Source organism: Onychomys torridus, chromosome 22 (assembly GCF_903995425.1).
Source record: "Onychomys torridus chromosome 22, mOncTor1.1, whole genome shotgun sequence".
Lineage (NCBI taxonomy): Eukaryota > Metazoa > Chordata > Mammalia > Rodentia > Cricetidae > Onychomys > Onychomys torridus.
The window spans coordinates 29,725,041-29,792,594 of record NC_050464.1 but is presented as its reverse complement, the minus strand read 5'-3'; the positions used below and the strand labels follow the sequence as shown (position 1 = coordinate 29,792,594).

At 53.1% G+C, this 67,554-nt stretch overlaps 3 protein-coding genes and 1 pseudogene across 3 annotated transcripts; 3 read left to right on the top strand and 1 right to left on the bottom strand.

Annotated features, from left to right (window-relative positions):
- Positions 1 to 1,568: 1,568 nt before the first annotated feature.
- On the top strand, positions 1,569 to 2,178 carry LOC118572201 (annotated as a pseudogene).
- Positions 2,179 to 9,603: 7,425 nt separating this feature from the next.
- Tmem120b (transmembrane protein 120B) lies at positions 9,604 to 14,628 on the top strand. The gene is made up of 7 exons (XM_036171647.1): positions 9,604 to 9,628; positions 10,638 to 10,767; positions 11,270 to 11,331; positions 11,930 to 12,022; positions 12,888 to 12,952; positions 13,486 to 13,554; positions 13,966 to 14,628. The coding sequence occupies exons 1-7, from the start codon at positions 9,604 to 9,606 to the stop codon at positions 14,077 to 14,079; spliced, it is 558 nt and encodes a 185-aa protein (XP_036027540.1). The 3' UTR covers positions 14,080 to 14,628.
- An 847-nt stretch (positions 14,629 to 15,475) lies between these two features.
- Positions 15,476 to 32,264, bottom strand: Rhof (ras homolog family member F, filopodia associated). The gene is made up of 5 exons (XM_036172074.1): positions 31,837 to 32,264; positions 31,470 to 31,557; positions 18,025 to 18,134; positions 17,808 to 17,942; positions 15,476 to 16,981 (listed from the first exon to the last, which is right to left on the bottom strand). Exons 1-5 carry the CDS (start codon positions 31,981 to 31,983, stop codon positions 16,817 to 16,819), a joined length of 645 nt encoding a protein of 214 aa, XP_036027967.1. The 5' UTR covers positions 31,984 to 32,264; the 3' UTR covers positions 15,476 to 16,816.
- A 9,704-nt stretch (positions 32,265 to 41,968) lies between these two features.
- Setd1b (SET domain containing 1B, histone lysine methyltransferase) lies at positions 41,969 to 66,576 on the top strand. Its single transcript, XM_036172640.1, has 17 exons — positions 41,969 to 42,214; positions 42,662 to 42,846; positions 43,068 to 43,166; positions 43,778 to 44,048; positions 46,375 to 46,487; positions 47,307 to 48,527; positions 52,265 to 53,089; positions 56,694 to 56,955; positions 57,043 to 57,383; positions 57,479 to 57,578; positions 58,304 to 58,855; positions 60,568 to 61,839; positions 62,629 to 62,795; positions 63,634 to 63,765; positions 63,853 to 63,972; positions 64,053 to 64,190; positions 65,009 to 66,576. The coding sequence occupies exons 2-17, from the start codon at positions 42,676 to 42,678 to the stop codon at positions 65,180 to 65,182; spliced, it is 5,958 nt and encodes a 1,985-aa protein (XP_036028533.1). The 5' UTR covers positions 41,969 to 42,214; positions 42,662 to 42,675; the 3' UTR covers positions 65,183 to 66,576.
- The last annotated feature ends 978 nt before the right edge of the window (positions 66,577 to 67,554 follow it).

The window sequence follows — 67,554 nt, the reverse complement described above, 5'->3', positions numbered from 1 at the left end:
CTACTCACTATGTAGATCAGGCTGGCCTGGAACTCACGGAGCTCTGCCTGCCTCAGTCTCAGAAGAGCTGGGATTGAAGGTGGGCGCCAGCCACCACACCTGGATGATTTTCTTTTTCTTTAAGAGAAAGGAAGGAAAAGAAGAAAAAAGAATAGAAGGAAAGATTTACTTAACAAAATTAAGTGAAACAAAATCAAAAGTGAAGGGTCTTGGGGCCAGGCCTGGTGGTGGGAATCTTTGATCCCAGCACTTGAGAGACATAGCCTGTTCCAGAAGAGCCAGGGCTACAAAGTGACACTCTGTCTCGGGGGGTGCGGGGGCAGGAGGGTGGCGGGGAGAAGTAAAAGGCTTTGAAAGATGACAGTGACACCTTTGGGAAGATTTGTGGGTACCCCTTTCCCTGCTGGCATTTTCCCAGGCTGAACAGGTTGGGCTGGTCCTGTCCACAGAACATCTGGACAGGTGCTACATTGTAGCCAGCTGGTCAGGTTACAAATCTGCGGGACTGTTCTTCCTGAGGGGTTAGGAGTCTGCGTGGATTATCCACAAGCCCTTCTAGAGACCTCCCAGGCAGGCTGCCCCACCGGAGAATCCCATCAGTTGTCAGAAGTCTTACCTAACCACTACCGTGGCCTGCACGTGGTGATTAATTATGATTGTTAACTTAATAAGTGGGTGGGACTGGAGAGATGGCTCAGTGGTTAAGAGCACTGACTGCTCCTCCAGACGTCCTGAGTTCAATTCCCAGCAACCACATGGTGGCTCACAGCCATCTGTAATGAGATCTGGTGCCCTCTTCTGGCGTACAGGCAGAACACTGTATATGTAATAAATAAATCTTTTTTTTGGAGCTGAGGACCGAACCCAGGGCCTTTTGCTTGCTAGGCAAGTGCTCTACCACTGAGCTAAATCTCCAACCCATAAATAAATCTTTAAAAAAAAAAAAAAAGAAGTGGGGCTTTATGTTTGCCTTTAAGACATGGTATCATATAGCCCAGGCTAGCCTCAAACTCGCTAAAAGTAGCAGAAGATGACGTGGTAGGTTGTAGGCTGAGGCAGGAAGTTCTCAAACTTGAAGCCTGCCTGAGCTACATCTGGAGATTCAGTCTCGTGAGAAAGAGATAAAACAAAAACAAAAACCTAAATCCAACCACAGTGAGTCAGGGACCATCTGTGCTCTAAAGCAAGATCCCTTAAGGGTTTTTTTGTTGTTGTTGTTGTTGTTGGGTTTTCTTTCTTTCTTTCTTTCTTTCTTTCTTTCTTTCTTTCTTTTTTTTTCTCTGTAGCTTTGGAGCCTGTCCTGGAACTCCTCTGTAAACCAGGCTGGCCTTGAACTCACAGGGATCCAATTTCCTCTGCCTCTTGAGTGCTGGGATTAAAGGTGTGCACCACCACCCCCTGGCAAGTTTGTTTGTTTGTTTGTTTGTTTTTTGAGTCAGGATTTGACACTGTAGCTCAGGCTGGGCAGATACTTAATAAATAGCCCAGGCCTACATTGGTAGTTCCAGGATAGCCAGGACTACACAGAGAAACTCTATATTGAAAAAAAACAAAACCAGTGATGTAAGATGGCAGCCACCACAGGCTCAGGAGTAAAAGTCCCTCCAAATTTCCGACTGTTGGAAGAGCTGAAAGAAGGCCAGAAAGGAGTAGGCGACGGCACAGTTAGCTGGGGTCTAGAGGTTGACAAAGATATGACCCTTACAAGATGAACAGGCATGATAATTGGGCCTCCAAGAGCAATTTATAAAAACTGAATATATAGCCTTAAAATAGAATGTGGGCCTAAACACCCAGAAGCACTCCCATCTCTAAGAGTTGTAAACAAAAAAAGTCAATTTGCTGGACGGTGGTGGCACACGCCTTTAATCCCAGCACTGGGAGGCAGAGGCAGGAGGATCTCTGTGAGTTCAAGGCCAGCCTGGGCTACAGAGCGAGATCCAGGACAGCCAAGGACTAAACGGAGAAACCCTGTCTCGAAAATAAACAAACAAAGTCAATACGCTCTCTGTGAGTAGTTCAAATGGAGTGGTGGATCCCAGAGCCATGGACAGTGCTGGCAAAGTGACAGAACTGCCACAGCATCCATGTCATCCTGCAGGAGCTTTGGTGCTTGACAATGGCAAAAGAACACTGAAGCCGTCACAGCCGTCAGAAGGACAGAGTTACAGCCTGTAGCCACCAAGGCCCCGGCCTCCCTACCCAGTCCATCCAAAGTCTTCATTTTCCGCAGTAGTGAATTTTCTAGATTCCTCTTGGAGATCTCAGAGGACTGAAGAGAAAGCTCCACTGAGACTCCATCCGGGAACACTGCTCTGATACTAATTTCTTGTCCGTTTCAAACGCATAGGCTGGCTGTGTAACATCATCTTCTGTCAAGTGTGACCGCTGGCTGCCTAGTTGAACTTCTGGGACCAAGAAGGTCTAGGATGGGTCACTTCACACAGCCTTGGGGCAGGGGGAGGGGCTTGGACCTGCCTCTACTAAATGTACCTCCCCGTGGGAGGCCTTACCTTCTTGTAGGAGGCAATAGGGGCCACTCCCCACACGTGAGCGTCACCTTCCCCTGGGTCCATCGGCAGATAGGAGGAAGTGTCGGGAGTGGGAATGGGTCCCAGAGGACACTCTTCCTGGAGGATGAACGGATTTTGGTGAAAGGAGCAGAATGTCTTCCACAAGAGAAGGGGGGAGGAGAGTGGACCAGTGATGAGGGTCTTTGGGGAGGGGCGGGTTGTCTCTGAGCAGCTCTAGAGCTCTGGGCAGGCCCTGACCCCCCCCCCCTTTGGACTGTTTCAGTGTCCCTGGGAGAGCCACCAGGTCTCAATGCCAGTGTACGAATCTAGGAAGGAGGTTCCCAGTGTGTCTAAACTCAGGAAGACCTATTGGTTTTTTTTTTTCTTTATCTTTTGTCTGCTCTGCCTGCCTCTGAGCAGAATCTTGGATCCCAGTTAAGATCCATGATTTGGGGGACTGGAGAGATGGCTCAGCAGTTAAGAGCACTTGCTACTCTTGCAGAGGACCCATGTTTGGTTCCTAGCACCCATGTGGTGGCTCACAACCATGATAACTCCAGCCCTGGGGGATTCAACACCTTCTTCTGGCCTCTGAGGACACTGAGCACACATGTAGAGCACATATATACATATATGCAAAACAGCCATACACATAAAATAAAAATAAATTTTAAAAAAGTGTAAAGTATTTTTAAGTCGGGCAGTGGTGGCACACACCTTTAATCCCAGCACTCAGGAGGCAGAGGGAGGCAGATCTCTGTGACTTTAAGGCCAGTCTGGTCTACAGAGCGAGATCCAGGACAGCCAAAGCTGTTACATAGAGAAACTCTGTCTCGAAAAACAAAAAGAACAAAACAAAAAAGTATTTTTAAAAGATCAATGATTTGGGGCTGGCAAGATTGCTCAGTGGGTAAAGGCTCTTGGCACAAAGCCTCGACTTCAGTCCCTGAGACCCACATAATGGAAGGAGAGAACCAACCATAGAGTTGTTTTCTGACCTCCACACACTCCCACCCAAAATAAATAAATAAATGTAATTTAAATTTTTTTTTTTTTTTTTTTTTGAGACAGGGTTTCTCTGTGTAGCTTTATGCCTTTCCTGGATCTCACTCTGTAGTCCAGGCTGGCCTCGAACTCACAAAGATCCACCTGGCTCTGCCTCCCGAGTGCTGGGATTAAAGGGGTGCAAGGGGTGCACCACCACCACCTGGCTTTTTTTTTTTGTTTGTTTGTTTTTTGAGACAGGGTTTCTTTGTATCTTTGGAGCCTGTCTTGGACCAGCGTAAATTAAAATATTTTTAAAAGATCTGAAATATTCTAGCAGTGGTGGCATGCACCTTTACTCCCAGCACTCGAGAGACAGGTAGGCAGATCTCTGTGAGTTCAAGGCCAGCCTGATCCACAGAGTGAGATCCAGGACAGCCAGGGCTACACAAAGAGACACCTCCCCTACCCAAAAAAAGCCCCAAACTGGGTCATCTGTCAACACCCTCCCACCCCTGCAATCACGGAACACCAGCTCACCGGCTCACTTTCTACCTGGTGATCTTTTTTTTTTTTTTTTTTTGTGGAGCTGAGGATCGAACCCAGGGCCTTGTGCTTGCTAGGCAAGCACTCTACCACTGAGCTAAATTCCCAACCCCGCCTGGTGATCCCTTGCAGCAGGTTCTTCCTGCATACCTTACCTGAACACTGAGCCGAGAGGTGGGGACAGTGCTGCCAGCAGCCTGCCGGGGGCACAGCAGATGAGGGCAGGGTCCTCAGACTGCCCTCCTCCTGGTCCTTGCCCATGCCACTGTTAGCCTCTCTGTGCACCACCCGGGCCACGGGTTCCTCACATTGTCCGTCAGCCCACTGCCCGTTTTATTTGTGTATTTTTCCTTTTTGTCTTTTGAGACCGAGTCTTCAGCAGCAGCCCAGCCGGGCTCCTGCTTTAGCCGCTGCCTCGGGTGCTGGGGTGACAGGCATGTACCACCATGTCTGGCAACATGGGGTGACAGGCATGCACCACCATGTGTGGCAACATGGGGTGACAGGCATGCACCACCATGTGTGGCAACATGGGATGACAGGCACGCACCACCATGTCTGGCAACAGTTCTCCCACTTTTTTTCCTGGTGGTTATTGTTGAAACAGGGTCTCGCTGCCGCAGCTCTGGCTGGCCTGGAACTTGTTTTGTAGACCAGGCCGCCCTCGGACTCACAGATTTCCCCCACTTCTGGTTCCCAAATGCTGGGATTAAATGCATGTGCCACCACACCTGGATCCATTACCCCCATCCCTTTTTTTTTTTTTTTTTACTTTCTGGTTGCCGGTCTCTTCCGGTCCCTGTGAACTTGCTGCCAGGCTCGTCTCTGTGACACACACATTAAGAGTGCTGGGCGGCTGGAGAGAAGTGGCTCAGTGGTTAAGAGCATGGATTGTTCTTATAGAGGACTGAGTTCGATTCCCAACACCCACACCTGTCAGCTCACAACTGCCTGTAACTCTAGCTTTAGGTGGTCCAGCATACACACATAGTCACACACATGCACAGATAGATGGACAGACAGACAGACACATACTAAAGGACTGTTGAGGGTGGTCTTCGGTAGTGGCTTTCATGTTGGAGTGGTTACTCTGCCTCTGTTTGCTAATTTAGTGTGCTTAGCTGTGGATGGGCCAGTACCAGAGAGAGAAGAACAGAATTACCAAGAGAGGGTCCCCTGGAGAGACCAGGCTCATCAGGGGTATTAAGGTGTCAGGAGCGTGGAGTTCCAGAGCCACACCTCACATGCCTCAGTTCAACAGGAGCTTTTCTGGGTTCCTTAAGCAGGAACAAGCATCAGCATTTATAACGTCGAGCTTTGGGTGCGGGACTGCTGTGTACGCGCCCCCATGTGCCATTCATCACACATTGCTTCTGTTCCCCGAGTGGCAGACACTGGGTTAGAGATTTTGAGATAACTCAATCTTTACCCCTAGGGATCATCTACAGACATTTTAAAAGAGGCTTTCCCACACAGTCCCATGCAGTGGTGGGACTATTTCTCCAGGCCTCAGGGAGGAGAGTCTGGAATAGAGCCAGGGGACCCTAGCTTCTAGAATGACCACAGGAACTATGACCAGTCTGTGGGGCAATAGGGCAAGGCAGGTGGGAAACTCTGCATTTTTTTTAACATTTATTTATTTACTTTCTATGTATGAATTGTTTGTGTATGTGGGTAAGCAATTGTGTTTTGTTTTTTTTTTTTCCAAGACAGGGTTTCTCTGTGTAGCTTTGGCTGTCCTAGAACTCACTCTGTAGACCTGGCTGGCCTCAGATTCACAGAGATCCACCTGCCTCTGCCTCCTAAGTCCTGGGATTAAAGGTGTGTGCCAGCACCACCCCACCTTGAGCATCTTAATTTTTTGCATTTATTTATTTTATTATATGTATATGTGGGCATGCATGTACAACTATGTATGTCTTAATTCTTTACAGTTGTTTATTGTCTCTATGATATGGATGTGCATATGCAATTGTGTACATCTTAATTTCTAAAAAAGATTTATTTATTTATTTATTTATTTATTGTGTATACAGTGTTCTGTCTGCATGTATGCCTGCAGGCCAGAAGAGGGCACCAGATCTCATTACAGATGGTTGTGAGCCTCCATGTGGGTGCTGGGAATTGAACTCAGGACCTCTGGAGTGCTCTTAACTACTGAGCCATCTCTCCAGCCCCACATCTTAATTTTTTTTACATTTATTGTCTGTGTGTGGCGTACGCATGCCACCATGTGCATGTAGAAAGAAGGTTAAACATAACCTGTGGATGTCAGTTCTCTCCTCCGCCGTGAAGGCCCTGGGGATTGAATTCAGCTTGGCAACAAGTACCCCTTCCACTGAGCAGTCCCACCTTGGCCCCTCTCACCCCTGAAACATCGCAGGGCCTGTGCAGGCTAGTGCCCAGTAAACACCTGTAAGTCTGGTTGAGATGAATGAAATCCGGGCTCTTTGGTGAGGAGTGGTCTTCGGGGATACCTAAGTGTCCTGGGACGGCAGACCCGAACCACACAGGCCTGTTGCCCAGGATGGGCTCCCCCAAGCCCATTCTCTTCATCCCTGTTTTGTACCTGGGAGCAGAATCGGGACAGAAGGAAGGCAGGGAAAGCAGGCCTGGGTGGTAAGGTGGGGACTGTCCTACTTTGAGATGGAACCGCCCTGGTGAGTCTGATGCCTCCCACCACAGAGGGCCCTCATGACTCAGTGAAGAAGTCAGCTTTCCCTTGCGAAACCCACCTGACAGGGACCAAGTCTGAAGGGCACTTACTGTTCTTCAGCTGGGAAGTTCAAGGGGTCACGAAGGGCTCCAGCAAGGTTCATAGCCCCGTTGGATACTCTCCCACACACACTTTGCTCTCCACAGCCCAGGCTGGCCCCCTATCTCATCAACCACCTCAGAGAGAATGGGAAGCCTTCCTGTCGTTCCCCCAGAACCAGTAGGAGTCTTGAGTCACTGGCTGACTTCTGAGCCAATCACTGGCTGGAGGGCTGTAGAACCTAGAGGGCTCGCTCTGAGCTGAGTGTCCAGAGGTAATTCCTCATCCCCTAGGTGAGGTGCTGCCCCCATAAAAGGAAGCAGAGGCCTGGGAACCAGAACGGCTGGTGTGATTGGCAGATAGGAGAAGAGCCTTTCCTTCTGGGCCCGAATGACTAATGAATCGGCAGCAGTCATGTTGACTTATTCCAAGGAGCCAGCCATGGTCCCGGGCTCCTGCTGGCTTTTTTAGGGGCTATTCTTAGAACAGATGTATCCAGAAGGTAGCAGGCAGAGAGTCTGCAATGCAGAAGTCATCCCACCAGCTACTCCAAAAATCCAAAGCATGAAACCAGAAACACTGAGTGCCCTGGTGACCTCTCCTCTGCATATGTGCTGGCTGATGTGTCCTGCAGGGAGAAACAGTGAGCACCTCCCCCCCCCTCCGACCCCCCCAGTGCCCAGAGACTAGTACATTCCGTCCCTACATTCTAGACGCAAGTGCACCTGCTCCTCCTGGAGCCCACAAGCTCCCTGCAAAGCTGCATTTCTATAGCAAACAGGTCCAAGTCTAACGGGGTGAAACAGAGGTCTAAAATTGATCGTGGTGATGGTTGCACAGCTCTGGGAAAAGGCTAAACCCACTGAATTGTGTAGTATCTGAATTCTATTACAGTGAAAGCTGTTACATAAACACATGAGCCCAGAACCGGCCTAGAGCCTTGGGGGTATGCAGCCGGTGACGGTGGGTGCTCATGAGCACGAAGCTGGGGGAAAAGGTGGATTTCTAGTTTCACCCGATGTCACGGAGCTGTGTTTATTGGTGGCATCTGTCAGAGCTGGGCCCTGGGCACAGCAAGCTGTGAATTAAAAGCTGCTGCTCAGTCAGGCTTGTTGCCCAGGGTCTGTATCAAGCCCAAACTGCTCCCGCACCAGGAGAGGGCGTTTCTCAGGGGAGCTTTGTGGAGACTGGGACAAAGGAGCCTGGGGGTGGCCAAGATCTGAGGGCTGTGGCATGGCCTTGCAAAGCTCTGGGGAGGTGGCAGGGAGATCTCTTGGTTGCTTGTTAAGCAGAAAGTCTGAGGATCTGGCTAACTGCCTTTATTATTAGGAAATTGGAGCCAGGGTCTTTTAGATGCTAAAAGGCAAAAGGGCTACTTTGGGGCTGACTGGGAGCTGGAGACAAAGAAGTCCATGTCTTATCCTGATCCCCTCTGTGTTGGTGGCATTTAGACTCACTGATGCTTTTTCCCTTTTTCTCTCTTTTGTAATTTTTAATCCTGTGTAGGAGTATGTGTATGCATGTGGCTGTGAGCACGTGAGTGCAGGTGCCTCTGAAGGCTGTACTGGCTGGTTCTGTGTGTCAACTTGACACAGGCCAGAGTCATCAGAGAGGAAGGAGCCTCAGTTGAGGAAATGCCTCCATGAGATCCAGCTGTAAGGCATCTTCTCAATCAGTGATCAGTGGCGGAGGGCCCAGCCCGTGGTGGATGGGGCCATCCATGGGCTGGTGGTCCTGGGTTCTATAAGAAAGCAGGCTGAGTAAGCCATGGAAAGCAAGCCAGTAAGCAGCACCCCTCCACGGCCTCTGCATCAGCTCCTGCTTCCAGGATCCTGCCCTGCCTGAGTTCCTGTTGTGACTTCCTTTAGTGATGAACAGCGATGTGGAAGTGTGAGCCAAATAAATCCTTTCCTCCCCAACTTGCCTTGTGTTTTGCAGCTATAGAAACCCTAACTAAGACAGAGGTCAAAGAAAGCTGTTGGATCCCCGGAAGTTGAGTTGTAGGAGGCTGTGAGACACCTAATTCGGGTACTGGGAACTGAACTCAGGGCCTTTAGGAGAGCAGCGGGTGCTCTTCTTAACCACTGAGCTCTCTTTCCAGCTCCTCTTTCTTTATATTTGAGACAAGGTCTCAGCATGTTGTCCAGGCTGGCCTTGAGCTCAAGATCCTCCTGTCACAACCTCGTGTGTGTTGGGATTACAGGCGTGTGTCACCAGGCCTGGCTTCAGGCGACCTCTCTCAGTAGCCCCAGTTCCTGGACATGACTTCACTCATGTTGTTACCTGCTTCAGTAGAGGTGACAGGGTAGAGGCGTGTCAGCTACACTCCATCCACAGACTCTTTTTCCTTTTGCAAAGAGAGCCTTAGCATCCCCTTCCCTGACAGCAGATCCGCATGGTCCCCTCTGCTCTTTTCGTTTTCCAAGACAGGGTTTCTCTGTGTAGCTTTGTACCTTTCCTGGAACTCACTTTGTAGACCAGGCTGGCCTCGAACTCACAGAGATCTGCCTGCCTCTGCCTCCCAAGTGGTGGGATTAAAGGCGTGCGCCACCACCGCCCGCCCTCTACTCTTTTGAGACAGGGGCTCATTATATAGCCCAGGCTGGTCTTGAACTCACAAATGACCTGCCTGCTTCTGCTTCCTGAGAAAATGAAAACCAGACTTGTATCCCTAATGGGGTGGCGGAACTGTTTTAGGCAGTGCAGTCAGGGAAGGCCTTTGGGTGGAAGTGACGTGGGGTCTGAACCTCAATTCGGGACCCCAGAGCCTAGCAAGGAAAGAAGACCAGGAGCCGGAAGGTCAGCATGTACAAAGGGCCTGTATCCGTCTGTGAGGCTGCCACGAGATACCACACTGGGCATCTGAACAAACAGGCGGGGCTGGAGAGATGGCTCAGTGGTTAAGAGCACTGGCTACTCTTCCAAAAGACCTGGGTTCACTTCCCAGCACCCACACGACAGTTCACAACTGTCTGTAACTCCAGTTCCAGGGTATCCAACGCCCTCAAACAGACATACCTGCAGGTAAAAACACAATGCACATAAAAGTTAAGATTGGAAATGAACACTCAGAGTTGAATTCTCACCTCCTTAAAATGAATGAATGAACAAATAAAATAAATTAAAAACAGAGGCATTTCTTTCCTGTGGCTTTGAGGGCTGGAAGTCTGTATCAGTGCTGGTTTTGGGCCTCTCTCCTGGCTTACAGATGGCTACCTTCCCATCATCCTGTGTTCTGTGTGGTCTTCCTTCTGTGCTCTGGTCTTCCGGGCCTTTCCCTTTCAGAGCACTAGGTCGAAGACAGTCGATGAAGGCTTCACCCGTGTGTCCTCTTTACCTCAGTTACCTCTCCAGATGCAGTCATGCCGGAAGGCCCAGGGGGATGCGGCTCCAGCATAGGAATCTGAGCACATAGTTCAGCCAGTCATAGGCCCTGGGTAGCTTAGGCTTGGAGTATCTCAGTGCTGGGGAGCTAGGTGAGGATGTGTTCTGTAGGTCACAGAACAGGTCCCTGGGCTAATCTGCAAGTAGTTTGGGTTTCTGTGCCTCTGCAGGAAGAGATAAGGTCTGGTTTGAGTCCATTTCTTTTTCTTTTCTTTTTTTTTTTTAAATGAATGTCTATTTTTAAAGATTTATTTATTATGTATACAGCATGTATGCCTGCAGGCCAGAAGAGGGCTCCAGATGTCATTACAGGTGGTTGTGAGCCACCATGTGGTTGCTGGGAATTGAACTCAGGACCTCTGGAAGAGCAGTCGGTGCTCTTAACCACTGAGCCATCTCTCCAGCCCCCTTGAGTCCATTTCTTATTCCAGCTGCAGGGCGGCCCCTGCTCTGAGGTTACGAAGCAGAAGGGTGTCCTCATTTCTTGCCTCATCTGAACTTTCTCTCCTTCTCACCAAGGATCAAAGGCTGGTGGGTGTCCCACCATTACGTCTCCACGTTCCTGTCTGGAGTGATGCTGACATGGTGAGTCCCCCCCCTCCCCCGTGGAGCCAGAGCTTGGTCGGGGCTGGTACCTGGGGAAGGGGTTCTGGGAACTGCCTTGCAGGTCAGGAACAAAGCAAGTGTGAACTGGAAAACTGGGTTAGAGGCCCAGCTGCCAGGGTCCTGCCAAGACGGCCGGGATCTTTCTGGGGACTCTTTCACAGTTTCGGTTGGCTGGGGCAGAGGTGACAGGGAGCGGCATGAGGAATCGGAGTGATCGTCATGTCCCTTCATTTTAGAAAGGGTGATGGGTGTGACCTGGTCAGCTCAAGGACAAAGGACAGGAATCTGGGACTTTGTTTTACCTTTGAAATATTTTCTTCCCTTTCTGTTGGAATGAAAGCAAAAAAAGGGGGGGGGGGCGGGGTATGAATGAGTGGTTTTACATCATGCCCCACCTTTGTGTGTGTGTGTGTGTGTGTGTGTGTGTGTGTGTGTGTGTGTGTGTGTGTATGTGTGTGTTGTGTTTTTTTTTTTTTTCCAGGCCTAATGGACTCATTTATCAGAAGTTTCGAAATCAGTTTTTAGCCTTCTCCATTTTTCAGAGTGAGTGCTCAAGCCCAGCTTAGGGGGAGGGACCTGGCTTCCCAAGGGATTTTACTGATGATGATGATGATGATGATGATGATGATGATGAGGTCCCCGGAAAGATGTCCATCCTGGCCTGTGTGGAGGGGAGGGAAGAGAGTCCTGGCCAGGAATCTAGATCTCCCACCACCCCAACACGGTCTTTCACGCTTGTCTGAACACACTTTATCCCTTACAGTACGGGCAGTTCAGACATGTAATGACCCATCAGAGCACCAACCAGATTAGAAACCTCTGGAATTGTCCTAGGCTTGCAGTAGGCACTTAATAAATGCTTTTGGGAATGCAAGCTACGTGAGGCGATGCTGGGAGCTGCATGCAATGTCGAAGTGCACAGGAAGTGGCCCCGTGCTGAGGGAAACAGCCAGTGAAGTGAGGTAGTGACATAGAAACATGGCTGTGGTGCCTTACTAAAATAAAAAAGTAGGTCGCCAGGGTGCTCTCTCTGTCCTTCTGCTCAGCCCACCCACCAGCCTCCATTTGAGAAGGACATTGGCCTTGGGGGAGAGACCTTGGGTATGTTTTCCTTGAGCCCGGGCATGTGCTCCCCCTACAGGCTGTGTTCAGTTCCTACAGTACTATTACCAGAGGGGCTGTCTCTACAGATTGCGAGCCCTGGGGGAGAGGAACCACCTGGACCTCACGGTGGGTGAGTAACTGGGCAACAGGTAGACCTGAGAAGACTGATCGACCTCCCTGCAATAGAGACACATTATCAGAAGGGCACAAGACTTCCAGGCCTCAAAACTGGGGCTGCCTTTTGTTTTTGTTTTTGTTTTTTCGAGACAAGGTTTCTCTGTGTAGCTTTGCTCCTGTCCTGGATCTCACTCTGTAGACCAGGCTGGCCTCGAACTCACAGAGATCCGCCTGCCTCTGCTTCCAGAGTGCTGGGATTAAAGGCCTGTGCCACCACTGCCCAGCTGGGGCTGCCATTTCTTACCCCATTTGCTGTTTACAGTTCATCAGGGATCCTGTTTCAGCCACCGAGTGTGGTAGCAACAGAGTGCTAGGTCTTTCAACCTTACCCTTGAAATGCCTACATTTTGTAAAATAATTAATTTGTGGGTTGGGGATTTAGCTCAGTGGTAGAGTGCTTGCCTAGCAAGCGCAAGGCCCTGGATTCGATCCTCAGCTCAAAAAAAAAAAAAAAATTAGTTTATGTTTTATGTACATTGGTTTTTGCCTGCATATATATTTGTAGGAGTTACAGACAGTTGTGAGCTGCCATGTGCGTGCTGGGAATTGAACCTGGGTTCTCGGGAAAAGCAGCCAGTGCTCTTAACCACTGAGCCATCTCTCCAGGCCGGAAATGCCTGTATTTTTTGTCTGAACTTTATAATATACACAATATCATAGGCTGGGTATGGTGGGACATATCTGAAGTCCCAGCTATTTGGGAGGCTGAAATGGGAGGATCATTCGAGCCCAGAAATTTGGGGTCAGCCTGGACAACAGAGAGACCCTGTAGTTTTTTAAGTAGTCACACACACTTAACCTCTTAACTCTTCCCACAGAAGGGTTCCAGTCTTGGATGTGGCGGGGCCTTACCTTCCTCCTGCCTTTCCTTTTCTGTGGCCATGTGAGTCCCCCTGTTTGTGGGTACCTCTGTCAGGGATGACCCCTGGGAACAGAAGATCTTTGGGGCTCCCCTCCCTCACAAGGTATCTGTCCCCAGGCATCTGGGATGAGATACCCGCCCATACAGATGTCGCCCCAGCCTAGCTCCCTGTTGGGATATATTTAATGCCCGAGCCTCAAAGCTTCCTGGGAGTCCAGGAGCTTCTCCGCTGCTTGCGGCCATAGTTCAGGATAGGGACAGTCCCTCTGAAGATGTGGAAAGCCTCAGGTACACACACTACTCCCTCCCACCCCGCCACATCCCCATTTCCTTAGGATCTAGGGACAGTAGGACAGAAGTGAGAGCTGGCCCTTCAGAAGCGTGCGTGCGCTCGCAGTGTTGTGTCTGAGACACTTGGGATTCCATGGGCCGGGGGTGTCAGGGTTGCAGGTAGTCGGTCTTGGATGCTGGGGAGCCTGGTCCATCTCCCCGGCTTTCCACATGGATCTGCAGGGAAACTGATGGGTGAGTGGTGCCTGTCTCCTTGTCTCCAGTTCTGGCAGCTCTACAATGCCGTCACGTTGTTTGAGCTCTCCAGCCAGGAGGAATGCAAAGAATGGCAGGTACATGCCTACATGTGTCTGTCTGTCTGTCTGTGGGTAGGGAGTGGGGGGCTTGAAGAGGCCCGGGCTGCCTTGGGGAGGACCCTTTTTTTTTTTTGGTTCTCGGTTCCTGCTGCCCAGAGTTCTCGGCTGCAGGGACCTGAGAGGAAATAGAAGGAAGGAATTCAAGAGGTCAAGGGGCCCCTAGTGTCGTTGAACAAAGGAGGATAATTACCCCACCTCCCCAGAGTCCTGACCTTGGGGACTCACCTTATTCACCTACTTCCGTTTGCTGGCCCCTCCTATGGCTGTGCTAAGGGTCTGGGGCTGAGGTTAGAGGCAGGTTCTTCTGCGGGGGAACTGACTCAAGCTTCTCCTTCCTCCCGCCCCCGCCCCGGGCATTGCTGGGTGCTGCACCTCTGAATGGACCAGGTATTTGTGCTGGCCCTCACCTTCCTCATCCTCTTCCTTGGCAACTTCCTCACCACACTCAAAGTTGTGCATACCAAACTTCAGAAGAACAGAAACAAGACAAAGCAGCCATGAGCCGCTGGACTCTTGGGCCTGGGGGCCTTGGGAATTAAGGCTGCTGGAGGTTATAGTCAGCAGCCTGGCTGCCCATCACTGGTAGCCGTGGACAGCAGCATCTCAGGGGCCAGCAGCAGCACTGGGGGCAGGACCAAGGCCCTGGTCCCTGGCCAGACATGAGGAATGTGAAGGGCGCCTGCGCGCACTGTGTTGACCTGCCCCAGCTCCCTATTTATACCGTATTTAACGCTGCCGGGTCTTCCCCCACTTCCCTGGAATCCGAGGCCTTCCCTGCAGCTCTGGGTAATGGCAGTGGCCATACCTGTGTCTGTCTTCCAGGGAGGGGCGAAAAGCCTCAGGGAACCCCTCCCCGGGTTTAGATGTGCCTCATGGGGGGTTGGCATTAGCTGACCTGCTATTTACTGTGGCCCAGGCACCGGGTGGAATGAAACTTTCAGCATCCTGTGGAGCCCCCTCCCCTGGGCCACCACCTCTGTTGTAAGATACCCCCCCTCCATATCCTCCACCCTCTGTGATGAGGGAGTATTTAAGTTCTCAGAGAACCTGCCTGTCTTGTCTCTTGCTTTGCGTCTCCTGAATCGCCTGCATGCCGGCCACTGGGGGCAAGTGGGCTACCTACTCAGGACCTAGAGGTCTCTTCCCCTTGCGGCAGGTGGCAGGGTTTTAAGCATGGTCTCCACCAGAGGGCGCCCAGCCTCTGGGTTGTTTGCGTTCCCCTGGGCTCGCCCTTCATTCAGCCTTCCTTCACAAGCTGGCTGTGAGTCCTTGACTTAGGACCTAGACCCAGTGTGACTGGAACTTAAGCCCACGGTAGGAGATCATCCATCCCCTGCCTCTCTCCACCTCAGAGGGTCTAAGGGCTGTTGCCACCCTGTGAGATCCAGGGAGCAGCCAGGGTGGAGACGCAAACAGGTCCAGCTGAATGTTCTGTCTCTTCCCACCCATGGGCCTCAGCTGCCTGCTCAGACCCGACTTCACAGCTGGCGTCCTCAGATATGCTTCATTTGGTCCTCACAGGAGTTTAAAATTCTTGAGTTCTGTGTTTAAAAAAAAAGAGAGAGAGATCTCGCCTCCCCCACACTGAGAGTCCACCTAAGAATCCAGATTTCTGTTTACCTTACAAAAAAATGGAAAGACCTGGCAACATTCCCAAAGGGCAAGATCAGGCACCTGCTGGCCACAACCCGCCCCTCCTTTCATCCCTGCCCTACCTCTGTCCTTGGTCTCCTGTCCTTGGGTCCCCTGGCTTACCCTTTGCAGGTACCCAGGACTGCCCCAGATGAGGAGTCAGCAAACTTTTCCCATTAAAGCCCAGACATGAGTATTTTAGGCTTTGTGGGTTAGTCCTGCGATTACCTCAGCCTGCAGGTGTGGAGCAAAAACTGCCCTTGTCTAATTGTGGCGGTTCAATAAAACTTTATTTACAAAAACAGGCAGTGGCCATGTGTGGATCACGGGCTGTGGTTTGTTGACCTCTGCCCTACATACACGATAATTTATCCACAAGGTCTTGGGTTCTAAGAGAACAAGAGGTCCTTGCTTGGTTCTGCAGAGGACAGCAGGGCTTTGGGGCACTTGGGGAAGGGGATCAGAAGTCTCTTTCCTTGGCAACCTGACTTTAGGGGCTGAGTCAAGAGGTACTAGGACAGATGGGCCAGCCAAGGCCATGGTTTCTTCTTGGGAGATGCTGACTTCCTCTTGGGGGCACTAAAGCCACCTGGGATACTTGGCTTGAAAAGTTCTGAAATGCAGACCCTAGACTTCCCGGAAGGAATGTCAGAATTCAAAAACCTTGCTGTAGTAGACACTGGTGGTCAGCAGGCCAGTTCTGGAAAGTTGTCCAGTGTCATGTCAGTTCTGGAAGGGGGCAGGGGTAGTCCATTCCTGAGCCCCACATCCTGGTAGAAGCAGAGACTGAGGCGGAAGATGGGGAGCTTGACTACTTAAATGACCTAGTCTTGGCCATTGACAGATAGGGAATGGTCTAAGAAGAGAGCCAGCCCATTTGCCTGAGGCCCCCGATGGGGGCATGGGCACTGTCCATCAGGGGTCCCCAGTGGAAGTCAGCTGGGGCTTTCCAGGTGAAACCTGGAGCAGGGATCAGATGGGAGGCCTGGCTGGCCTGAGTATATTTTGACATTTTGAGAGATTTTTCTTCTCCCCTGAACATGTGTCTCAGGCTAAGACAAAAGTCTTGAGTGTGGTACAGAGGGAGCAGCTGGTGCCAGCCCCATGTCCGGCTTGCTGCCTGTGGTCTCCTGATAGGCTGTGGCCCCGGGTTCCTGAGGGGAAGAAGGAATAGGCTGGAGGATGTCGCTGAGCCTATCTCAGGAGCTCAGGGGGACCGTGTCAGAGGACCGGGCTGGAGACTCTGAACAGCATTGCATACCCCCATTTGCCCACATCTCAATGCCCTTCTGAGTTTCAAGCATGAATTGGGTTTGGAAAGGGAAACACACATGGCTGGGATAAGAAGGAGCCGTTACAAGAGCCCTCCTGTGACCTGGGGTCAAGTGCCAGTCCCAGCGTAGAGGAACATGGGTGGGTCTGGCGCCAGTCATTCACCATTGAACTACATCGTGAACCCAAGTGGGGACAGTTCCAGAATGTTCCAAGAGTCTAGCCCCAGATGGCCAGGCACTATAGGGCTCTGATGGGGGCAAAATCCCCCAGCAGGAGCCCAGGCCCGGGTCCCTGGCCACAACAGTTCCACTCAGGGCTGTCCGCCCCAGCGTCACAGCAGCAGGCAGGTCCTGTGTTTTTTCTGCCTCTGTGCTTTCTTCAGGGCACTGAGGGCCACCTTGGTAGCTTCCCTGAAGACGTCTTCCACATTCTCCCGAAACTTGGCGGAACATTCCAGATACAGTGCGGCTCGTATCTTTTCACAGGCTGTCATGCCCTGGGAGGGGGTGAGGGGAGGCAGTATTAATTAGATGAGGGCCTGGGGCCTCCTGACACACACACACCCACCCCACCCCACCCCCAGAGTCTTAGGAGTTTGGGCTAGCTTTGGAGGCTCTCCAGAGCTGGAAAACTAGCTTGATTGGGTGCTGGCCAGTTTGGGATTTGTGTGGCTGGATGGAGGAGACCCCTTACTGCCCCCCCCCCCCCCCCCCCCCGCCCTCTCCTCTCCCTAGCTTTCAGTAGAAGGGGAGCTGAGTTCTGAGACCTGAGGCAAGCTACATCTCAGGCTTCTGTCCCTTGTTGGTTCCAAACTCAACGACCAAGTTTGCCGGTGAAGTGAAATAAAAAACGTTGGTTTTACCATTATTAGTGCCTATTCCTTTCTATTTATTTGAGACAGGGTCTCACTGTGTAGCCCTGGCTGACCTGGAACTCAACAGAGATCCGCCTGCTTCTGCTTCCTGAGTGCTGGGATTGAACATGCGCAACATCGTGCATGGACTATTAGCTTTTGTTGGTTTGGTTGGTTGGTTTGGTTTTTTTGAGACAGGGTTTCTCTGTGTAGCCCTGGCTGTCCTGGAACTCAATCCGTAGACTGGGCTGGCCTCAAACTCTGATCTGCCTGCCTCTGCCTTCCGAGTGCTGGGATTAAAGGTGTGCCCCGTATTAGGTTTTGTTTGTTTGTTTGATTTTGTTTTTTTGGATGACTCCTAAGTGCCTGCTAAGGCACTCCGGTTGAGAAGACCAAGGCCCAGGTGGTCTCTGGCTATATGGCTGTTCAGGGGTCGTGAACCTGAGTGGTAGCTGGGACCCTGGCTCACCTGTGTGTAGGTGATGGGCTCCAGCTGGGCTGCCCGGAGTTTCCTCAGCTGCTCCTTATCCTTCCTCAGGTCTGTCTTGCAGCCGATGAGAACCATGGGGGTCCCTCTGCAGAAATGGGTGACTTCGGGGAACCACTGAGGAGGGAGAAAGCAGGGTTATCAGGGCGGAGGCCACTCTGCAGCTGGCCCTTACTCTCAAGAGGCAGGCGGGATTTACCTTGATGAGGACATTGTCGTAGCTGGTGGGGTTCATGACATCGTAGCAGATGAGGACGAGGTGGGTGTTCTGGTAGGACAGTGGCCGCAGCCGATCATAGTCCTCCTGCCCTGAAACCAGAGCGGGATTAGAGACATGAACCCCTGTCTGCCTGGGGTCCCTGTCTGGCCTTTGATGGAGTGGGGGATGACCTCAGGGCCTAGTTTCCTTATTTATAAAATGGACAGGACTGGGGAAGGGGGAATAGATTATATGCCATCAAGCCCATGCGCTCAGCTGATTGAGACCGAGAACTGTAAACTGCAGCTGTTCTTGCCAGGGACGGGTGTGCTCCCCTGCCTGTCAAGCCTGAGACCCAGATCTGGGATTTTTGCCATCCAGATACCTCCAAGGCCCAGAAGCATGTGCTGGCTCCAGCCTCCTTGGTTCTGGGGCAGCTGCCTGGATCCCTCCTGCCCACTCTTGCAAATGGTAACGAGGTAGGAACAGGCACATTGATCACCACATCTGGGGGGGGGAGGCAGTCAGATCAGATCCTATTGCACCTGGCGCCCACCTGGGGACATGTGACAGTCCCAGAGACAGCCTTCCATAGGCCCAGTCCAATCGGAACCTAGAAGCTGGGCCTGGGTATGGCTCATTATGCTTTTGTGAAATTTGGAGGGAACTCAATTTTTATATTTTTATTTTTTTTTATTTTCAAGACGGGGTTTCTCGGTGCAGCCATGGGTGTCCTGGAGCTCACTCTGTAGACCAGGCTGGCCTCAAACTCAGAGATCCACCTGCCTCTGCCTCTCGGTGCTGGGATTAAAGGTGTGCACCACCACCACCCAGTTTGACTTAGGATCTTACTATGTAGCCCTGGCTAGCCCAGAACTTTCTATATGGACCAAGCTAACCTCAAACACACAACCACCTGCCTACCTCTGCTGGGTATACCTGCCTGTGTGCTGGGCATACACCATCATGGCTAGCCGGAAACGTGTTGTGTCCACAGTTTTAAACTTCCAGAGAGACTGCACGGGAGAATGCAGAGAACCCTTCTGAGCATCACTGTTTGTGTGTGGCTCACCTGCTTGATCAACTGCACACAGGCAACCCCCATAGCTCTCACAGCAGAGTGCCTCAGAATAGCTTGTCATGGTACTGGCACCAAGCCCAGCAAGTCACACTGACCCCATCCTTGATCCATTCTGAATTCAGGATTCACCCATTACACCAGAAAGGTCAGCTTTTTTTTTCCTAGTCCAGGAACCAGCCAGGATGAAACGCTATCTTGAGTCACCATGCAAAGGTCTTTTAAAATTCCCACAGACTATGGAATGCCTTTAGAACTCATCAATGACCCTCACTCAGCCGCCTCTGTATAGACGTGATGTCCATCTACTACAAGGAATGTGGAGGCCCAGGAGATGCCTGTCCAGCCCTGTCCCCATATTTCTGGGTGGTGCCAGCCTGCACTCCAGTCAGGATAATTTACACCCTTGGTCTCCCATGGGTAACAGGGCACAGGTCCCCTCTCTCCTGCCTGGTTTTATATCCTCAGCCAGCTCCACCAAAGCACAGCTCCTAAAGTCCTGGGCACCAGAGGCAGGTAAGATACAAGTTCAGACCTCAGCTGTCCCTCACTTGCTGTGTGACTTAGACAAGTCACCTGTGGGAGCTGAGTCTCCACCGGGAACATCAACATCTCTTAATTTTCCTTTCTTTCGATTATTTTTAATTCTTTCTTTAGTTGAAAAATGGTATTAGTGATTTGAGAGTTGCTTTTTTATTATTTTTCATTCATGAAAGCAATTTTTAAATTTAAATATATTTTGATCACACTCTTCCCCTCCCCCTTTGAACGAATACAACTTTTAATTCCTTTCTCAAAAAACAAACTCAGTACAACAACAAACATTCCCAAAACCAAGAAAACAAAACTACCCCCCACCAAAACAACAACAACAACAAAAAAAAACTCAAACTGTAACCAAATAAAAGCATACCAAAAAATAAAACAAGCAAACAAAACCAATGGAGTCCATTAAATATTGGTCAACTCCTCCTGAACATGAGGTCTGAGGTCTGTCCTGGAGCAGCTGATAGACCCAGGCTGATATACTATTGGAGAAAACCGATTTTCCCTCTCCCAGCAAGTATAAGTGATATTTCAGCTGTTAACCTTTACCCTAGTGACCAGGTTTTCATTCTTTTTTTTTTTTTTATTGTCTTAACTGATTTACTGGGACTACATAGTTGGCTGGGCGGTTAAGAGCACTTCTGCTCTTGCAGAGGACCCAGGTTCTGTTCCCAGCATCCACATGGTGGCTCATAACCATCCACTATTATAGGGGATCTGAAATCCTGTCCTGATGTCTGGGGTGCCAGACACACATGTGGTGCACACAGTGGAGGCAAAACACTGATGCACATAAATCTAAACAGTTTTTAAAAATGAACTTCTTTTGGGGGGCGTGGAGAGATGGCTTGGTGGTTAAGCGCACTGGCTAGGATCTTTCTTGCAGAAAGGACCCAGGTTAAATCTGCAGCTTCCACCCTCTTCTGTGTACATAATAAATAAATAAATCTTAAACCTGCAGCGTCTAACTTTTCAAATTTGACATATTTCATGGGTATGAGTGTTTTGCCTGAATGTATGTTTATGCGCCACATGCATATGGTGCCATTGGAGTCCAGAAGAGGGCGTCAGATCCCCTGGGACTGGAGTTACAGATGGTTGTGAGCTGTCATGTAGTTGCTGGGAATTGAACTCAGGGCCTCTGGAAGAGCAGCCAATGCTCTCATTCTCTGAGCCATCTCCCCATCCCCTTTCTTTCTGTTTGTTTTGTTTTTAAAGACAGTCTCACCATGTAAGACTTGGCCGGTCTCAAACTCAAGAGATTTAACCCTTGCTGGGATTAAAGGCATGGTCAGACTTACCTTCTTAACTTTTTTTTTTACATGACGTGTGTGTGTGTGTGTGTGTGTGTGTGTGTGTGTGTGTGTGTACATGTGTGCATATATGTGGGGGTTTTTTGTTGTTGTTTTTTTTTTTTTTTAGAGCTGAGGATCGAACCCAGGGCCTTGTGCTTGCTAGGCAAGCGCTCTACCACTGAGCTAAATCCCCAACCCCTAAAGGTTATTTATTTATTTTTTTAAGATTTGTTTATTATGCATACAGTGTTCTGCCTGCAGGGATACATGCAGGCCAGGAGAAGGCACCAGATCTCATTACATACAGATGGCTGTGAGCCACCATGTGGTTGCTGGGAATTGAACTCAGGACCTCTGGAAGAGCAGCCAGTGCTCTTAACCTCTGAGCCATTTCTCCAGCCTCTGTGGGTTGTTTTTTAAAACAGGGTTTCATGTATCCCAGTCTGGTCCTGAACTCCTGACCCAGCTGCCTCCAAGTCTTGCTGGTATTACAGGTACATACCAGCCCATTCAATCTGGGACATGGAAAAGTAATAAAACCTGTCTTGTGGGATGCCACCAGCCAACATCCTTCTAATGTATGGGGCTTATCAGAGTATGCAGTGGCCATCGTGAGAGCTGGGCCAGGGAAAGTATCCATGCTATCTATCCTTCAGTCCAGGTCCCCTCCACATGGGAGAAAGGGGTGCTCGACTTCAACCTCCCTCCCCACAACAACTAGGAGGCACCCTTGTGGGACACTGGGACACTGGCTCAGGATGTTACCCCCACATACGACCATAGACAGTCTTCTAAGTCTCTGTCAATGTCTTTCTAGGCCTGTGTATTCAACAGGGCAGCTTCCCAACCCTATGTGACTATTTGAATGTCAACTAATTAACAAGAAAAAAAATGAGTTCCTTGGTTGCATTAGCTACATTTCAAGTGATTAATTGCTATGCCAGGCTGGCAGCTGCCACCGCAGAGAGCGTTGGGCACAGCTTGGATCTGTCTGTTGCTTGCTAAGTGACCCTACTCCCATGCCATCCTTTTCAAACTAACAATGCCTTTTTTTTTTTTTTTTTTTTTTTTTTTTTGAGATGACGTTTCATACAGCCATGGCTGTCCTGGATCTAAGTAGACTAGACTGGCTTTGAACTCAGAGACCCACTTGCCTCTGCCTACCAAGTGCTGGGATTAAAGGTGTGCACCACCTCACCCAGCTACCGGTGACTTCTTGTACCACCTCTTCCCTGATCTCCTACAGTCCTTCAATAAAGCCACTTGCCACCTGGCTGCTGGATAGATTTGTTTTGTTTTGTTTTTTTGAGACAGGGTTTCTCTGTGTAGCTTTGGGCCTTTCCTGGAACTCGCTTTGTAGCCCAGGCTGGCCTCGAACTCACAGAGATCCGCCTGCCTCTGCCTCCCGAGTGCTGGGATTAAAGGCGTGCACCACCACTGCCCGGCTCTAGATAGATCTTAAAACAATATTCTGGTTAGGTCGCTACACTCAGTGGCTCCCCAGGCCCTCTACTGCTTGACACAGGAGTTTCCTATACAGCACATGCTGACCTGGAAATTTGGATGCTTCTGCCTCAGCTTCCCTAGTTCTGAGATTATGGGTGCATAGCACCCCAAACAGCTTTGTATTTTGTGTGTAAACATCCAGACCACATTATGTCCTTTTTCACAGCATTCATCTCTCTACTTTTCCTTCTTATAGCATGCATTTTAAAAAATTATTTTATGTACGTCTTAGTTACTGTTCTAGTATAGTGAGGAGACACCATGACCAAGGCAACTTTTAAAAGAAAGCATTTAATTGGGGCTTGCTTACAGTTTCAGAGGCTTAGTTCATTATCATCAAGGTGAGAAGCATGGCATTGCACAGGCAGGCATGGTGCTGGAGAAATAGCTAACAGGTCTGCAAGTTGTAGGGAGGGCCTGGCTTAGGCTTTTGAAACCTCAAAGCCCAGTCCCCAAGTGACACACCTCTTCCAACAAGGCCACACCTCCTAATCCTTTTCAAACAGTTCCACTAACTAGGGACCACGCATTTAAACATGAGCTATGGGGGCCATTTTCGTTCATGACATCATAACAGGTGTGAATGTTTTGCCTGCATGGATATTTTTAAAATTTTATTTATGTGTATATTTGTGTAGCCATGTTATGTCTGGTGGCCAGGGTGTTGGAATCCATGGAGATGGAAATACAGGCAGCTGTGAACTAACTGCCTGATGTGGGTGCTGCGCAGCACTGAACTCCGGTCCTCTGGAAGAGGAGCCAGTGCTTTTAACCACTGAGCCATCTCTCCAGCCCCTAGTTTGCCTTTTTTTTGTTTGTTTGTTTGTTTTTGGTTTTTGGTTTTTCGAGACAGGGTTTCTCTGTGTGGCTTTGTACCTTTCCTAGATCTCACTCTGTATCCCAGGCTGTCCTCGAACTCACAGAGATCCGCCTGCCTCTGCCTCCCGAGTGCTGGGATTACAGGCGTGCGCCACCACCGCCCGGCTGCCTATTCATCTTTAAGGGTTCTTCACAGGGGCTGAAGAGATGGCTCAGCGGCTAAGAGCACTTGATCTTATAGAGGATCTGGGTTCGATTCCCAGCTTACCACTGCCTATAACTCCAGCTCCTGGAGATCCAATGCCTTTCTCTGGATTCTAGGGGTACCTGCCGTCACATGCACACACCCACAAACAAATACACAGACACACGTACATACTAAACATTAATTTAAAATGAAGAAGTACTTGTTACTCTTGCAGAGATCCCAAGTTCTGTGCCCAGTACTCACATGGCTCAGTTAACTCTAGTCCCAGAGAATCTGATTCCCTCTTCCGATCCCCTTAGGCATCAGGCACACATGTGCTACACATAAGTACATGCAGGCAAACACTCATACACATAAACAATTCTTCAAAAATAGATGCCCTTAATTACATCCCAATATGAAAGGGAAAGTATAAATACTGTCAACCTAGTATCTTTGGACCCCACAAAAGTTTCCTAGTGAGATCGGAGCTTGCTTTACACAGCAGGGCTGCATTAGGGCATGGCTGGTCCACGTGTGTGTTTACCAGGTGTCTGGAAGGGTCTGCACTTGGCTGTGGTGGGGGGAGATCTTTTGCTCCACCCCTTGGCATTCCCATAAAAGCCCTTTAGAAGAGACAGAAGGGGTTAGTGGGTTTTGACCCAGCTCCCCCCTCCCCCAACCCTGGAGGCTATCTTATGTTTCTAACTGTCTCCTCTATATTTCTATCTAACTATTTCTCACTTCTCCCTCCTCAAGAGTAATTTGGGGGGAAAAGTGGGGGCTGGTCTCCCTCACCTATGTCTACAGAAGCAACTTCCACTGGCAACAGTTAGAAACACTGTATCTGTACAGAACAAATACAGACTTCTTGTTACATTCCCTAAATAATAAAATCAAAACTCTCTCTCTTTTTTTTTTTCCTTCAAGACAGGGTTTCTCTGTGCAGTGTTAGAACCTGTCCTGGATCTCACTCTGTAGACCAGGCTGGCCTCGAACTCACAGAGATCCACCTGGCTCTGCCTCCGAGTGCTGGGATTAAAGGTGTGACCACCGTCACCCAGCAGGTAGCAACTCTTTACATAGAACTGATATTGTATCCTGAGTAACCCAGGGGTAACTGAAAGGTTATGTGAAGATGTGCCATATGGATGGTGTACTATCTATAAGGATCTTGAATTTGAGTCTCAATGGAGGTATGGATGGGGGTCTTGGAACCCATCCTTTGTGTGTACTGGGGGATAACTATAGTAACTATACTCAGATTTCATATACAGGGGCTCAGTTTCACAGATGAGAAGCAATTTGCCTAACAACACAGAGTCAGGAGCCAACCCCAAACCTTCTAAGTGGAATTAATGCAAATTAACAGCTTTTATTTTGTATTGTGTAAAGACAGGCTCTGGGCCTCTAAGTTGTAGGTGGGGTTAGGAATGGTGTGCATAGTGTAGAATAACAACACACTCTCTTCCAAAATTTTGTCTAGAGGGTTCCACCAACAGTTACAAAATGAGGTCCAGGTACTGTGTCTTTCTCTGCGTGTCACCTGCTGTGACTTTGAAGGACACCTCCTCTGATAGGCCCTCCCAGCTCTTAGCATGGCTTCCAAGTGTGTCCCATTCTGCTCGGTTCAGACAGGTTCCTGTTTACTGTCTGGCCTGCAGGCAGGGCACACTGTGAGGACAGAAACTGGCCACTGCAATCCTTCTGAATTCCCGGCCCCCAGGAGACATTCAGGAAATCCCAGCTAATTGTTGGCTTGTTGTGGTTCAGGAGGCAGCAGAGATGAGGGCCGAGATGAGCTGGGCTGAGCATCTACAGCTCCACTATTACTGTAAAGTCAGAGATATGGGGAGAGGTGTGGGTGGAGTCGGGTTGCTGTGGGTCGGAGAAAAAGGAACCACAGTGGGCGGAGAGTGTTCACACACACTGCTGTTCCCTCTTCCAGAAGGTTCTCTCAACAGGTTGCAGCTGGCTGATGCTTTCTCTCTCTCTCCCTTTCCCTCCCTCACCTCTCTCTCTCTCATTACTTTTGGGTCTATGCAGAAATATCACCTCCTCTAGGAAACCTTTCCAATGGCCTCTTGGTGTCCACCTGTACCATAACAATGGTTTTCTTTTTCTTCTTCTTTTTTTTCTTTTTTGCTTTAAAATACATCTTACCATCTGATGTCACATGACTTTTATGACTTTGTTTCTTCCCCTAAGTGTGTGTGTGGGGAGGGGAACGACTGCAAGCCTTGGAAGTCGGGTGAGCACAGTAAAAATTGAGGAAAGGGGAAAAGCTAAACCCTTTGGTGGTGTCTGCCTTTGACTTCCTGACCCAAGTTAATTCAAGCAGCACCCAGGAGGTAAGCTGGCCACCGGGCCGGAAGAGCTCTTGTTAAGAGCCCAGGTGGCTGAGGGGAGGCAGCCCTGTCAAGGTCACAGTTGGGCAGTGCCAGACAGCTTAGTCCCCACTGCCAAGGTCAGCTGCCTGCCCAGTCACTCTAAAAGCACCCAGAATCCCCCACAAAGGCTTTCCCACTAGGAGTGAATCCCACCTTCAGCTTCCTTATGACATGGAGCTGTAAGAGCAGGTGAGTCTTTGGGACAAGGATATTTAATGAGAGTGACATTTATCTGTGAATGTTTACCCCATCAAAACATTTTTGTTTCGAGACAGGGTTTCTCTGTGTAGCTTTGCGCCTTTCCTGGAACTCACTCTGTAGCCCAGGCTGGCCTCCAACTCACAGAGATCAGCCTGCCTCTGCCTCCCGAGTGCTGGGACTAAAGGCATGCGCCACCACCGCCTGGCTTCAAAATGCTTTTTTAAAACTGAAATTTGGGTGCTGGAGAGATGGCTCAGCAGTTAAGAGCACTGGCTGCTCTTCCAAAGGACCCAGGTTCAGTTCCCAGCAACCACAGCTCATAACTGTCTGTAACTCCAGTTCCAGGGAATCCAACACTTTTACAGACATACATGCAGGCCAAATGTGAATGCACGTGAAATAAACATAAATTATAATAAAAAAAAAAAAAAAACTTAATTTTGTCATCAATGAGTGGGTCTGCGCACTTGAAAATGTGGATGCCTATGGAGTCCAGAAGAGGGTTTTGGGTCTCCTAAAGCTGGATTTCCAGGCAGTTGTGAGCCGCCTGACATGGGTGCTGGGAAACAAACTCGGGTCCTCTACAAGTATAGTATACACTCTAAATCACAGAGCCCTTCCCTCCCCATTCAGAACAATTTATGGGATGAATTTATCATTCCACACAACCACCACACAAGGTAGGCATTGGTTACCTACCTTTTCCAGCTAGAGAAACCAACAAACAGACAGAAGAAAAGACTTACCCCAAAAGCTAATAGTCTCTGCAAATGATAAAGGGCATTCAGGTGCTTTTTGTTCAACCTCCCCCAGAAGGCAGCGGGGAGAGCTTCATTTCTGTGCACCTGTGATAACTAATCTTGGTTGTCAGCTGGACACATCTGGGAACGGGGAACCTCAGTTGACAATTGCCTCCATCAGATTGGCCTGTGGGCATGTCTATGGTGCCTTATCTTGATTGCCAGTTGATTGAGGAGGGTTAAACCTATTGTGGGTGGTGCCCACTGAGCAGGTAGTCCTGGGTTATGTTAGAAAGATAGCTGAGCCGGGCGGTGGTGGCGCCCGCCTTTAATCCCAGCACTGGGGAGGCAGAGCCAGGCGGATATCTGTGAGTTCAAGGCCAGCCTAGAGTGGAAAGGCACAAAGCTACACAGAGAAACCCTGTCTCGAACCCCCCTCCCCACACCCCCAAAAAAGAAAGAAAGATAGCTGAGCAAGCCAGTAGATAGCACTCCTCCATGGTCTCTGGTTCGGTTCCTGCCTCTGGTTTCTGTCCTGGGTTTCTGCATTGGCCTCCCTTAATGATAGACCAGAGCCTGTAAATATAATGAGTCCCTTTTTCCTCCAAAGTTGCTTCTGTACAGCAACAGAACACGAAATTAGGACATCACCCCAGCCCTGGCAAGTTTGACAGGAGAATGGTGGTATAAACAGCTGTCTCAAGAACAGAGGGGCCTTAGTGAGGGAATGGGGGCCAGCTGAGACCCTATTTCCTTCTCAGGCTTCATTCTGCCCGGCCTGGCTTTTCTTAGGATTCCATGTGGGCCTTTCATAAACACAAGGAATTTGAGCAGGGCGGTGGTGGCACACGCCTTTAATCCCAGCACTCGGGAGGCAGAGGCAGGCAGTTTTCTGTGAGTTCGAGGCCAGCCTGGTCTACAGAGCGAGTTCCAGGACAGCCAGGGCTACACAGAGAAACTGTCTTGAAAAACAAAAAAAGACAAGGAATTTAGGTACTGCTGCCGCCCCAGCTACCCTGGAGGGTGGGTACTGGACACCTACCCTCTCTGGACTGAATCAGCGGCAGGGCATGACTTGGACACACATTCTGGAGCCTAGAGCTCTCCTTCCTAAGTCTTAATACCCTTATCCAGGAGAGGGTGACCAACCGGCTCTGCCCTGATTTGGAAACAAAGGGACTTAGGGGCTGGGCAGAGGTGTGACCACTGCCATTGTGGTTACAATACTGAAACAGAAATTTCCAAGGTAGGTTAATGACCTGGGTGCAAATTCCAACCCCTGAATCTCTGAACCCCTTAAGGGGGCCTCCCACCCACTAGGTTGCTCTGGTATCCTGTTTTGCCCATGAAGATGCCAAGTCGCCTGTCCATACTCTCCTTCATGCCCTTGGTTCTAGTGAGGAATGGGGCTGTGGGCCAGAGCCCCACTGAAGTCCTACCCATTTTCCTGCAGTCTGGGAGACAGGTGGAAGTGAGGCTGTCACCCCACCTGACGTATTTCCTCTGTGGAGTGGGGCTTTCCCTTGACAATGTTCCTTTTCCGGGACAGGGTTCCTAAGACCTAGAGCTGTGTTGAGGGATGGCATGTCCTCAGGACACAGTGCTCCCCAAATCTACTGGAGGGCATTGGTCCGAGAAGGGGTGTTGTTGGCAGTGTGCGAAGGGGAAGCTGCTGAAGGAGGAACCCACTTTTAGGAGCTTTGCTGGGGCCCCCTCTGCACCCCCTCCTTCCCTCCTAGGGACAGGAAGAGACAGGGAAGTCCCTTCTTGACATGCGACCACGGCACCTGCCCAACTTGGCTTACTCTAGGCCTGACGTGGTCCCAGCTCCAGGGCTGTAATGGCCCCTCTTGTCCTGACCTTGTCTTAGCAGCTGCTCCCCTCCATTAATTCTCTCACACAGCTCCCCATGCCTCTGTGCGCCTCTAAGACTAGACGAGACTCTCTGGGTGGTGTCTGCACACCCCACTGCCACCATGACACCACCCCTCTGCCTAGGAACCTTCTGGCCTCACCACAGCTTCCTGTCTGAAGATGTCAGGGCTCAGGGGAGGCCACTGGGGCTGTGGGTGCTAGGGCCCCACCCCCTCTACCTCCTGAGCACCCAGTACTTGGTAGAGGACTGTGGTGTCTCCACTTCCGCAGGATGGAAGCAAGCAGCCAGACAGGCCTTACATGTGGGCCCTGTGGGCATCGACAGAGCACTCACAGCCCGTGGCTATCATCCATTTTGGGTTTGGGAAAAAAAATTCAACTTTCTGGGGTCAATCCTGTCCCGTAGCTCTGATCAGTGCTGACTGGGAAGGCAGGTGCCTCTCTCCAGTTCTAGAGCTTTCTATGGCATTTACTAAAGCCATTTCTAATTTGGCCATTGCCCACGCGCACACGCACACACACATACACACACACACACACACACACACACACACACACACCCTTAGCCTCCATGTTTCTCTAGTCTAGACAGTTACTGGCCATCATTTTTCCCCTACATTATCCCAAGACCCAGCCACAGGTAGAGCTGACTCATCTCCCTGATAATGAATTCATTCACTCCACAGTCACGGCTAGAACCTCCTTCTGACAAACACCGTGTACACACATGACCCAGCTTCATAAGCATATTGCTCACAGGCCAGGGAATTTCCTCCAACCATTAGGACTTCCCCAGTCACTGGAGTGACTGATAACATGCCACTCTTCAACATAGCTCTAGGACTTAGGAATCTGTCCCGGAAAGAAAAACAGCGAACTCTCCTTGAGAGGGCATCTAGATTCTCCACCCCCGACAGAAGGGCCAGAGCCATGTGTGATAGTGCATATACCTCAGACAGCTAGGCAGGGGGATGGTGAATTGAAGGGCAGCATGGGCTGCTTGGCATATTTGAGGCCAGGCAGAGGAACAGAGACCCCTGCCTGGAACAAACAAACAAACTCAGATTGAGGACTGGGAAGGTGGTTCAGAGCTTAGTATGCACAGGTTTTCAGCCCTAGCACAAAACAAAAAAGAAATCTAAAGAACAGTATGTGCTGAGCTGCCCCAAAGCCAGCCCGCTCCTGCGCTGAATGCTGTGTATATGAATTTGATTGAATTCTTTTGACTATTTTAGCTCTGATGGGAAGATAAGGAAAACGAGGCTTGGACGCCCCCAGTGCCAGCAAGTCAGGGGCTTGGTCTGACTCGAAGCAGGAAGCAGAAGGTTACTGACAAGATAGCTCACTACATCCCACTATCATCACATCCTCCCCATGACAGCCACTGGGATTTCCCTCCATCCCTGCACAGCCTCTAGGAACAAACTTGTTCTAACCACGAGCAGCTTTCTGAGCCCTCATCACATCGCCTGACATGTCCTTCGGGCATCTTTTTTCCAGAAAATATCCAAAATGGTCTCCACTCTGGTCTGAGGGGGGCAATGGTTCCTGAACTTTGGGATGTGACAGGAAAGGCTGATGGCAGAGGGAGGCAAAAACAGACTTCCTGGCCCCTCCTGGAGCTGTGGGGAGGCATGCCATACTTCTGCTCAAACAGTATTTCCCCAAAGTGTGGTCAATGGTCCTGTCTCTCCCCGGCTCCTGGATCAGAGGCATGTGAAAAGTAAGTTTCCCAGACAGACTTTTACTGCTCTCTGGGACACACCTCAGAATTCCTTCCTCACACACCTGGAGCTGGAGGAGAGGGTGGGTGGGGAGCCTCTGTGGGCCACTCCAGGGGTAGGGAGTCTCTCCAGGAAAACTTGCCCACGACAGGAATGAGGTAGGTCTGGGGTGGGGGTAGCCCTCTCCTGATCCTCTCCAGGGGTTGGTGGGGTGGGGAGAATGCCTGGATTTGGGCTCCATTTAAGATCAGAGACTTTACCTCATGCACACAGGGATGGACTAGCAGGGAAGGGGCACTCAGTGACAGTGTCGTGGTTCCACCCAGTCACTAGACACTGAGTCACCCAGATGGGTGAGGCTCTACCTGGTCCAACCTTTACCCTGGAAATGCTCATGACATCCCAAAGGGAACCCCAGTATTCGTGGACTATGGAGTCTGCTCTTTGGGGGGTTAGCAGTAGGAGATGGAGCCTTATTTTGATCCATCTCCTAGGCTTCAGGTTCTCTTCTAAAGTTGCCTCTTTCTTCACAGAAAAACCAAGAAAACACAGAAGGGACCATAGCCCCAGGATCCCAGAAGCCAGGGAGGAACACAGGAGGAGGTCCACTCACAGGACCTGAGGGTCTCAACACAGACGTGCCAGCCACAGAACCCTGGACTCACAGCTGTGCCCTAGAGCTTGCTACCCTAAAACTATAGGACCCAGAAACACAACCCATTGAAATCCAAGCCCCAGGGGACGCAAATCAAAGACCACGGTATGGAAGGAATTCTGCCACGTTGGGAGGTACAAGTACAGCAGCCCCACATTTTCTAGAACTGCAGGAGAGGAACAAGGCTGGGGAACAGAACATAATGCTGGGGGGGTGGGGAGTAGGGTGGATCAGAGTTCACCTCAACCTACTACCTCCCCTTACAGCTGAGATGGCAGAGGTCCTTTTGCCTTTCAGGGCCTCCCAGCCAGCCAGCACCCTGCAGAGACCTTCTGCCTTGTTAGGGTGTCCGTTAGGGAATGCCCCAGCAAGACAGGGGAAACCCTTGGGGATGACCACAGGGGACTCACTGGGCTCTGGTGCACTCACCAGCAGTGTCGTAGAGGTTCAGGGTCACCTCCTTGTTGCCCACGGTCACACTAGCCGTGTACTTCTCAAACACCGACGGGGCATAGTGCTGTGAGAGAGGGGGTCGGGTTGATTTTCTTTAAAGGGGTGCAAAGGAGGCTCAGAGTCCCAGACAGATCCCTCCCCCACAACTGTCTAACACCCTCACTCCATCCAGCTCAGACCTGGCAAACCCCTGGGCCCAGGAATTCTCAAAGGGCTGCCTGAAGGAGACACCCAGGACTGCACGGTCCAGACTTTGGGCCCTGGGTCCTGGCTGGAGGACACCCCTTGCTCCTTGCGGTCCCAAGCCCATCCTCACCCCCTCCTGCCACCTACCAGGCCTCACCTCGGGAAAGGAGCCTTGGCAGTACACCATGAGCAGCGACGTCTTGCCGCAGCCGCCGTCACCCACGATCACTATCTTCAGCTCCTTCCTTGCCGAGCTAGGGGCGGCGGGGGCGGCGGCTGGGGCCGGAGCACCTAGGGCGTCCATAGCCCAGAGCCTGCAGCGCTGGATGCTGCGCTCTGGCCAGAGCCCAGTTGAGCGACAGGGAGGGGGCGGGGCTGCAGGGCGGGGACACGAGGCTCCGCCCCCGGGCAGCCGGCGCCACCTCTGCCAGGCAGCCTCCCGGGTTCACCTCCCTGCCTCAGTTACTCTCTGCCTCGGTCCCGCCCTGGGTTTTTGTCTCTCAGTCCCGGGGGAAGTGAGGAGGAACCGGATGCTGAACCGCAAGTGCAGCGCATCCCCATCACCATGTGTGCCTGCGCGTGCCCAGCTCGTTAGATTCGTGGTTTCTGCCTCTTCACACCGACAGCCCTTGGTTGGCAAGCCCCGCCTCCTGGCGAGGACCCTTTGATTGGCCGGTTCCTCCCCCATAGAGACTCCTGGATTAGAGGGCTGTACCCTGCGCCCGGGGTTCGCAGCCGGCCCTTGCAGCTTGTCGGCCAGTGCGCCCTGTTTTCCTACAGGTTGTAGCCACGGTCGTCCCCCGAGAAGACGCCAGAACGCTGTCGGGTGCGTCCACATAGTCTGAGCCTGGCCCTCCTCGTCAGGGTGCGATTATAGGAATTCTGCTCTCCTCCCCGCCCCACGCGTTCTGTTGACCCACACCGTGGAGCCGTGGCGCCCCCTGCCGGGGAACGCCTTCTGCAGCGAGTTCAGATGAACAGCCCGTTTTCCAGGGGTGACTCCAAACACAGAGGCGGTACTGAGCAAGGCTCAGAGGCGTGAACCCCAGCACGACATTGTCGCGACCGTGACAGGTGGAGCACCTGGCCCTCCCTCCCATAAATTCTGGAAACTCATCATTCCCCATCTCCACCAAGAAGTGTCCTGGTGTCGTCTGGCTCCATGCCCTCCATCCCAGGAATGCCACTCCCGTCAATTAGCTCTAAGAGATTAATACAAACAAGTACTAGCGATACAGTTGGTTGATGTCACGGTGACCCATCCTTTTCCTGATACTATGAGCTGAGGGTCCACTCCCAAAAGCAGGCCAGTGGTCAGGGGTTAGTAGGACCCCTGCAGCCTGCCCGCAGTAGGCGGAGCCGGGGACATGGTATGAGTGCAATCCTCTTAGCTGGAGTCAAGTTCATGGCTTCAAAGAGGAGTTGGGCGGGGCTCAGGGATCTTCTTGACCCTCCCCACCCTGAAGATGCCTGATTTTCAAGTTCTCGGCAGACATCCAGGAAATTTCGCTTTATGGAGTAAACTACCAACCCAGGACGGAGGTAGTAAATGCCAGGTCGGTTCTTCTTGTTTCCCCGCCCCCTCCCCTTGCCTCCCGGAGGCGCAAGGCAAAGCCATGCCACCAGAGGGCAGCAGCGACCGCCCGTGGGAAGTCAAAAGACAACAGAGACTCGGGAGTGGAAACCTGGCCCAACCTCCCCAGCTTTGGGGCAGAGGCCCCCTTCGCGTCAATGGATCGAAGGCCCCTTAACAAACGTTCAGCAACTCGTTTATTCCTTTTTTTTTTTTTTTTTTTTTTACAACTTGTTTATTGAGAAGCAACCGTGTCCCTGCCTCTGAGGAACTGATGGAGTTCCCACCATCAGTGAGATAGATCCATTTTCCGGCGGGAGGACAGACAGCTGGGGGACCAGGGGAGGCGGTGTTTGTCCTACTGGGTACAGCTGGTTTTCAGTGGTGAGGAGGGAGACTGGCCCGAATGGTTGTCAAGGTGACGGGCTAAAAGTCAGGGAGGGCCTGACTGCTGGTTGACGTGGAGAAAGGCTATAGAGAGACTCCACGACAGAGGAGTGCTGTCAAAACCAGGCAGAGGAGGAGGCAGCGCTGGGGCTGCATCTCAGTGGCTGCCCTTTGAGGATGGCAAAAAAAAGAAAAGATGGGGTGCCCGAGTCCCCAGAGAGGGCAGAGCAGGCCACTCCAGAGTGGAGTTAAAATCTTATTTAGAGGGGGAGTTCTGGAGTGAGCGGGGACCCACTTACCTTTGCAGGGATTCCAGGTTTCTTCTCCCAGGCTTCTCTGGGCTTGGTCCAGGGCCCAGGAGGCTGGCTGGCTGCATGTGTTAGGGGGAAAATTCACTTACAAGGGAAAAAAAAAAAATACTTGTTCTACTACATACCGCCAAGAGAGGGCTCCCGAGTTTCCACAAATCCCCCAGACCTGTGTTTGCACTCTCCATCTTCAGTGACAGAGCAAGTCTGAAGGAAATGACCAAAAAAGCGAGTAATTCTGGCTCCGGTGGGTTCAGGCAGCTAACTGGTTCCAGCCTGCCTCCCCACCCACCCCAGCCTCACCAGGAGACTGGCAGAACCCCAGCACTATCAGGCCTGGAGTGTTGGACTTGGAGCCAGCTCTCATGGTGATGGTGGGGCTGGATCTGGGTAGCTAAAAATACCCAGGAATCCAGCCAGCTGCTGTGGAGAGCCTCTTCAGAGGTCAGGCCAGGCCAGGCCGGCCCCGCTGAGGAGATAAGACACACTCACCCACCCCGGGTGGCTGATTCCCTCACCTGCAAGATGTTCTAGGGCCCCCCTGGGTCACTCTCTGATTCTCCAGGAATTCCTGGAAAGCTAGGAAAGTGAGAGATTCCTTCAGTCGGTTCTTGCCACAGAACCTCTCAGGGTGCCGCAGGATGGTCTCAGGGAAGACTTTGCCCCAGGGGCCAACAGAGAACGTGAACCCAGGAGAGCAGAGACAGAATGCCTTCAAGTCTTTCAGGACAAAGTACAAATTTGGATGGGGAGTTACCACTCCCCTAGGCAGAGACACCATAAATCAATTATTTAGCTATCCAAATACAGATGGTATGGATAGCAGAGAGAGATAAAGACTCTAGCTAGAGCCTTAACAGATGGGGGGGGGGCGAAACCAGGGTGCCTGGGGGTGCTATCTTATCCAGCTGGCTAGGCCATCTCCCAGGTTCTCAGCTACCTAACAGCTCTAGGGAACAAGTGGAGGGTGGGCAAGTCATTTCTAGAAGCCAGGCTGGGAAAAAAACTGCTAAAGCCGGGTGCAAAGAGAGTGTACTTACGGTCCCAGCCTGTCAAGGGGACTGGCCTGGACGTGGCAAGACCCTCGCTCGCTCTGTCAAACCAAAATGTTAGAAACAGCCCCCAAACGGTGGTTGCATTGACTTTCCCCTCCTGGTTCCCGACCGCAGGAACTTGCTTGAGGGCACAGAACAGATCGGAGAAAAACACTGGGGGCTGGTGAGAGTCGGGGGAATCACCCGCTACCCATCGTGGCTGCTGTCTCCACCTGGAGCATCCAAAAGGTCAAGTTCCAAACGAGGGCTCCAGGCCAGGTGGAGCAGACGGAAGGGGCGGGGACGCCAGAGTCGGTAGAGAAGCCAGTCCGGCCACCTCCCGGTTCAGGCAGTCCTTCCGCTGGCGTGGCCCTCTCTCAGCAGCCCAAAGCGGCCCCGCCCCAAGCTGAGTGGGTGACCAGTGGGCGGGGCACCCCTCAGGGCCAGGAACAACAGAGGGACAAACTGCCCCACCCTACTGCCCAGGAGGTGATAAGGGGGCAAGAGAGAGAGAGAGAGAGAGAGAGAGAGAGAGAGAGCGAGAGCGAGCGCGTGCCTGGAGTGGGGACAGTCACAAGTTGGCCTCCTCCCGTCTATGTTTCCCTTTCAGACATCACACCACACAGTTTAGCACCTAATTGTCCCCCAAAGGCTGTAGCCCTCCAGGGTACAGCTGACACAGAGCGACTTGTCAATTATTTAGTCTGAGGCTGGAGGAGATAAGAGACCTGCAGACCCACAGACTGGAACCAGAGCCCTTAGGTAGACCAAGTGGGTTACGAGGCTTACAGGGTATATCTACAGTATGAACCGAATGCATTTCGTAGAATGCTTTTCCTGGCTCTTCCCACTTGGGGTGAGTTCAGCCCTCCCCAGCACCAAGCCAGCTAGCTCAACCAGACGCCTGGCCCTCGGCACCAGTGGGAACCACAGGGACCATTCTGATCCCATGCTACCAGCTAGCTCTCTGGCAGTGACGGAAAAAAAGGGCAGCTGGCATGGGGAGGGTGCCTAAAATAACCCAGACAGCTGGGCAAGGGGGTGTCAGGGGCCCAGGCTCTGGGCCGACAAGTCAAGATACCTGGAACCCTGTCCAGGCTCTGCCGGGGGTGGCCTGGTAACCTAGGGTGAGGTATTTCTTCTCTTGGAGCTTTTGGTGGGACCAACCCTTAAAAATCATGACACACCCCCCCCAACACATTGCAGCCCATTGAGCCCCGGAACAGCCTGGACTCGAAACTGCACGGGAAGAAAAACAGCTGGCCTCCTTCCCAAGCTGAGCTACTTTTCTTGCTCCTTTGCCTGGAGGCGCCAGCACGTGCTTCAGGAAGTGGGCTGGCGGGGAGGAGCCCAGGACCCAGCCCAGCCCCCACCCCCCAGCCACTCCCAGCAACCATGCCTAGCATAATGGAGGCCAACTGGATGCCGAGACCAGAGCAGGAGTACGGCCCCCTTAATCCCCATTAATCCTCCTACCAACCCTTTTCCAGCAGTTACTATGATTGGTGGTGGTTGGTTTTTTTTAAAAAAACAAAAACAAAACAGGGGAAACACTGGTCCAAGGTCACTAGCCCACAGCTGCCAGACTTGAAGATCCCTGACCAGGCACCAACATGCCTCCAACAACATCTCCGTGAAGCCTGCTAGGCTCCCCAAGCCACACTTCCAGCACTCACTGCAGGGGTGAGGAACAACGGAAAGATAAGAAGCGGGACGCTCCGGGCCAAAATAAGGGAAGCAGCGTGATCCGTAGCACCTGCAGCCAAATGGCTTATCAAAGTAACATATAACTAGGAACACACTTGGTGGGGGGTGAGGCAGGGGTCAGAGATCAAGGGCCACACCACCTTCAGCTGTGAAGCTTCCAGGGCCGGAGGGCAAGCCAACTGCTAGCTACCCAGCCAGGGAATGTCTCAGGTGTCACCTAGCAGGGAGAGTCAGGAAAACTGGCAGTGCCTGGGACCTTGTAAGGAGTGCAAATTCTCAAGATGCACCTCCTGAATGAGAAACTCAAGAGATGGGCATAGCCAGGTTTAATGAGTTCCTCTAACTGACTTCTGATGCCTGTGCTGCCTAGTTTATGCAGACAGGGAGCCCGGCTCAGAGACTCTGTTGACTAAGCAAGGTCACCAATCACATGTAAAGGGCCAGCCTACTTGCATGTTCTGGAAGCCAGGCTATCACAACCTGGCCTTGTTGGGACATGGTGGCCACTGTGAGAACCCAGGAAACGGAGAAGTCAAGGAAGCCTTTTTTTTTTCTGGGCAGGTTGCCTACGACTTCGGGTCTCTGGGTTCTTTGTCTACCCAGCAAGCCAGACCTCAGAGGGTGGGTGGCTCATTTGGTCCTCCTAATGGGGCTGAAGCGCCATCGGCAAGCCTGCCAGCACGCAATGCCTACAGAAGCTTCCAAGGCCCTCCCACCCACCATAAAACACACCATTGGGAAATACTTCGCAATCCTGCTCTAGTACGCAGCTAAATTCGGCAGAGAATCGCCCGCCCTAAACGCCTGACAACGGAGGTTGACAGGCGGGGCTGGATGGACCCAGCAGGCCGCCCATTTCACACACACACAACCGCCACATCAGCGTGGGGGAGGGGCTGCAGAACCAGCCCAGCGAGTTTGGGGATCCCAACCCGCCCTTTGAAGGCCGCAGGCCAAAGCCCCCTGATACAGTTCTCTCAACTTGGGGAAAGGGCTCTTACCTACCTTAGTGGGAAAAGGTGTCAGCCAAATTAGGCCTGCTCCAGATGTCCAGAGGAAGCAAGGGTTGTCTACTGTGGGGATAACCCAGACATTGCTCCGGTCTCCGGCCAAGACCTGTGAATTCGGACGATCTGTTAGGGCAGTCCCTCAGTTTGTAGGTCAGGGAATGGATTGGCCAAATGCAAACCAACAGGGTCTACTTGATCGAAAGGGAGCCTCAGAAATGCTGCCCCCCCCCCCCTCTTTCCCAGCTGACAAGGCGGCCCTCACTCTGGAATGGATGGGGGTGGGGTGGGGGTGGCTGAGTCACTAAGGTTCAGCCCGGGCGACAAGCAGCAGGAGACGACTCATCTGCATTTCCAAAGGCCCGCCCTGTCCGCATCCCCTCCCCCAGGAAGGCCGAGATCTAAGGCTTTACCCTCCGGCACTTATCGCGGGGGGGGGGGGATCCCGAGGGGGAGGCCCCACTCGGCTTTCCCAGGCCCCAACCCCCCCCCAAACACACACCTCCAACCAGCAGAGCTGGGTTGGAGGCTGTGCCCCTGGCGTCCAAGAGAAGGGACTCAGGCACTGCGAGGGCCCCTAAACCAAAGTGGGGACAAAAGGGGAGACCCGCCCCTCCGGCTCGGCTATCAAAGGACGACTGGGGGTGGGGGGGCAGGAGTGGGTCTCCCGAAGCCGAGTGGGCAGTGGAGGGAGCCTTGGGCAGCCTCTTAGCCCTTGGCGACTTGGCTCCTGTTCCGAGGCAGAACAGCAAGCGGGCTCTGCAGCCAGAGCGAGGCCTCGTGCCCGCCTGGGCCTTGGGAGTCCGGGGCTGCAGGGGAGATCAGGGTCTGCCACCCGCCTCCAGCGGCTCGCCCTGCCCGGCCCCGGCTCCTCCCGCGATCGCCGGTGCGGGAGCCGCACGCCGCGCCCAGGGCGCGGGGGCCATGGGGGGGAGCGAGTGCGGGAACTGTGGTGCGCGACGCCCCCGAGGCCTAAGACCCCCCCAGAGACCCGTCACCAGGATCCCCCGGTGCCGTGTTTTGCAGGCTCTTAGGACCCGGGACTGCCTCCCGGGCTCCCAGCGACAACCCGGGGAAAGCAGGATGGCGGAAGGAAGGAGGAGGAGCAGGAGGAGAGCCGGCCGCCATTAGCCACCGCAGTAGTGAACGGCCGGGCGGCTCCAGCCTTTGGCCCCAACCGGGCCCAGCCTGGGGCTCGGCTCAAAAGCTGAAAATAAAACTCATGTTTGGGAGGGAGGAGCGAGAGCGCGGCCGGGAGGACAGGCAGCGCCGGGCTGCAGGCGGGAGAGATGCTGCGTCATGGTGCCAACATGGACGCCGGCCTTTTGTCCTTTTTCTCTTTGGAAGAGCAGGCGAGCCCCGGAGCCCCGAAAAGCTGACTTAAGGGTGCAGAAACCCCACAATCGCATGGGAACGAGACCTTAGGATGGGTGGGGAGGTTTCCTCGCTTTTTCAGCCCCTCCATCTCCAAAAGCACTTCAATGTCTTCTCTGCCACCAAGGTTCAGACCCGAGGCCAGCCAAAGGGTCTAGCGCAGACAGCTCCGTGGATGCCCCAGAGTACTGGGGAGAAGCTCTCTTCGCCTTTGGGGGCAGAAGAGGCAAAGGGGTCTGGAGAGTCTTTGTCCCCTCACCCGCCCACTGTCATCGGTTGCCAAACTCAAGCTCCAGAAACCTCAGCTCCCATCATCTGCAGCCCATGGCCTGCTCGATCGAGAGTTCCTTGAAGGGGGGCAAAAAGCACTTAAATTTTTTATTTGATTTTAGTTGTTTACTTACCCGCTCAGCCCGGTGCCATGGAGTCTAGAAGAAAAAGCTGGGCGGTTGTTTTTGGAGATGTTATTATAAAAACAACACTGTTGTTGTTGTTTTGGTTGTTTAGTTGGGGGAAAAAAAACTGGGGTTATGGTGTTCTTTTGTTGTTACCTTTTTGTAAGTTACACTCATGGTATTTTCTGCGCCTTCCTCGACTGCAAACTTTTCAGGGCTGGGCTGGCAAAAAGGCGGCTTCGCTGTGGACTGTTTACTGCTCTGGATTTAGCAATGGTGTGATCGTCATTAAGAGACAAAAGGCGAAAACACGGTCAAGTCAAACAAAAGAAAAGACGAAAGAGCTCACCAGCCCTTCCCAACCACCACTGAAAATACCACCGAGTTCATGGAGGTGTTTGGCTTGAACCAGCTAGGGCTTGTTTTCCTGTTTTAATCTAGTTTTCGGTGGCGGCTGTTAAGTCTTTTGTCAAGAAGGTCTTCCTTTCTCTCACCCCCCCACCCCAAGTCGAGAAAAACATCTGTTTTTCTTCAAAATAGATCGATTTTTCAAAGAAAGTGTACGAGTTGCTGGGAAGAAGAAGTACTGTAAACATTTCTCAAAAGCTTGCACTAAAAACCGTAGCTTCATAAAAGCAAACGTCTTAAGAGCATTTTAACTGACTTACATCGGACAGAGACAAAGACGGACATGCAGATGAAGGTTCCGAAAATTCAGGACATCTCAGGCGACATTAACACGGAAACTGCAGTGCAGTAAGGACAGAATGGATTGGGTACTTACAATGTAAAAGGTTTTTTAGAAAATATAACAGTAACAACAGCTCACGAATTTTGGTTGTTGCTGCTATTTCGCTATTGCTATTAACTAGACATTTAAAACATTACCTTGTTAGAAAGAGTAGTTAATAAGATGGCCAGGTTAAGTGTTTAATAGAGGAAACTATATTTAAAAATTTATTGTTCAGTCAAGAGAATACAGATTAAGACAGCTCCAAGCTCTCCTCCCCCACCCCACCCAAGAAAAAAAGAGGAAAAAAAATTAAATATGTCATTTACTTAGGTTTTTTTGAATTCAAAACTGTTAACTGCTGACATTAATAGTGTGCCATGACCTAGTTATACAAGACAAAGATGGATTCCAAGTCATAAGGAAAAATCCAGATCTTTTTAAAAAGGTCTTCTTCATTCTTCCAAGTGTGAGTCCTTTGGCAAATGTTAAACACATTCAGGCGTCCTGAACTGGATGGTGGAGTCAAAGGAAAAGCATTCCCCATTTGCAACAAAGGAAAAACCCACTTGGCCATTTAATTCCATTGCAGAAAAATGGCTACCCTCATCTGTTGGCCTCTCCTTGGAGTCTGATGAAGGATGGTTTGAGATCAGCGTCTAATAACTCAAGCCCTATAGAAGCCGCGTGCTGATTGGCTGCCGCGCCCTGCCGCCCTGCTCCAGCCAATTACCTACCCACGGCCAAATTACAAACCCCGAAAAGAGCCCCAATATGAAATACACCACCACGAAGCCCCAGCCAGGCGGCTGCTTCGCCTCGGCAGCCCGAGAAGAGAGACCGAGGGGTCTGCAAACAGATCCACGCCAAGCCGGGGAAGCCTCAGAGTTGAACTCACAAAATGGAAGCCGAGCGCTGATTGGCCGCCGCCACTCCCGGACCTTTAATAAAGAAAGGGGAAGGAAAATGATAAATGCAAAAAAAAAGGGGACTCTCTGTCGCTGGTGGCTGGAGGAAGGAGGGAGGAAGAAGCATGTGTTCTGGACAATTACTGGGCGCTCCCCTCCAAAAATAAAAACAGAAAGGAAAAAAATAAAATAATAATTTAAAAAAGGAGCTATCTTCCATGTCCAGGCGAGGGCTGTATCCTCCCAGGAATGTGAAGGCTAATGTGGTTCCAAGTCTTCGTTTCCCCTCCCCAGCACAGCTCCAGGGAGGGAGGGGGTGTGCGGGCCGGAGAGGAAGCGGGATCGGAGATACCTCGATGGCAACTCGTTCGGGGTCGACGTCTGCCTCCCCCGGGCTCCTAGTAGTCAAGCACACAATCACCCCCCTCCAAACCCAGCCCTGCTGCCGAGTCTCCTCGCGCCCACCTCCGGTCTGGGCAGTTTGGAAACAGTTTGGGAGGCCCCGGGGGCGCACGCCGTGGAGTGCCCGGTAGCTGGAAGGGTAGCCCCCCAGCCGCGGGAGGTAGAGACCGAGGAGACCCCCCTCTCCCCCGCCAGCCAAGCCCCCCACCTCAGTCCCAGCAGAATAAATAAATTAAAAGGCCTTCCCCCCGGGGAAGGGGGGGGGAAAGGCAGTGTGGGAGCGCGCGAGTGAGGGGTGGGGGGCCGCTGGGGCCCGGGGCTTTGGCGGCGCAGCTGCCGCCGCCGGGAGAGTGCCTGGGGAAGCGGCGAGGAAGGCGAGGGGAGGAGGAAGAGGAGGAGGAGGAGGAAGAGGAGGAGGGTGAGCGCTCGGGTCGGGCTCCTTAGCGGTGTATTGTGGGATGTGCGGCTACTGGGAGCCGAGCCTCCGCCGCCAGCCGCCTCCCGGGCAGCAGCAGCAGCAGCAGCAGCAGCGGCAGCGGCAGCGGCGGCGGCAACAGCGGCAGCAAGGGCAGCGGCAGCCCGGGGCCCGGCAGCCGCTAAGGCGGCGTCCCCCCCATCCCGGCCCCCGGTCCGGCCGCCCCGGCCTCGGCTCCCGCGGGGGACACCATGTACTGGCTGGCGGCGCAGGGAGGCCGGCGCCCGGCGGGGATGTAAGCACGGCTGGGGAGGGAGAGAGGCCGAGGCTACAACAGCCGGGCGGCCCGAGCCCCCGGCCCCCGCCCCGGCGGCCGACGCCAGGCCTGCCGCGCGCCCCGAGCCCGAGCCGGGCCGAGCGCCACGCCGGGCAGCCGGCAGCACCATGGGCCGGAGCCCGCGTCCTCCGTGCGCCCCGGACCGCGCCAGCCCGCAGCGGGGGCCCCGGGCAGCCCCTCGCTGGCAGCCGGAGACGGTGGCCGAGCGGGCGGGCGCGTAAATTCTCCGGAAAAGGGTTTATTCTCTCGCTCCATTCTTATTTTTTTTTCACGGGGGGGGGGGGAGAGCCAGCGAGACAAGCTTTCGGGGCGCGCTGGTAAGGTGGGAGGGGGGTGGGGGCCAGCCGATTGGATTCTTTGGCGAATGTGTGGAAGCGGCGGAGAGGACAACTTGCTGGTTTTCAGGTTGGGTTAACGGCATGGAGAACAGTCACCCCCACCACCACCACCAGCAGCCCCCGCCGCAGCCCGGCCCTTCGGGCGAGAGGAGGAACCACCATTGGAGAAGTTACAAGTTGATGATTGACCCGGCTCTGAAAAAGGGGCACCATAAACTGTACCGCTACGATGGGCAGCATTTCAGCCTGGCGGTGAGTACGACGCGCCTTCCCGCCACCCCCACCCATCTCCGGTGGAGCCCCCAGACAGAGGCGAACGGAGGGGAGACCCCTCTCCCAGCCACCTGGCCAACTGTCAGCCAGGGCTCCCCCCTCAGCCTGGAGTGGGACTGGTGCCTGGAGAGGGGGGATCTGCCCCTGCCCCTGGGGAGGGTGCCAGCCTTCCATACTGAGTCCCCTGTTCCTGCCCACAGATGTCCAGCAACCGCCCGGTGGAAATCGTGGAAGATCCCCGGGTGGTCGGAATCTGGACCAAAACCAAGGAGCTGGAGCTGTCGGTGCCCAAATTCAAGGTAAGACCCCTCCTCTCGGTCTTTTGGTCCCTCCCCCCTTCCCCGAGTTCGAAAATAACGCCAGTCCTGACCAAGCCCAGCCGGATTCTGAGTTCCCGCCGTCCAGGACTGGGAAGTTTTGGCGGGGAGGGGGGGAGTGGTGTCCCCTCCCGGCCACTGTAAACAAAATAACACTCGGAGAAATTGTAACCAGGGCGCTGATACAGAGTCCTGTTGGCGGAGCCGGGGGCTCTGGGTCCCCACCTGGGTCTTGTGCGCCCAGGGGCCTGGTTCAGGGACCCGCCCCCTTTCCCATCCCTTTGGGTTTTAAGGGGACAACTTCCTAGACCCGGGGGTCGCCCCGGAACCAGCAGCAAGCACTGGAGGCCAGAATAGGGGTGGGGAAAGAGAAACTGTTTCTTTTTCCCCTTTCCTTTAGAACCCAGAGGACTTCCAGGTTCCAAACGATTTAATCCTCCGCTTCCCAGGCCCGCCCGCATGCTTTTTTTTTTTTTTTTTTTTTTTTTAAATTCACCCTTTATTGTTTTTAACCGCTGGGCAAGTGAGGAGTGTTGTGTTTTCTCTTTGGTTTTAATGTTTTCCAAACTCCCTTCCCCCGCGGCCCCTGCCAGATCGATGAGTTCTACGTGGGCCCTGTGCCTCCAAAGCAGGTGACATTTGCCAAGCTGAATGACAACATCCGCGAAAACTTCCTAAGGGACATGTGCAAAAAGTATGGGGAGGTGGAAGAGGTGGAGATTTTGTATAACCCGAAGACCAAGAAACACCTGGGCATTGCCAAGGTGGTCTTTGCCACGGTCAGGGGCGCCAAGGAGGCGGTCCAGCACTTGCATAGTACTTCTGTCATGGGCAACATTATCCACGTGGAGCTGGACACCAAAGGTTAGTACAGGCCTGTAGGCCGCCCATAGGGGAGGAGCTGGAAGGCCACCTGTCAGCCCGACCCCCTTCCTTTGACATCTCCTCCCTTCAGAGTTAGGAGAATCCTCTTCTTGGGATTCCCCCACCCCACCCCCCATCACCTTATTTATTTTTTGTCCCCTCCGGAGGGCAGAGTCACATGGAACCAAATGTGTTGTCTGTTGCTAGGAGACAGGCTATAATTTACCAAATGTGCCAGTCCTTGGCCACTGCACCCTTAGGGACCACCCAGAGGTTTCCCTACCTATGACACCCCCGTGGGCCCCCTCTCTGAGCCCCAGTGGCCTGGGGTTAGACAGCCCCTAGTGTTACTACCTGTGTTTGGGGAGAAGGAAGCATTTGTTTATTTGTAAGGGGGCAGAGGAAGAACCATGTGCCTTTAAATTCATAAAAGTCATTCCTTCAGGATCTAGGGTGCTATGCCCCGCTCCCCCTAACCTGTCCCTCCTGGTGCCCCTTCCCTGAACCAATCTGAGCCCTGGAGTGTGTCATTGATAATGTTCTGATAGCCCTGATTGTGGATCTTGGGGGCGGGCTGCGCTGGGTGCTCAAGGGTTGACACTGGTCTTCCCTCCTCTCTCTTAAAGAGACCGCAGCACCTTGGTTTGCTGAGCCGGGCTGGGGAGCCACACCTCCTACCTCCAGGGTTTGCTGGCTCTTCCCCTCAGTCCTGGCTCAAGACTCAGATAGAAAGACCTGGCAAAGACTCAGGGAGCATTCCCCCTAAATTTGCCTGCCTGTGCCCTTTCTGAGAGATTCCTTCCGATCTGAAGGAAAGTACAGGGCGCTCTGGAACCAGGGAGTTCCTAGTCCCGTGGTTCTAAGGTTAAGTCCAGAGTTAGGGGTGTGTGTGTGTGTGGGGGGGGTAGCAGACCAGTGAACCCTGCCTGAGAGGATTTAGGACCAGCTCCAGGGGTGTTGTGCACACAAGGTTTGTGAGGGCCTGAGCATAGCAAAGGCAAGAGAGGAAAACTTAACTCTGTTGTGTTTTGCTTTCAATGATGGCTGCTTGGTGGTCTCTTAAGGCACCATGCTGGGTGTTGTGAAGGGTTGTGGTAGTTCTGAGTGAATTCGGTTAGCCGGCTTGCAGAGCCTGGGCCTAGTCATGAGCCTGTTATGTTTGTCCGATCTACACCTTTTTTCTTGCTCCTCTTTTCCCTTGTTTCTCTCTCTCTCTCTCTCTCTCTCTCTCTCTCTCTCTCTCTCTCTCTCTCGTGTGTGTGTGTGTGTGTGTGTGTGTGTGTGTGTGTGTGTGTGTGTGAGAGAACAGGCGTTTAAATCTACTACCTGTTCCTACAATAAGCTGAAGTCTAATTTCCCCCAAGACTGAAGCATGCAGTCCCCTCCCCCATCACCTGCCCACATCTTTTTTTTGTTTTCTTTTTTTTCCTGGAGCTGAGGACCAAACCCAGGGCCTTGCCCTTGCTAGGCAAGCGCTCTACTACTGAGCTAAATCCCCAACACCCCTGCACACATCTTAATGAGCAGTTAAGTCTTACCACAATTTCATTTCTGGAAGGAAAAACAAAAACAAAACAAAACAAAAAAAAACAACCCTCAGATACTACCACCTAACTTTAAGATTGTATTTCGAGAAAGAGACCGGTAAAGTGTAGCTCAAGGAATGCACCTCCTTTGCATATGTAAGCAACCACCTCTAAGGCTATAAATACCAATGATCTGGGGCCTGGTTGGTAAAAACCTCTCTCTGATGGGTAGGGAGTTAAACTTGTGGGCCCCAGGTAGTCCCCCAGGCAGACTTGGGGCCCTCTTGAGGCTTCAGCAGGTGAAAAGCACCATGCAGTTGATTCATGGGAATATGTGTGTCTGACAGACTTGGCTGGTCTTCTGGCCCTAGATAGTTAACAGTCATCTCTGTGTGTCACCTGACTTCCTGTCCTTGCTATGAGTACTATGAAGTGGTGAAAGACTGAATTGTGGGGAGATGGGGGTAATAATGGCCCTTTGGGAACTATGGTCTAGGTAAGGAAAAGGACTTTGCACTGAGGGTGGCATTTTGGGGTCTTGGGGGAGTCTCTACCCAACAAGGCGTTAACCTTAGAGTCTCAGGGTCAGAGCAGTCAGGTTTGTAGCTTTGTTGGACAGATGAGAATCTTGAATGAAGTACAAGAGAGGGTAGGGACCTAAGCAGGGGACATGCAGTGTCCCCAAGCTTGTGGTCTCAGGCACAAGGGACCCACGAAGATGCTAATAAGCAAGTTGGAATCCCCTGGGTACGTCTTCTGCTGGAGCCTCCATGGATACCCCTCTCCCCTGCCTGTTACAGGGGAGACTCGAATGCGCTTCTATGAACTGTTGGTCACTGGCCGGTACACCCCCCAGACCCTCCCAGTGGGTGAGCTGGATGCTGTTTCTCCAATTGTGAACGAGACCCTGCAGGTAGGTTTATCACTGGTTGCACCTCTGGCTCAGCACCTCTGGCTTTGGAGGCCTGAGTTCACCTGTAGGTTTGGGTCTAAAAACCTTGTTTTCCCAAGATCTGCTACACCACGTCTCCACTGGGATTGCTTCTGCTCCCTGCAGCGTTCAGTCCACAAGGAGTCCTTCCCATTCTACCCTCCATCTATGCTGGGATTCCCACAGACCTGGGCTTGCTTTTCCATATGAATGTCAAAACATTGCAGTGTTCGGGTCTCAGTGTCTGGTGTCTGGCCCTTACCTGTACTTCTGCCTCCAGGAAGCAGAGTTCAGAGCCTCTTCCAGAACAGACTGCCTCTTTCTCAGCCCCTGCCTACCAGGACACTCACTTGGCCAATTCCAGTCAGCCACAGTTTCCACCTGCTCTGGGGACCCCTCAGAGGGTTATTAAAGTCTGTTTACCTGCCAAGCAGGAGGCGATGGTCCTATGTCACGCTGTTTCAATCTCTAGAGTTTTTAAGGACAGTCCATCAAGCCCAAGACCACAGTTCTTGGTCACATCTCTATCCCAACGCCCTTTAATATCAGATAGCCTGAGGTGGGAAGGAAATAATGCCAGCCTTTACCAAACCGACAGGGTCTTCTCTTTCTGCCTGGGGGATTAGAGAAAGCCCTCAGAGTGTCCAGGGGGTAAACATCTATACCTAGGGAGAGAGAAAAACTGAAAGTCGTGACCTCCAAGCTCCCCAGCATCCAGAGTTCTAGTGGAAGACCACTGCATTTCCTTGCATGGATCTACCCGCCCTCCACTCCTGGGACTTCTTTTCTTTCTCTTTCTAGCTATCAGATGCTCTGAAGCGCCTCAAGGATGGCAGCCTGTCTGCAGGCTGTGGCTCTGGCTCCTCCTCTGTCACCCCCAATAGCGGCGGGACCCCCTTCTCCCAGGACACAGCTTACTCCAGCTGCCGCCTGGACACACCCAACTCCTACGGACAAGGCACCCCGCTCACGCCTCGCCTGGGCACCCCTTTCTCCCAAGATTCCAGCTATTCCAGTCGTCAGCCCACACCCTCCTACCTCTTCAGCCAGGACCCCACAGCAACCTTCAAGGCTCGGCGGCATGAGAGCAAGTTCACCGACGCCTACAACCGCCGCCACGAGCATCATTATGTCCACAATTCCGCTGTGGCTGCCGTGGCTGGAGCCACAGCCGCTTTCCGGGGCTCCTCAGACCTTCCCTTTGGCAGCGGCGTGGGCAGCAGCGGCCCCCCCTTCAAGACCCAGTCACAGGATGCGGCCTCCTTTGCCCACACTCCACCTCCTGCCCAAGCAGCCCCTGCACCTGGATTCAAGTCAGCCTTCTCCCCGTATCAGACTCCGGCCGCCCCCTTTCCCCCGCCCCCCGAGGAGCCCACTGCCACAGCAGCTTTTGGGACCCGTGACAGCGGGGAGTTCCGGAGGGCACCTGCACCCCCACCCCTACCACCTTCTGAACCTCCGGCCAAGGAGAAGCCGGGCACCCCTCCTGGTCCCCCACCCCCTGACCACAACAGCATGGAGCTGGGTGGCAGGCCTACCTTCGGCTGGAGTCCTGAGCCCTGCGACAGCCCCGGCACACCCACTCTGGAGTCCTCTCCCGCGGGGCCGGAGAAGCCCCACGACAGCCTGGACTCCCGCATTGAGATGCTGTTGAAAGAGCAACGCACCAAGCTGCCCTTCCTGCGTGAGCAGGACTCGGACACTGAGCTGCAGATGGAGGGCAGCCCCATCTCCTCCTCCTCCTCCCAGCTCTCCCCACTCGCCCACTTCGGCACTAACTCGCAGCCTGGCTTCCGGGGTCCCTCACCGCCCTCCTCGCGGCCCTCCAGCACAGGTCTAGAGGACATCAGCCCAACACCACTGCCTGATTCTGATGAGGAGGACGACCTGGGCCTGGGCCTGGGGCCTCGGCCCCCACCTGAGCCGGGCCCCCCAGACCCTCAGGGTCTGGTAGGCCAGGCAGCTGAGGCCGCTTTGGACCTGACAGGAGACAGGACCCCCACCTCAGAGAGGATGGATGAGGTACCACCATGTCTGTTGTGTCCGGGATTGATTCTGTCTGTCTGTCTGTCTGTCTGTCTGTGTTCCACTCCTCCCCGCTTGATACATTTCACTAGCTAAGACAGCACGGGAGCAATGGGACCAGGGGACAGTTCTGCTGTCCTCGATGGATGTAGAGCCCAGACTCTCCAGCTTGGTTGATTTTGAGTTTGAACGGAGTTTTCAGAGCCCCGAAGGAGTATGAGCTGTGGTCACCGTTCCAGGTCATTTTCTGGTAGTGGCTTAGGGAATGATCATCAGTCCTGTTGCTCAGGAGGAGTATTGGAGGCTGGCCAGGGTGCTGTGTGGAGCTGGCCCAGAAAGCGCTCCCAAGTGTCCTCTCTCAGAGTCTAGTGCTCTGAGGAGACGAGGAAGCATGCATGCCAGTGATGTAGTCGGCTTCCTTTTCCTTCCGCCTTAGACGTTTAGAGGGAAGGAGTTCAGGTTAGCTGTGGAGGGGGAGCGTAGCGTAAATCAGGCAGATCTTCCCCTCCCCCACTCCCTTCACTCCATCCATCTCATTGCTCAAACCTCCAGTCACAGAAGTTTCGGAGCTGGGAAGGTGAAGGTGCTAATGTCCAGGTCTTCCAGAGGGAGAGGGGAGGGTTATGTCATCCCCCTGGGTTCCACTCAGTCCTCATCCTGGGTCAAGCCCCCGGCTGGCATCCCTGGGCCCAGCAGGCATGAACAAACAAGTAGAAGCTGAGATACAGCCCCCCTCTGCCCCTGTGGGCACAGAGAGGAGGTTGACTCTCCCCTAGCCCCTTGCATTAAGCCCCTCTGGCTGCCTGGAAAGGAACAGAGAACTTTGGCTGTCCGGGGGGGGCCCCTCCGCAGGTGCCCCAGGCGCCTGGGAGCCTTCGAGCAGTTCTGGGGAAGCGGTTTCTGCCTTCAAGGGTCAAGGCAGGGGGAGTTTTGACAGGTGTACCGGAACTAGCTGGGCTGTAGGCCCTCCCCCCCAACCCTTCTTTCTAGGCAGCCTAGGTTTGGCGGATGTTTATCATGCCAGCCACCCGGTCCAGGGACTAAGGAGCTCAGGGTAGCTCCAGGGAATGGGCCTGCCCCCCCCTCACCTCCACGCTCACTCCCTGGGTATAGGAGGCGAAGAGGAAACTGAGGCTGGATGGAGCCTGGGGCGTCCCAGGATTTAGGAGCCCAGGGATGCTTTGGAATGGAGCTGAGCCGAGGCCGGCCCTCGGGCGCCCCCTGCTGGCCGCGGGGAGAGCAGTGCTAGGTTCTGTGTCTGGTAGACTGTGTGGTTCAAGATGAAGAAAGAGCTCGGCCCTGCACGGGGCTGAGCTCGGTGAGGCCGGCGGGCGGCAGCGTGCAGGGGGCCGCTGGGGAGGGACGGGATAGGCAGCGGCTGGTGATGCAGAGCACACAGTCTCAGCCCCAGAGCCTTAGCGGCCTTGTCCCATTGGCTCCGTGACCTAGAGGAAGCAGGCGTTTGCCCTCCGCTAGTCTCAGTTCCATCATCTGTTGAGTGGGTCAATAAGAGGCCCGCCTCGCCATCGCCATGGAAACGTGGCGTTGCCTGGGAAGTCCAAGCGTCCTTCACCCAGCCCCACGACGGGATCTGCAGCCAGCTGGTCCCTACCCGCTGTGCCCAGGGACGGGGCGGGCAGAGCCTGAGCTCGCTCGCCCGCCCGCCAGCCCGGTGCTCCTCTGATTGGCTGACTGGAGCGGCCGGGTTAACCCTCTGCGTGCTGCTCCACAGTGCTAGGTGCCGCCCGGAGCTGACGGTGGGGGCATCTCTCCTTTCTCTTCTTGCTGAGCTTGCCTGGCCCTCCCTCACGTGGGTACCCCTACAGGGGAGATGAGAGACCAGATGCTCCTTTCCCCCACCAGGGTCCCCCCTGAGACCCTCCTCATCATCATCATCAGGTGGTGTGAACCCTGACCTCACGGCGCCCTCTCAGCCTTCCAGAGTACTTGCCGGCTGTCAAGCCTTGTTTTCTTTTTTGTTGTTGTTGTTTTTGGTTTTTTGAGACAGGGTTTCCCTGTGTAGCTTTGCACCTGCCCTGGATCTCACTCTGTAGTCCAGGCTGACCTCGAACTCAGAGATCCGCCTGGCTCTGCCTCCCGAGTGCTGGGATTAAAGGCGTGCGCCATCATCTCCCGGCAAGCCTGGTTTTCTTAGCGTTTTCACCCCGGCTAGGGACTGACCCACACTAAGGTTCTGGTGTGGGACTGGAACTCACCTTGCCTCACCCTGACTCCAGTTCCCAGCCTCTGACTGTAATGTCAAAGTAAAGAGCCCTCCCCATCGTGGGGCTTTTTTTTTTCCCTTTTTTGGGGGGGGGGTACTTTTTTTTAGTTTTTGGGGTTTTTGTTTGTTTGTTTGTTTGTTTGTTTTCAAGACAGGATTTCTCTGTGTAGCTTTTTGCGCCTTTCCTGGGACTCACTTGGTAGCCCAGACTGGCCTGGAACTCACAGAGATCCACCTGCCTCTGCCTCTGCCTCTGCCTCCCGAGAGCTGGGATTAAAGGCTTTTTTTTCTTTCTTTCTTTCTTCCTTTTCTTTTTTTGGCCCAAGTTGTCCTTGACTTCTACCCCTCTTCTCTCCATCTCCTCATGTTCTGACCGGAGCTCTTCATGGGGCAGGCGGCTGGAGCCTGTGTCTCCGCCCTGGTTCTCACTCACTGTCAGCTGTGGCTCTCTGGTTCACTTCCTCATCTGTCAAAAGGGACCCGCATGGAGCCCCACTGTCAGGTTTCCCTGCAGTGAAAGAAAGAGACCATTGGTGTCCGTAGCTCTCAGCCACTTGCCAGCCCTTTCTGAGAACCCAGGAGACCTAAGTGTGAAGAGCAATGAGCAAAGATTTAAAAGGTTCAGTGGGAGCATGCTTGCCCAGCTCTAGGGCTGTGTGGAGCACTTACCTAGCATGCTCGAGGGTCTGGCCTCAGTCCCTAGCACTTCAAAACAGACAAACCCAAATCCCCAGCCAGCATTTGCTCAGATGTCACCTTTTGTACCAGGCCCTGCTGGCCACAGAGACGACCACGGGCTGACTGAGGCCGCGTTGGGCCCGCCCCCCTCCCGCTTCCTGTTTGAAATCCCTCTTACTGGTCCTGTGGTCTCAGGGAAGTTACTTCAGCCTTTCCTGTGTCTGCATTTCCTCATTAGTAAAAGTGGGGATGACAAACCTACTTCGCTGGGTGGTTCTAAGAACCACCTAATGGATGTAAATTTTCCTGGCGTGGGAAATGCTACACCATTGTTAACTTTTAACTCTTTCCTGTGTCTGTGTTCTCGCCGACTCTCAGTGAAGGCTGAGTCTGCTGCGTTTTGTCATCCCGTGTGTGTGTGTGTGTGTGTGTGTGTGTGTGTGTGTGTGTGTCCCATCTTCCCCTCCCCCTGCCCCCCTCCCCGGCTTTCCTTTTCTCCACATTACACTATGGGTCCTAATTATGCTTCAACCCCACCATTTACAAGTTCCGCTCCACACAAAGTAAGACTGGCGTCTGTCTTTGCCACTTTCCCATTCTCAATGCCTAGAACAGTGCCTGGCACACGGGTGCTGAACAAATGTTTGTCGAATGAATGGCTGTTTGGATGCCCCTTATACCAAAGGGGAAAGTATGTTTTGGGGGAGTTGATTGGTTTGCACAAGGCCCGTCCCTGCAGCTGGGAATCTCCAGTACTGATCCCAAGACTCCAGCTGCCTGGTGCTTGGAAAGTGCTTATGAGCCGTCTCTCAACCTCACTGCTCTCTTCCAGGGCCAGCAGTCCTCAGGAGAGGACATGGAAATCTCAGATGACGAGATGCCCTCGGCCCCCATCACCAGCGCTGACTGCCCCAAGCCCATGGTGGTGACCCCAGGGGCAGGGGCCGTGGCAGCCCCCAGCGTGCTGGCTCCAAACCTGCCCTTACCCCCGCCCCCTGGTTTCCCTCCATTGCCCCCACCCCCTCCACCCCCACCCCCTCAGCCTGGCTTTCCCATGCCCCCACCCCTGCCTCCTCCGCCACCCCCACCCCCGCCATCCCATCCTGCAGTGACAGTGCCCCCACCACCCTTGCCAGCACCACCAGGCGTCCCACCCCCACCCATCCTGCCTCCCCTGCCCCCCTTCCCGCCGGGACTATTTCCTGTGATGCAGGTGGACATGAGCCACGTCCTGGGTGGCCAGTGGGGTGGCATGCCCATGTCCTTCCAGATGCAAACACAGATGCTAAGCCGGCTCATGACAGGCCAGGGTGCTTGTCCCTACCCGCCCTTCATGGCCGCCGCGGCGGCTGCGGCCTCAGCTGGACTACAGTTTGTCAACCTGCCCCCTTACCGGAGTCCCTTCTCTCTGAGCAACAGTGGCCCGGGCCGGGGGCAGCACTGGCCGCCCCTGCCCAAGTTCGACCCCTCCGTGCCACCGCCGGGCTACGTACCACGCCAGGAGGACCCGCACAAGGCCACAGTGGATGGGGTCCTGCTGGTGGTCCTCAAGGAACTCAAGGCTATCATGAAGCGAGATCTTAACCGCAAGATGGTGGAGGTGGTGGCCTTCCGGGCCTTTGATGAATGGTGGGACAAGAAGGAACGGATGGCCAAGGTATGCGGGGGCCCGGGCCGGGAGCATCCTAGAGCGACAAGAGACGGCAGGGCAAGGACCAGACTAGGTGTCCCTTTCTCCCGACGTGTGTGGCTGCCTCTGCCCCCGGCAGGAGGCTCCTTTACACGGTGTGGCCTACTGAGCAGCCTGGACCTGTGGCTGGGTGCTGCGGCTACTTTCATTGAAATAAGAGAAGATAAAATGAAAGTCCAAGGTTGGGGATTTAATTCATTGGCAGAACGCTCGCCTAGCAAGCGTAAGGCCCTGGGTTCGGTCCTCAGCTCAAAAAAAAAAAAAAAAAGAATGAAAAATGAAAGTCCAAATCCATCACAGTTCCTCATTTGCCCATGCTGAGTTTCAGGAGCTCAGTGGCTTCCTGTCCAGTGGCTGCCGGCTGAGGTGGCCCCACAGCCTAGGCCTCTGGGACCTGACTCACCTTCCCTTTCTCAGCAGAGGTCTTTGGCGCAAAGTCTGACCTTGTGGGGACTTTTCCTTTTTTTTTTTTTTTTTCTTTTTTAAAGTTATTATTATAAATGTATTTATTTATTTTACATCTACTTTTCCTGTTTCCTGGAGGGCTTGCCCATCCAGACTCTCAGTAGTGATTCCCTAACTGCCTTATCTCTACTTCAGAGAGAAAGTTCTTTTTCTTTAAGAGGCGGAGTCTCAGCCTGTGGTCCAGGCTCAAGGATGCTCCTGCTTCTTCCACCCTTGAGCTGCAATGAGAGGTGCTTGCCTGGCTTGAATATTTTGAAATCCTCTCATTAGGCTAGGAGGCAGAGCCAGGTGGATCTCTGTGAGTTCGAGGCCAGCCTGGTCTACAGAGTGAGTTCCAGGAAAGGTGCAAAGCTACATAGAGAAACCCCATCTCAAAAAACAAACAAAAACAAAACAAAACAAAAGTCAGGCGGTGGTGGCGCATGCCTTTAATCTCAGCACTCGGGAGGCAGAGCCAGGCGGATCTCTGTGAGTTCAAGGCCAACCTGGGCTACCAAATGAGTTCCAGGAAAGGCACAAAGCTACACAGAGAAACCCTGTCTGGGGTAAAAAAAAAAAAAAAAAAAAAGAGTTTGTGGCCAGCCTGCTCTACATAGTAAGACCTTTGTCTCAAAAAAGCTAATAATAATAATAATAATTACAAGAAAAACCTTCACTTTGGTCCCCTCTGCTCCTCACCCCAGCCCCAGAGGGAAGGAGACCACCGGTCCCTTTTGCTGTCCCTCCCTACACTTCACTTTAGGGAACTCCTGTGACTAGGAACCTGCTCCTTGCTCTCTGGGTAAGCCAGTCCTGTCGCGGCTGCTTCTCATCCATATTATGGGGTAATAAACCAGGAAGAAGCTCTGCCACACCGTTCTTTATAGTTCACTGGGATTGTGTTGTCCCCCAGGGATGAGTAACAGTCGCAGCTAACTAAAGCTATGCCATCAATAACTTAAAAGTGTCCGTGCCCTGAAGACAGCTCCTTACCGTCCGCTGAAGCCGGTATTTCAGGGCCTTGAGTGGCCACCTGTGGGCAAAGAGTGAAGGAACGTCTTTGCAGACATGTTCTGTATTTTTGCTTTTTTGCTGTTGTTTTGGAGACAAGGTTTCACTGTGTTGCCCTGGCTGTCTGGGACTTGCTCTGTAGCCCAGGCTAGCCTACAACTCAGAGATCCAGCTGCTTCTACCTCTAGAGTCCTGGCTTTAGAGGCATGCAATACTTCACCTGGCTTTCATGAATATGGTAGAGAGGCTTGTTTTTTTTTTATTAAAGCTGAATCTGGTTTAGGTTTAAATAAAATGCTTATTGAAGCCAGGTGGTGCACCCCTTTAATCCCAGCACTCAGGAGACAGAGGCAGGTGGATCTCTCTGTGAGTTCAAGGCCAGCCTGGGCTACATAGCAAATTCCAGGACAGCTTGGGCTACATAGACCAAAATAAAACAAAACACCATCAGGGTCTCTAACCCAGGCTAACCTCAAATTCTCTATGTAACAGAGAATGATTTTGAATTTAGAATTTTCCTGCTTCCACCTCTGGGTGTTGGGATTGCAAGTATGCCCCCACCACACCCAGTTTAGCAGATGCTGAGAATGCTAGGCAAGCACTCGTCCAGCTGAGCTCCATCCCCAGCTCTAAATAAATTCTTCAAGCTGTTGATAGTGTCTGAGCCAGATGTGAAGCATACCTGTAATCCTGGCATGTGGGAGGTGGGGTCAAAGATATCAGGAGTTTAGGGCCAGCCTCAGCTACACAGCTCCATGCTATCCTGTAAAATAACAAAAGCAGGGGTTAGAGAGATGTCTCAACAGTTAAAAGCACTGGCAGCTCTTGTAGAAATCAGTTCCTAGCCCCTACATAGTGGGTCAGAACTGATCTGTAAATCCAGACCCAGGGATCCAACTCCCTCCTCCCGTCTCCCCAGGCACCAGGCAAACACGAAGACCAAGCACCCGTACACATAGAACACAAATACACTTTAAAGGAAATTATATAACAAACTCAGAAGACTGGTAACTTGGGTCTGGCTTCATGTTTTATGTTTACTTTACTTTATTGTGAGATAGGGTCTCATGTAAGCCAGGCTGGCCTCAAAACTTGCTATGTGGGTCAACGAAGTTGGCTTTAGATGCTCCCAGGTGGTAAGGATGGCAAGTGTGTGCCGCCATGCCCAGCTGTCACAGCTGTTGTTTATTTATTGGTGATGTTTGATATGTGGGGGTGCTTTGTCTGTATCTATGCAACTGAAGTGAGTGTCTGCCTGACGGCCACCGCGGATGGCATCGAGTGCCCTGGAACTAGAGTTACAGATGGTTGTGAGCTACCACATGGGTGCTGGGAATGGGACCCAGGTCCTCTGCCAAGACAGGCATTGTTTTTTTGGTTTTTTTTTGAGCTGAGGATTGAACCCGGGGCCTTGCTCTACCACTGAGCTAAATCCCCAACCTGTAGGCATTGCTCTTAACAAACCACTGAGCCATCTCTCTGGCCCCCTTCCCTCTCTCCTTTTTTTTTTTTTTTTTTTTTTTTTTTTAGTTTTTTAGTTTTTCTAGACAGGGTTTCTCTGGTAGTTTTGGAGCTGTCCTAGATCTCGCTCTATAGATCAGGCCTCGAACTCAGAGATCCGCCTGCCTCTGCCTCCAAGTTGCCGGGATTAAAGGCATGCACTACCACCAGCAGCACTAGTTCAAGAAATAAAATGGGTTCCAATTAATTTCTGAAATGGGAACCCCTAACACTCCATCCCTTCTCTTATGGGTATATGGAGTCAGCTGCGTAAACACTGTGGACTATTTGTAATATGCAGGACCTACAGGGTACAGGGAATTAAGACATAGTAAAGTAAAGGTCCATTGAGTGTGGACCTTGGTCCACGTGATAGTGGTGCAGAGCACACATTCTCCCACACATGGTGACTGCTATTCCAAGAACTTGGGCTGCAAGTAGTGTGTTGCTAGGGAGGTCGTGATGGAGGGCAGTGCAGCGTTCCGGAACCCCAGGAAGGCAGTGCAGTGTGGCCAGGTGTGTGGGAAGAAAGTGTACCGTGTGGCCAGGGGCTACCTGCAGGGGATGACCGCAGTGCCTCTGATTGTGGTCACTGTTCCCTTCTCTCTCATCCTAGGCCTCGCTGACTCCGGTGAAGTCTGGTGAGCACAAGGATGAGGATAGGCCAAAGCCTAAAGACCGAATCGCCTCGTGTCTGCTGGAGTCGTGGGGCAAGGGCGAGGGCCTGGGCTACGAGGGCCTGGGCCTTGGCATTGGACTGCGAGGCGCCATCCGCCTGCCCTCCTTCAAGGTCAAGAGGAAGGAGCCGCCAGACACAGCCTCCTCCGGTGACCAGAAGCGGCTGCGGCCCTCGACGTCGGTGGACGAGGATGATGAAGGTTTGTGCTCTTGGCTGCTGGCTGACTGTCCGTTCCTCTTTCCTTCCCATCTCCGCCTCTCAGCTCTGACTCCTGCCGTTCCCACAGAGTCGGAACGGGAGCGTGACCGGGACGTGACCGATGCCCCCTGCGAGCTCGCCAAGCGGGACCCCAAAAGCGTGGGTGTGCGTCGGCGGCCAGCGCGGCCCCTGGAGCTGGACAGCGGCGGGGAAGAAGATGAGAAGGAGTCCTTGTCCGTGTCCTCTTCTTCATCTGCATCCTCATCCTCGGGATCTTCCTCCACCTCGCCCTCATCCTCAGCCTCAGACAAGGAGGAGGAGGGGCAAGAAAGCACTGAGGAGGAAGAGGAGGAAGCAGAGGAGGAGGAAGAGGAGGAAGGCCCCAGGAGCCGCATATCCTCACCCTCCTCCTCGTCCACCTCCGATAAGGTTTGGATCAGGGAGATTCCTGGGTGCTGCTGGGTAGGGAGACATGGACCTTCAGCCCACCTCTGACCCTGTACCCTTTGACCCGGTGCCCCCAGGATGATGATGACAGTGACGACCAGATTGATTCTGATAATGATGACCAAGACATAGTCCTGTCAGAGGCGAGTGAGAAGGACAATGGAGACTCTGAGGAAGGTAAGCAGGGATGTGGGCAGCCTGGCCCTGCCCCAAGCGCATCCTCCAAGGGCAGAGGTGGAGTTAACGGTCACTGATACTCTGGGACCAATATTACTGCCTTTTGTTTGTTTGTTTTTCGAGACAGGGTTTCTCTGTATAGTTTTGGTGTTTGGGTGCCTGTCCTGGATCCCGCTCTGTAGACCAGGCTGGCCTTGAACTCATGAGATCTTCCTGGCTCTGCCTCCCCAGTGCTGGGATTAAAGATGTTATATCGCCATTCCCCCAGCAATATTAGTGCTTTTGAGAAGTGTGTTCACTCAGGCCTCATGTGTTAGGATCCCAGCTACATCAAATGGCAGAATGGACAAATTCATAGACCCAGATCTGTGGGTTCTTAAGGCTGGGGGTGGTGGTGGTGGTTAGGAAGGAAGTGGGTGCTGCCGAAGCGTGTGCCATCTGACTGTGGCAATGGAAGCCCTTGGGAACTAAGTGGAGGTGGTGGTCGCCACATTGGGAACGAACATGCTGAGCGGTGCTGGGGTGGTTCACTTCAAAAGGAAGAGTGTTACATTCATTTCACTGTGCCCTTTTTATATTGAGGACTGGTTCCTCCCCTTTGGTGTCTGAGGGCTGTGTTCAGGAGGCATCCTGTTGAAGGTCTTCTGGGGAAATATCTGGCACTGGGCCGGGAGGGGCACCACGGGGCCGTGAAATAACCCTCCCAACTGGTGTCCTTCATCCAGAGGAGACAGAGAGCATCACCACCTCAAAGGCCATTGCTGCGTCGTCATCCAGTGAAAGCTCTGAGTCTTCCGAGTACGAATCCAGTTCGGAGTCGTCATCCTCATCTTCATCCTCAGAGGATGAAGAGGACATGACCACCGTACCTGGGGAGGAAGAGGAGGAGGAAGATGAGGAGGAGGAGGAGGAAGAAAAAGAGACCGCAATGGCCACAGCGATGGTAGTGGCAATGGCCGATGAGAGCATGCCTCCGGCAGGTGGCCAAGACTTTGAGCAGGAGAGGGCAGAAGTGCCTCTGGGCCCAGGAGCCCCCATGGGGGAGTCCTTGGGCACAGAAGAGGAAGTGGACATTGAGGCTGAGGACGAAGTCCCTGAGATGCAGACTCCCGTGCTGGAGGAGCCTTCCTTGCCCGTGGGTGCTCAGGAGCTGGAAGGGAGCAAAGAGTCCCCAGAAGAGCCTCTCCCAAGCACGCAAGAGGACATGTTGCTATCTCCAGAGCTCCCTGCCAGGGAGACAGAGGCCCAGCCCCCATCACCCCCTGAACACGGTCCAGGTAATCCTGCAGCCTCCAGGGTGGGAGTTGGGTGGGGCAAGGGGCAGAAAGCTGGGTTAGTGTCTTTGCCAGTGGAACCAGCCCAGGTCCTCCGGAAGGGCCTCAGCAGACTCCCCTGGGTCACTGCTGGGCTCACTATTCAATAGCAAGATTCCCGCCAGGCCAGCACTTAGGAGGCTGAGTTAGGTGGATCTCTGTGAGTTCTAGCACAGCCAGAACTACATAGTGAGACCCTGTCTTAAATACCCCAACCCCTGCCAAAAACAAAAAACAAAAAACAAAAACCAGCTGGGTGGTGGTGTCGCACACCTGTAATCCCAGCACTCCAGAGGCAGAGGTAGGTGGATCTCTGTGAGTTCGAGGCCAGCCTGGTCTACAGAGCTAGTCCAGGACAGGCTCCAAAGCTACAGAGAAACCCTGTCTTGAAAAACCAAAAAAAAAAAAAAAAAAAAAAAATCCTTAAAATTTTAAAAAATGTTCTTATGGGGTTGGGGATTTAGCTCAGTGGTAGAGCACTTGCCTAGCAAGCACAAGGCCCCAGGTTCAATCCTCAGCTCCAAAAAAAAAAAAACCCAGAAAACAAAAACCTTCCCCAAGGGTTATTCTTCAGTCCGTGTGTCCCTGAGGTGCCCCCATGCACACACTTGGTGGGAACCCGTGGTCGGTTTAGGGGCAGGTGAGTAGGGCAGCCTGTGGGTGCCAGGTCAGGTGAGGAGACAGTGGGTTCTGCACCCTCCACCACCTTTACAGAGTGGAGCAAAGCATGTGAAAGCTCATTACTGGGGCCTTCGTGTGGGTGTGCCCACAGTGGCAGAGATGCGATCTCTGCACCTCAACTGCTAGACACAGTGTTACGACTGAGCTCCTCTGGGACTAGTACTCTTACTTAATTATAATTCATTTTAATGTCTTAGAATATTTAACCTAGCTGTGCCTGGTTAGTATGTCCCTTTTTGAAATCCAGGAGAGGAAGCTGTTGCTATTATTTTAATGTATCTGATTTTACTGAGTCCAGAATATTTAACCTAGCTGTGCCTGGTTAGTGTGTCCCTTTTTGAAATCCAGGAGAGGAAGCTGTTGCTATTATTTTAATGTATCTGATTTTACGGAGTTCAGGTCTGTGAATAGTACCTCAATATGAAGGCTCTTTTGGTCCCCTGGACTGTCTTAGGCATTGTCAATACAATGGTAGGTCAAATGGGTGAAGATGTCTGCCCTCCTGAAGCACGTATTTTAGGTCAGAGTGACAGGTTGCAACATGTGCACTAGGAAAACGCACAAGAGAGTAGAGATAATAAATGCTAGGAGAATATAAAGGCTGACCAGTACAAACAAGATGAGACTTGAATGATGTTCCACCATAGAGCGGGTTTTCTTGGGCCATAGGAACAAGGTAGAGTCTTGTTTTCTGCAGTGTGGGGTCCGGACTCAGGACCGCGCACATGCCAGGCAAGTAAGTATTCTACCACTAAGCTGCACTCTAGCCACAAGAACATAGTTCTGAAGATGTGGGGACAGCTAGCACTGTTCCTCCTGACGCTTAGGAGGAAGCCCCTTCCAGGTGCCTGACCCTGGGCTGGTTCCCGAGACGCCTTGCGGGGTTTTAACTGAGTAGCGCCTGGATGTTGCGCATAGCCGGACAGTAAGACTATAAGGCTTGGAGAGAGGCTCGAGTCAAGTAACAATGCCCCGGTTTTTGCCTCCCTCTACAGAGGAAGACCTGGAAGTGGAGCCCGAGCCTCCTCCCATGCTCTCCTTGCCCCTGCAGCCGCCGTTGCCGCCCCCTCGGTTGCTCCGGCCACCCAGCCCACCGCCCGAGCCCGGAACCCCGGAGCCTCCCAAACCTCCCATCCCCCTGGAACCTTCCCCCGAGGACCAGCCTCCGCGTACTCCAGGTCTCTGTGGCACCCTGGCCAAGTCACAGAGCACAGAGACGGTGCCAGCCACCCCCGGCGGGGAGCCCCCACTGTCGGGGGGCAGCAGCGGCCTGTCCCTGAGCTCCCCGCAGGTGCCTGGCAGCCCCTTCTCCTATCCATCCCCGTCCCCCGGCCTGAGCAGTGGGGGCCTCCCACGGACACCTGGTCGGGACTTCACCTTCACACCCACGTTCCCCGAGCCCAGTGGACCCTTGCTTCTACCCGTCTGTCCCCTCCCAGCCGGGCGACGGGATGAGCGCCCTGGCCCCCTGGCCTCCCCAGTGCTCCTGGAGACCGGCCTGCGTCTCCCACTTTCCCTGCCTCTGCCCTTGCCTCTGCCCTTGCCTGTCCCCGTTCCCGTCCCTGTCCTAAGGGCCCAGCCTCGGCCCCCGACCCAGCTTCCTCCCCTGCTCCCCGCTTCCCTAGCTCCGTGCCCAACCCCCATGAAGAGGAAGCCAGGCCGGCCCCGGCGATCCCCACCATCTATGTTGTCCCTGGATGGACCTTTGGTCCGGCCACCACCAGGGCCTGCCCTTGGAAGGGACCTTCTGCTCCTGTCAGGCCAGCCACAGGCCCCCCTCTTCCCCGGTGCCCATGACCCCCGGGCCGTGACTTTGGACTTCCGGAACACAGGGATCCCAGCGCCCCCGCCGCCCCTCCCGCCCCAGCCCCCTCCACCCCCGCCCCCACCACCCGTTGAACCCACCAAGCTGCCCTTCAAGGAGCTGGACAACCAGTGGCCCTCTGAGGCCATCCCCCCAGGACCTCGCCGCGATGAAGTCACCGAAGAGTACATGGACCTGGCCAAGGTGCGGGGACCGTGGCGGCGGCCACCTAAGAAGCGCCACGAGGACCTGGTGGCCCCGGCCGCCTCCCCCGAGCCCTCGCCGCCCCAGCCTCTCTTCCGGCCCCGCTCAGAGTTTGAGGAGATGACCATCCTGTACGACATCTGGAATGGTGGCATAGACGAGGAGGACATCCGCTTCCTGTGCGTCACCTACGAGCGCCTGTTGCAGCAGGACAACGGCATGGACTGGCTGAATGACACACTCTGGGTCTACCATCCCTATATCCTGCCAGACTTGGGGTCCCCATGCTTCAGAGGCAGGAGCCCCTCCAGGCATATCGCCCTACCTGTAGCGATCACACTGCCAGGGAGGCAATAGTACAGTCACTGTCGCCTATCGGGTGGTGGTCACGCCAGGCCTGTCTCACTCCCAGGGGCAGCAGAGCGGGTCTCAGGTCCAAACGTAGGCTGAGGATTGTAGAACTCGGTAACAGTAGAGGAGGAGACCGGCCTAGGCTCCCTCAGCCTTTCTCTGCCTGGCTTGAATTGAATCCCAAGTGGCCCAGTCAGGAGTTTTCATTTTTCACGGGGAAGAAACTGAGGCTCAGAGAGGCTAAGTGACCTGCCCAAAGTCTACAGCTACCAAGCGGCAGCGCTGAGGTTCGAAGACAAAGCTGGCTGTAGAAGCCAGCTCTTTGCTGTGAGGGCTGTCCCGAAGCCATTGGTCCCCATGCCACTGTAAGAACGGACCGGTCCATGATCCCCTTTCTCTGCACTAATTTGATCATTTGCTGCCCTGGGAACTCTGCTAGAGTTCTCTGAAAGTATTTAACTATCCAAAGATGCCTCGTTACCCCTGTTTTCAGGCAAGAAATGGGCAGCAGGTAGTAATAAACATGTTCAGTGTCGTGCGCCTAGGGACATGCAGCTAGCAGAGGTGGTATTGAAGCGGGTGGCGGACCTGGGCATCGTGACTCCAAGAGGGGAGTCTGGGGCTGGGGAAGCCAGACAGAGGGACCAGGAGGGAGGACCTCTTGAGAATGTTCTTGTGGCCCTTGACCCACACCCACCCACCAGCCTCTCGTCAGCAAAGAAGAAGAAACGAGATGACGGCATCCGTGAGCACGTGACAGGCTGCGCCCGAAGCGAGGGCTTCTACACCATCGACAAGAAGGACAAGCTGAGATACCTCAACAGCAGCCGAGCGAGCACTGACGAGCCTCCCGTGGATACCCAGGTACTGTGAGTAGGGCCTGGATGAGCCTGGGCTCAGAGTCAGGTCGGAGCATCCTTCCATCTCACAGTTGGGCTGGGAAGTAGAGGCTCGCTCGTCAGTTCTCGGGTAGTCTGGTTACATAGCTAGACTCTGTCTCAGGATTCACAACAAAGCCAACAAATACTGCTTTTTATTCTGTGGATAGTGGAGAGCCCCAGATGGTTTTAGCCTTGGACGTAAGTGCATTTCCAAAAAGTTTGCCTTCCCATCCCCTCCCCTTTTTTTATTCAGTATATACTTATTGAGCACCTCTTGTGTACTAATCATTGCTGAGAGGCAGCATCAGTGAACAGAACAAAGTTTGTTTTTCTTTCTTTATGGTGTGGGATGGACATTCACGTGAACAAAAATAATCATGAGCAAATGCCATGGCTGGCAAGTCCGAGGGCAGGAGAAGGTCATGTTGGATCTGAGGGAGGAGGAAGGAAGCCATGTACAATGTCGGAAGAGACCACTGAGAACAGAGAAGGGTTTCCATCAGGCTGGGAGGGGCTCCGCTGTGAGAAAATGAAAAAGCATTTCGAAATGCTTTTAAGAGCCTGGCGGTGGCCGTGGCAGCACCACACCTTTGATCCCAGCACTCTGAAGCAGAGGCAGGAGGAGTTTGAGGCTAGCCTGGTCTACAGAGCGAGTTCCAGGTCAGCCAGGGCTACCCAGAGAAACCCTGTCTCGGGAAACCATTGACGAGATAGAAAGTTGGAGATGCTCAGAGCCAGGCGGCGTGGACAGAGCTGGGGAGGCCATGACGGGGCCACCCGAGTCTGCCCCTTTCTGATCTGTCACCCCATCCTGTCAGCAGGGTATGAGCATCCCGGCACAGCCCCACGCCTCCACTCGGGCAGGCTCCGAGCGGCGATCTGAGCAGCGGCGCCTGCTGTCCTCCTTCACCGGCAGCTGTGACAGCGACCTGCTCAAGTTCAACCAGCTCAAGGTGAGGCGGGGACCTTTCTCTGGGGCAGCCCAGTCAGCAGTGGGATCCGAAAGCCTTCTCACCCGACCCCGTCCTTCCCTCCCCCAGTTTCGGAAGAAAAAGCTCAAATTCTGTAAGAGCCACATTCACGACTGGGGCCTGTTTGCTATGGAGCCCATCGCTGCTGACGAGATGGTCATTGAATATGTGGGCCAGAACATCCGCCAAGTAGGTGTCGCCCGGGGGACTGTTGGGGGAGGTGCGGGGCGGAGCAGGCCCAGTCTCACGTTTTTTTTTTTTGCGGCCAGGTGATTGCAGACATGAGGGAGAAACGGTATGAAGACGAAGGCATCGGAAGCAGCTACATGTTCAGGGTGGACCACGACACCATCATCGACGCCACCAAGTGCGGCAACTTTGCACGCTTCATAAACCACAGCTGCAATGTGAGTGTCCCCTGAGGGGCCAAGATGACTCCCACCTCTGTACTAGGGAGGATGTTCAGCCTCCTTTCCAGGTGCCAACTGGCCAAAGGTGACAGGGAGGGAGCTTTCATCCTGACCTCAGTTGTTGTTTCTATACAATGGGTGCAGTGGGAATTCTGGAGTCTTATGAAAGATTGAAAGCACGTAAGAGGTGGGCTGAGGGGGGACAGGTGTGGTGGCTCACACCTTTAAACCCAACACTCAGGAAGCCGAGGCAGGTGGGTTTCTGTGAGTTAGAGGCCAGCCTGGTCTCGGTAGTGAGTTCTGTGAATTCTGGGCCTGCCAGGACTACACAAGTGAGACCCCATCTCCTTAGTTGGTACATTGGTTGCCTTGCAAAGCACAGAGACCCGAGTTCATTCCCCAGAACCCTCATGAAAAGGTTTGGTGTAATCCCAGTGCTGGGGAGGTGGAGACAGAATTCCCGGAACTCATTGGTCAGCCAGCATAGCTAATTTGGTGAGCTCCAGACTTATGGGAAACTACTTCGGCTGCCCGGGTGAGCGAGGACAGGTTAACCGTGTCTGGTGGCTAAGAACCGATTATAAGTCTACTGTACTCTACAGGTGTAGTAGTAAGTGTTCTTAACCACCGGGCCATCTCTCTAGCCCCTCATCATTTTTATTAAATATCAGGCATGGGGGGCACCAACTGGAGAGCTGAGCCTGGAGCAGGTGACCAGAGTCAGGCTCAGTTGGGTTTGGGTAGTTGCGTGTGGAGGACCAGGTAGGGTCCTGATCCCTGGCTTACCACATCATCACCTCCTCCCCCCACCGCAGCCCAACTGCTACGCCAAGGTGATCACAGTGGAGTCCCAGAAGAAGATTGTCATCTACTCCAAGCAGCACATCAACGTCAATGAGGAGATCACGTACGACTACAAGTTCCCTATTGAGGACGTCAAGATCCCCTGCCTCTGTGGCTCCGAGAACTGCCGGGGGACCCTCAACTAGCCCCCAGGTGCCAAAGGCCAAGGATGTCAGCTGTAGCCCGGGAGGACCCTCACCCTGGGCCAGGCTCCACCTCCACCCATTTCAGGTGCTGTCCCTTTCCCCCAGCAGCCACGCTAGGGCCTGGCGCCCCCCCCTCTAGACCCCCTCCCAACACTACCCCAGGACCCACCCGCAGCCCCAGCCCCGCAGCGGGAAAGGGCTTCTCTGTCTCACCCGTGTCTTTCCGTTTTAAAGATGCTCTTTGCAGGCTTTCTACCCTCATCTGTATCTAGCTTCCCATCCCCTCCACTGCCCCCCCCCCCAATCTCCTCGTCTTTTCTCTCTCTCTCGCTGTCTTCGGCCTCTTTCCAGTGAATGCTGCTCTGTTGCAATGTCCTCTCTTGACTCTTCTTCCTTGTCCTAAGAAAAGACATTTTAACCGTTGAAAATGTGAAGGCAGAATCAGAGGAGGAACCCCGTGGAGGCCAGGAGGCCTCAGTGAAACTGTGTGTGGGCCCAGGGTCCAGGCTGACTCCGGCCCAGGTGCTGCAGGAGGAGGAAGCTCCCGCAGTGTCCACCTCAAGAACACTACATACCCCAGAGGCCCCCCTCTCTGCCTGCAGATGCAGTGAGCAGACCCCACAGTTTCCCCTGGCCCGTTCCCCAGTCTGTCCCTTCCCCTGTGGTTGAGGGTGGCCTTTCCCTGAGGTAGACCCTGGGGGAGCCAAGCTGATCCCAGACAGGAACTTCCTTTCTGGGTGCTCCCGGCTGCCCTTACCCGCCCCCAAGTCCTTGGGTTCAATGTTTACTTTCTCATTCGGATGCCAGCAACGATGGAGCCTCCCAGGGTATCCCCAGTGCGGTGGGGGGCACCGGGCAGGGTGTCCCCACTCTCTGCTGCCTCTACTTTGCCTGGGTGTAGGGGGTGCCAGGGCCCTCGGGGGGCCCCCCCAGCCCTGCCATTACGGGTTGTCCGACCGTTCGCATGTGACATTTTTTTTGTTGTTGATAAGCTTTGCCCCTAGTCCCCACACCATGTCACCCTGCTGGCGGCCCCCACCTGGGAGGCCAGAGTGTATTTATTTCCATAGTGAGCAGGTTTTTGTTTCCCTTCCAGAGAAAGGAAAATAGTCTTGGAAATGATTTTACACCTCAAATCTAAGTCTTAGAAGACAGCTCCAGTCCCCATCCTAAGCCTCCACCCCACCCTCTTCAGGATTAATCTCCATGAATTTGTTTTCTTGTGTATAAAATCAAAACGAAGGGAAGAAAATACTTTTTCTTTGGGCGTTCAGAACCAATCCCTGTAGATAGACTGCCATGACGGACTTTTTCTCGGGAACTCTGTTTCTTGTAGAAACGTGGGAAGACATTTTTTTTTTCCTTATTTCTTTGTACTTCCAAAAAAAAGCAAACCAACCACCAACAACAACAACAACAAAAAAGACACAAACAGCAAGTCCCCTGTCCCCCCCCCCCCCCAGAAAGCAGAGCAGACATGTAAATACTTCTGGACCGTGACTGTTGTGACCCGGAGTCCTCACCAAGGTGAATGTGCTCCAGGTGGGGCTGACCCCACCCGTGGACCAGGGCGGAGCCTCTGGTATCTCAGCTTGTGTCAAGCTTCTTATATGTAAATTCTGTACAAAGAATTGTTACTTTTTTCTTTCTCTCTCTCTCTCTCTTTGGTGGTTTTGTTGTGGATTTTTTTTTTTTTTTAATTCTTCACAGGCCCTCTGTGTTTGAGACTGTGCCCATAGGTCTGAAGGTCAAGATCGGTGGCATTAAGACACAGGGGGTACCTGGGCACAGCGTCGACTTCTCTTCCATTTACAGTTTTCTGCATAACTGTGCAGATGAGAAAAAAAAATATTTATTTTTCACAAGAAATGTGTAGTGTGTAGAGATGGCTAATTTGAGTTACTTGTGCAGCCCCTCCCCCTCCCCCCAGCCCCTCCCATCCCCCCAGCCCCCCCCCCAGGGGGGGCAGTTTTCATCTTACCCTACTTTCTACCACAAAAGGGTAAGGTTGAAGACGCCCAGAAGCCAGGGAAGAGCTGCCAGGTCCCTGGCGGTGCCTCGTGGAGCCCCATCATGGGATCTGAGCGCCCTCACCTTGGCTGACCTTGATGATGGGTGAGGTGTTGAGGCCGCCTTCTCCAAACCCCTGGCTCACCCCCAGGAGTGGTTTGCAATAATCCTGATATGTGGGCCCATTTTTCTTTGAAAGCTTTTCTTATCATTGAAGAGATCTCTGCTTTTGAAGGGTCAGGGGTTTCTGATTTTTGTCTTTTTTTTTTTTTTTTTTCTTTTTTTTTCTCCCCCGCCCCTCCCCCCCTGCAAAGAAGAGAACCAATCAGTTTTAGGGTTGTCTGTTCGTATCGACTCTGTCA

Excerpts from the sequence above, each read along its gene's own strand:
- Setd1b (XM_036172640.1), top strand. The coding sequence starts at position 42,676 with ATGGAGAACAGTCACCCCCACCACCACCACCAGCAGCCCCCGCCGCAG. Across the intron at positions 53,090-56,693 it reads AGAAGGAACGGATGGCCAAG|GCCTCGCTGACTCCGGTGAA; the intron begins GTATGCGGGGGC and ends CTCTCATCCTAG. Across the intron at positions 57,384-57,478 it reads CCTCGTCCACCTCCGATAAG|GATGATGATGACAGTGACGA; the intron begins GTTTGGATCAGG and ends CGGTGCCCCCAG.
- Tmem120b (XM_036171647.1), top strand. The coding sequence starts at position 9,604 with ATGTACAAAGGGCCTGTATCCGTCT. Across the intron at positions 9,629-10,637 it reads CAAAGGGCCTGTATCCGTCT|GTTACGAAGCAGAAGGGTGT; the intron begins GTGAGGCTGCCA and ends CCCTGCTCTGAG. Across the intron at positions 12,023-12,887 it reads CCACCTGGACCTCACGGTGG|AAGGGTTCCAGTCTTGGATG; the intron begins GTGAGTAACTGG and ends CTCTTCCCACAG.
- Rhof (XM_036172074.1), bottom strand. The coding sequence starts at position 31,983 with ATGGACGCCCTAGGTGCTCCGGCCCCAGCCGCCGCCCCCGCCGCCCCT. Across the intron at positions 18,135-31,469 it reads GAACCTCTACGACACTGCTG|GGCAGGAGGACTATGATCGG; the intron begins GTGAGTGCACCA and ends CTCTGGTTTCAG. Across the intron at positions 16,982-17,807 it reads AGCCCATCACCTACACACAG|GGCATGACAGCCTGTGAAAA; the intron begins GTGAGCCAGGGT and ends ACCCCCTCCCAG.